We start from the raw sequence: 72,089 nt of genomic DNA on the forward strand, positions 1-72,089 counted from the left end.
TCCCCAAAAGCAAACCTTAGGAACTTCCTGTTTTGTGGGAGGATGGGTATATGAAAGTAGGCATCCTGGAGATCTATCGTGATCCCCCTCCGCGACCGGCATGCTAGAATAGCCATGTTGCTTAGCCTCAGCTAGTGATGTATACAAAGCCGTACGCGGGTTTTACTGTGCGTTAACACGGAGTTGCCGAATTTAACAGTCAGGTCCTGGGTGGGAGAGTCTTTTCCGGGGAAGAGAAGTAGTTCAGTCTTGTCGGGGTTGATCTTCAGGTGGTGAGCAGACATCCACCGAGAGATGTCAGTCAGACAGGCAGAGATCCCTGCCGCCACCTGAGTGTCCAAGTGAGGGAAGGAGAACATTTTTTGAGTGTCATCAGAGTAGCTGTGGTAGGAGAAACCATGCGAGCGAATGACGGAGCCGAGAGAGTTGGTGCAGATAGAGAAGAGCATGGGACCCAGGATGGAGCCCTGAGGAACAGTAGTAAGAGGACATGGTTCCGACACAGATCCTCTCCAAGTTACCTGGTAGGTGCGGCCATCAAGGTAGGATGAGAGAAGGGAGAGGGCAGAGCCTGAGACACCAAGTCCTTATTGAGGAGATAAGGATCGGGTGGTTTACTGTGTCAAATGCTGCAGTACGTATCGTTACATACTGCCTGTGCCTGGCCATGCAACAGAGAGGGAAGACCACACGGACAAGCCGACCGAAAAAAAACACAGCCCATCAATGACAACGAATGAGCAACGCAAAGCAAACAGGTCTGGGAACCTCCTGTACTGCAAACAACAGAGGATCAAGCTATTTATCCCAATTATGTTCATCGTTGTGAATGAATTTATGAATCATGGATTTTAAAGTATTTTTCAGCCATTCCAGCAGCCCATCAGTCTGGAGGTGATATGTCAGCGGCCGAGGTGAAGAAAAAAAAATTATGTTGCCGACAACACCACCTAGGTAAAGGCTTAGAGCCCCAGGAACTCAACTAAAATAAACGGCCAGGTGCTTTATATTTGGGGGAGAGCAGTGACATAATGACCCAAAAAGAGACAAGGGCGGAAATACTCATAAAATGTTATTTATTTTAATATAAATGGTTAAAATGTATCCTAAAACCTAAAATAGTCCGTCCAAGTTGGCCACCACAGCAGAGTCCCGCACGTAGGTATTCCCCGGCTGCGACGCTGGATTGACAGCCACCCTCTGCTGCTGCTGCTCGACATCTACTGAGAGTCTTAGATGGCGGCCAAACATAAGGTAAGCTGGGGCAAAACCTGTAGAACTGTGGACAGTATTGTTGTAGGCTTGCAACAACTCAGGAACGTGCTCTGCCCACCTATTCTGCCTTTCACCCTCCAAGGTGCGCAATAGGTTTAGCAGAGTCTGGTTCAGCCTTCCTACCCTACCGTTTCCGGCTGGATGGGGGTTGTTTGACTATTCACTACTCCATACATAGCGCAAAGCTGCTGCATCAAAGTGGATTCGAAGTTGGGGCCCATATCTGAATGGAAACGACCTGGGCAGCCGAATGTCTGAATGACATGAGTCCATATTGCCTGTAGTCCTTGCTGTCTGGTCTCGAGTTGGTACAGCCCATGCGTAACGGGTAAACATGTCAGTCATCACAAGGATATTTTGATATACACCTGTAGGCCTACCAAGAGAGAAAATCAAGGGCAACCACCTCAAGAGGGTATGACACAACGATTGGATTCAGGGGAGCCTCTATTTTGTCTTTCTTCAAGCTACACATGACACACCCGAATGAAACCCCTGCACCTCTTCTTCCATACAAGGCCAGTAGAAACAGCGTTGAATATCAGCCAAGGTCCTCTCAACCACTGGATGTCCAGCTGTCGCATGGTATTTCTGCCAGACTTCTTGGCAGAGGTGGGAACAAGTCACTGTTATGCAAGTCACAAGCAAGTCTCAAGTCATTGCCCTCGAGTCCCGAGTCAAGTCGAGTCAAGGACGAAGCAAGTCCCAAGTCGAGTCACAAGTCGAAGCCAACAAGTCTCAAGTCGAGTCACAAGTCGTACCATTTTATTTTCGAGTCATTTCGAGTCCTTTTATTATAGTGGGGACGGGGAACCCTGGGTGATGGTGCGCTGCCTCACAGACCTAGACTACGAAGGGAAGGGTAATGGTGGATGGACTGTGACTGTGTTATAGTACTGTAACGCTCACCCCAATGCTGCAGCGTAAATAAGGAGGCGATGACTGGCTTGCAACTCCGCTGCATTTATTTATATAAAACAACTCAACTTCGGTCACTGTTGGCCGTCACCACGCCGAACGAACACTTCCGCATACACGGCCCCCCAAAACTCGGGTTGTCTCGCGTAACTACAGCTGGTAACAGAGCATAACGTGAACACATGCAACATCTGCATAACTGATTAACTAGTAACTTTAACTCAGCTCATTACACTACTTTAAAACGGACGTTGACATAATGTTGGCGAGGATTTCCATCGGAGTCTGAATCCGGGTTCAAAAATCCCGATTTTTGTAACCATGAACGAGCTGTCTCGTTGATACGGTCAAATGGACTGCAGTGATTGGATGTTGTGCAGGCAGCGCGCGCTCTCTGCATACGGGTGGCGCACATTTATTTGACAGATGCAGATAAACAGAGCGGCGCGGTGGTGTGAAAATATTATCTCCGAGTTTTAATGGGAAGTAGCAAGTCTTCTCGAGTCAAAAGCCTCGAGTCCAAGTCAAGTCACGAGTCATCGGTGTTCAAGTCCAAGTCGAGTTGCAAGTCTTTGTACGTTTTGTCGAGTCGAGTCTCAAGTCATCAAATTCATGACTCGAGTCTGACTCGAGTCCAAGTCACATGACTCGAGTCCACACCTCTGCTTCTTGGCACATAGCTGTTGGGCACACGTTTTGGGATCGTAGCTCGTGAGGGTTAGGGTCTATTACCTCCGGGTAGAGAACCAATTTCTTCCATTGTTGGAGGATCCTTCTGGTCTTATCGGCCATAACCCTTTTCTCTGGTCCTTGCGGAGGACGTCCCTGACCCACATACCTCTTGACGATGGCAATATCTGGGTCATCCTGTTGCCAGTTTCCCCACTCTCCAGATAGCAGTGCCACTCCGTCCTCATGGTCGATTCTAGCAGTGGTGAGGTCCACCCTAGCCGATGCTCTGCCTGTGGACATGGACACTTAGGGGAACTTGGACAGGGCGTATCGGCCTATGGACAAACTGTATGGGTGAGGATTACAAAGGCGAACAGGAAGTCTTCCTTTCCTTACCGTTACCACGGATCTTGCAGTTCCAACGGAACTGCTCGGAGGGGTTCCACCAGTCCACAATAATCAGTCCCTTTTGGGCCCATACCTGCACAACCCCATATTACCACTTCGGTGAAGGCTGGAACACATACCTTCTGGCACGTAGCGGGACGGACATAATGCGTGGCCAATTCACCTGTTGAGACGCTGATCCGACGGCATGTAGCGAAGGCATTACTCCAAGCCTTCTGAGCCTGAGGGCTATCACAGGGCAATGCAGATCCCCCTGTATTCTGGAAAAGAGTCTTCCAGCAACCACAAATGACATTCATTCCCAGTTTTTTACAATGACAACACCCCTATTATCGGTATCTTAATGTGTCCCACAAGTTCATCACCGCGTAGCCTATACACGGGATATCCAAGCCATTAGCCGCCTTGAGAGTCAATACGGCAGAGGTTCCTCCCACCCCCATTTTACAATAAGGGAAATGTCGTTCCAGTACTTGCGGTTGCATTAAAGTTACTTGAGACCCAGTATCCAGTTACCCTGAGAGTTTTACTCCATCTATGCAAACCTTTACTAGTGGAAAATTTCCTACAAAAGTTGGGGTGGCCCCTAAATTGTCTATACCATCTGACCTACTACTCGGACCTCAGGAGCAGGGCTAACTAGTTTAAAGCCAGCTGGGTGTGAGGATTTGGGTGGTTCTGCGTCACTGTCTTGTCTCTCCACCTCCCCTTCCCGTTTCCCCTTGCAGGCACACCTGCATTCCATCACTAATCACACCACTATAAGGATCTGGCCCGCTCTACAGCCGGCGCCAGAGTATTCCGTCGTGCTCCGTGAGAGCGTGAATCTCCCTGTGCCCTTTCGCTCGGCTGTCTTCCTCGCCTCACCGCGGAACCTCCAGCCAGCCTGCACCCGGCCGCTCCAGCCTGCCAACTACGTTTCCGACTAATAAACCTCCCTTTGTAACTACCTGCTCCTCCGTGTCTGCTTTGGGGTCCGAACACCACCACACCCCTTAACACTGGGTTTCTGAAGTTCCTCTACAAAACCTAACCACATGTCCCGGCTGTTTGCAGCAACGGGAGATAGGCCTACCTTCAGTATCCCATCTATTGGAGCAATCGGATGTAGCTCATCATCGTCCGCCTACTGGTGGAGGATAAAGGGAATGGTTAGATTGCATAGGCTCTAGGAGAGGCCTTAGTTCCTTAACAATCTCCTGATCTCCAAGCAGAGTAGGAACTGTTCGCGCAGATTGCCTTCTGTGGGGGCGTCATCCGGGCTGCGTTGCTGTAGCCTGCAATATAGCCCTCGCAGACGTAACAGATACGTTTTCACAGATTCCCTAGGCTTTTGATGACAATTATAAAACTGGGCCTGTAATGCAGGAATAGAAGTTTGTTCCCCATAGAGTGCATCTAAACAAGTAAATATTTTAGCAACTCTATCGAGCTCAGCCTCACCAACCTGTTGTTTGGCTTCCCCCCCTAAAGCTCCCAAAAAATGTTATATTTTCCTTGCTTCAGAAAATTCCTGAATACCTAAAAGTCCCTGGATATGTTCCTTCCAATCCCCATATTGTAGATTGCCATTAGTACCTGTATATTTGGGTACCCAGGGGGCACCAGCATATATCATCATTGCTAGGTTAAACAAGAATCCTTTAGGCCACTGTTCACTGCTCCCGAAAAAACCCAAATCCTACCCACAACACCAAATTTACCTCAGCGGCCGAGGTGAAAAAAATAATTTATGTTGCCGACAACGCCACCTAGGTAAAGGCTAAGAGCCCTAGGAACTCAACTAAAACAAAAGGCCAGGTTCTTTATATTTAGGGGAGAGCAGTGACATGTTGACCCAAAAGGAGACAAGGGCGGAAATACTAATAAAAAGTTATTTATTTTAATATAAATGCTAAAAATGTATCCTAAAACCTAAAATAGTCCATCCAAGTTGGCCACCACAGCAGAGTCCCGCACGTAGGTATTCCAGTGGCTGTGACGCTGGATTGACAGCCTGCTGCTGCTGCTACTACTACTACTGCCACTCCTGCTGCTGCTGCTGCTGCTGCCACAGCTCCAGCTCCAGCTCCAGCTCCAGCTCGACACTGCCGCGTGTTCTCTTTCTGTTCTTCCTCCTCCCTGTCTCCGTCAACCTGTTTTTAAAAGGGAACAGTCCCGCTCTTGGCAGTTCCCCATTGGTCCCTTTGCCCATTAGCGGCTGATTGTTCATGTCACTGGGGCCGATTGTCAATTAAGGACACAATGCCAATCAAAACTGCAAACATAAATCTATCTCCACACACAAAACATGCAAGCAAACATAAAACATATCAATAAAATAAACCAATAAACATACAATTGTCCACCCCGCGACAGATACACAGGTTCAAACAGACTTAACCCCCCGCAAACCATAATGTTCCCTCAGTGTGCATGACATAAACAAGGTGCCCTAGACAGTAAGAATCTTGGGAGATGACCTGAAACTGGGGCACTCTTTGCAGAAATGTTGCGTAATGGGACTGCCTCAGTATATCGTGTTGCGTAATCCACCAGAAAGCGATATACCTTTGCGCTACGGTGAAATAGTCCATACCGAAATGTTCGAATGGCACCCCCATTAATGGTAGCGGTCGCAATGGCGCTCTTGAAATGGCTGGCTGGTTTACCAGCTGACATTGCACTCAAAAAGCAGACAATCGATGCACATCCGCCCAGATCGGATCTGAATATCACCATGCACCCACTTACTCAGCCATGATGCCTCCACCAATGCTGGACATAATAGAACAATTAATATTTCCTATTCTTCGGTGGTTGTAGTGAAGTAAAATAAAATAAAAAATTGCAAATGTTTTTGCTAGTGAAAAAAATCTACTGATGAATTAGATTAAAACCCCCCAAAATATTTAATTGATACAAATAAATAGTCATGAGGATATAGGTAATGTATGTAGTTATTTATCATGTATGTGTTTATATACATGTATGTGTAGATGTAGGAGTTTGAATATTTGTGTGTGAATCTGAGTATGGGCAGATCAGTATATGTGGCTATATATTATTCATAATCATAAATCCAACCAATTGAAGCAGTGAAAAGAATGATGGGGATCTCCGTGCAGTCCACTGAGCCACTTTATCTATTTTTAATCGTTTGTCTCTTACATTTCATGATGACACAGGGGAGGCATACCATCCAAGGCTTAAATGTTTCTGAATGGTGGAAGGGACAGGAGGAGCTTGCTCATCAGCATTAAGACCTGAAATTCGTCTGTTTAGAGCAGAGCTGTTTTAGGCAGGCTAAAAGGGAGCCGTTAATAATGATCCTTGTGATATTTTGATCAAAGTATGTTTAAGACATTTTATTCAGACCACAAAGAAACACATTAACTTGTCCTTTAAATGGTAAAATATTGAATAACTCAAAAACATGCAATCGATAAAAGCCATGGAATGGCACATCCATAGGTTTCTTAAGCGCAAAATCAAATATACGAACAGCACGACATTCAGCCGCTTTCCCATGTTGTCCACATCACTACAAAAATGTACAACTCGAAAAAAAGCGACGGCTATGCACACAGTCTGTGAGACAGTCAATGCTCGGCTGCGGAATGTGGTGTTCACAATGTATGGCTCGAGAAGGTCTTAAAAAAGGAAATCATTTGAAGGAAATAAATGATTCCTTGTCGGCAGCATCGATAGAGCTTGTGTAGGAAGTTATGATGGATCTTGGTGTTCTCAAAGAACTGCCCTAATAAATGTTAATCCAACTAATATCACTTCTTCATCAATGGGATCATGGAGGAAGAGAGCTGCTTTTTCCGGGATAGTGGCAAGCTTATCCTGCTAACCCAAGTTAGCCTGGTCTGGAGCAGTTCAGGTTTATGGATGTGTTGCTATGGTGATTTTGCCAAACTTGCTTCATGGAACCGAAAAGCCTGATGTATGTAGTCTTTTCCTGAAAATGATCCGGCTAGCTCAGCCAGCCACGTAAGAGGAACTGGTCCCAGCTCTTCTGCACATAACAAAGCTGGTGAAGTAAACGCGACAATGAGCCACACGATGGTGACACCTATGTCGGATTGAAAGGGATCTGAGTTTGGTAAGGCTGGTAGAATTTGTCTTTCATTATCATAACTGTATTATTCTTGACATCTCAGAAAACATTTTTCTGCATCACGTTTTCGACACGAGTAGAAATGTTTTTGAAATACATACAAGCTATTTCAGTCCATAAATCAATTGAAATGAATGTAACCATCTTGAGGTCAACAGGTGCATTTAAAGAGGTTTAAGAAACAAATGAGGCAAAAAAAAGTGAATTTACAGCACTGGCTCTAAGTGGCCTTCATTGATGTCCTATATGGTCCCAGCTGAACTAAGCCACCTCCAAATTGCATCAAGATACCTTGAGACATTGCATCACCTTAAAAAGTCTTCCTAAAAAATGACTATGGGGAATATTTTAAACCATACTTGTGGAAAAAGTAAATATATAAATAAAATGTATATTGTGGTGATGTTTAGGCCAGCGGTGTCGGAAATACATATCTAATCTTATTTCAATGGGAGCTTTTTGACAACTCTGGTAAGAAATGTTGAAACCTTTGTAGTCTGAGCCCCATGCTGGTAGTTGTTTGATTCAGAGTGACTTTATTTTAACATTAAACAAAGCAGTATATTTGCTTTCATCGACTAGAAAAATATATATTTGTGCTGAGGATACTAGACTTAAAACACAACTGTTGTTTTTTTTACGGGCCGATTGGCTCAAAGGCGACACCTGATGGCGGATATCAGTCAGCACATTCACAAATATCAGCAGAGAAAAACCAATGGACCTGAATATATATCATCTACATTACTTTCATTTTTAAGAAAAAACTAAGAAATAAAAGGCTTTTTGATTTAAAAAATCCAAAAGTGCCAAGCAAAACAAATCGATTCTGGATTGTATGACCTGAAGTGTATGACCTTTTCATAACTCTTAGCTGCCAAGATGAAAATAAACAACAAAAACCCCCTCTATCCCAAAACAAGTTGTGAGAGCTGGAACATGCTGCAAAGTACTTGTCCTGTCTTCATGCGTGTTTTAGCTGTGCTAGGGGATACCTCAAGATTGCCTGCAGGAGGCGGGTCTAGAAGCCCTTTAGCAAACTGCTGATTAAATAAAAACATGTGTGACATACAATTTAGCCAATCAGCGTCCTTAAACAGACTCAGCCTGGTTGGTTTTGCGCCAAGCTTGCGGGTTCTTGCAAAGGCTGGTATCGACAGCTGGTTGAGGTTCTACAGGTGCACACATTTTATTGCTATTGAAGCAGACGAGACGACAGATATAGACAGTACAATTATCGTTCTTAGATCATTATTTGATGACCAATTATATATATATTTTAGCACTGAATTGCTTGTGAGGGGAAGAAAAATGCTTACTTTTCCTTTTCTTAAATATTTGACTGCAAGTTAGTTTTATCAGTTTCTGATACCTTTATTGTTTTGCATCAAATCAAACCTAGATGTATGCTGGAATTGATTCAATTGCTCTACCTAGCACATTTTACACCAGCCAACACTGCCTGATGGCAGCCCTTTGGGAAAGTTTTGGTTTTAAAGACTAGACATTGATATTCTAGTGACTTAAGACGATTATTACATAATATCTTATTAAATTATTTGAATGTTTTCTTAGCTGATCTGTGGATCAGTAGTGACCATAACTAACAAATTCCACCTCATTGCTGAGGTTTACGTGGGTGAGTTATGTGGTGAAGTGGATAAAAATGGGACAGCAGATTCATATAATTTAATTTATTCACGGACAGATTACCGCACACAACCAATACTGTTGCACAACAAAGAATTAGCATTTGCAGACAGAAGGGAATGTTTAATATAATCTTAGTCATTTTTTCACAACAGAACAACGTAAATATCCTAAGCATTTTTCCAGAGTGCTGACTGACCCCCGCAGTAGGAGTACCATATTTGACCCTTTGATACGCAGACATCTTTTTTAATAAAGAACTAATTTATTATGCGTAGGATATGTTCTTTTTTTAACATCAAGAGATAGACAATTACAACCACAAATACATAGCTACACAACAGTACATCTACAGCAGGGGAGGGTTAGTCTGTTCTCACTCGAGGAAGCAGGTCGGTAAGAACAGTTAAGGAAGGGGCGGTTTGGGATGGCTGACAGCATCTCATCTCCAAGCCCCTGGAGCTGCATGGATGGAGGGAGAGATGAAAGGAAGGAACCCATGGGAACAGAAGATGGTGGGTAACCAGGATGAATTGGAGGAGAACCAGGGCATCCTTCTGTGTGCCTCAGTGACGGGCGGCAGACTCCCTGGGATAAAATTCAGCTAGGGTGCTCTGAGGAATCCTCTTGAGCATCTCCTTGGGGAAGATTCGCAGCAGCTGCCAGCCGATGTCCAGGGTTTCATACACGGTCCTGTTGTCGTACGGGCCTGAGGGAGACGAGTGCTGGTTACAATCCAATCAGAAGGGGCAGATTGATGCACACGTGGCGTCTACACCACAAGTAAACAATGCTCGGAAAAATGGAGGAGGAGACTACAATTCGGAACTTTTATGGCACCTACATGATTCCTGATCTTATTTCTAGGAGGTAAATACTAATGTACATTTATGGCTTTACTTGAAACAGTAACAATAGCATCATGTTGCACAGTACAGATTGTGCCATCTGCAATTAAAAGTCAATTACCATGGATGATAATGGTTGCTAAATTGTGACAGCAATTAACTGAAAAGTGAACACGTTTTTTTTTAGAAAAGGTTGCCTAGACTGCATGAAAACTGAATCACAAACACACCCACACACAATTTCAAAGTGCCACATTTTTCATCCCTACATTCATTTGCTCACTAAACTTCACATCCTGCAGGGATCTAAATAACATTTGACTTTAGATCACAAGAACTCTTTCGCAGAGCCACAATTCCCACTTTCCTTGCTCATCACTATGAAGTAGTGTCTTACATTGCCCCATGCTGACATTTTAATTTTTGGCATTTAAACGACAGTTCCACTGCCCACTATGTTATAAAAGAACAATCTGTTCGAGGTCTGTATGTAATACAGTTGTTTGCCAAATAATTCTCTAAAACAGTGGTTCTCAACTGGTCTGGCTCCGGGACCCACCATCACCCCTTAATGACAAGCGACAAATCGAGGAACATTCTCAACTTCTCAAATTTATTCAAAATCAAGTTCATAAGCTGAATTTTATATTCAGGATGGTTAATTACCATCAGTTGAGAATCACTGCTCTAAAATCATGACACCTCTTTCTGAGTTTGTATCTCTATGTGGAAATGCAGTTATTGTAAGTCGCTTTGGAAAAAAGCGTCAGCTAAATGACATGTAATGTAATGAATGTATCCAATTACAGCTTCCTATGCATTTAATTGTTACCATTTTACAATCCATCGATTAAATTATTTTGAAAAAGTGAAAATGCCCGTTCTGTTTCATGTCCCAGGGCCAACGTCTCCTTTCACATGCAGTGCCTTGTCTGACCAACAAACAATTCATACATTTAATTATATAAAAAGACTGGTGATTCATTTTCTGTCAATTAGCTAACACTCAGAATGCCAGGTATACAGTTATAAAGGATGGCGAAATACCACCTCTGTAACTAATACAGAGATAAGACTGAACATGGGTGAATGGCTGCATCTGCTTACCCTGAGCAATGAAGTTCTTCTCAAACTTCTGTAGGAACTCAAGGTAGAGCAGATCGTCAGAGGTGAGGGCCTCTTCTCCCACCACGGCCTTCATCGCCTGGACGTCCTTACCAATGGCATAGCAGGCATACTGCAGACACATTCACAATGTTGACAGGTCATGAGATGTTCACTCCTCTTCATGCAGGAAAACGTTCTGTCCAGGTTACAGGACACATTCTTCGGTACGAGGAGGTACGATTGTTTACCAGCTGGTTCGAAACGTCAGCGTGGTCTTTCCTGGTCATCCCCTCACCAATGGCCGACTTCATCAGACGGGACAGTGAGGGTAACACATTGATAGGTGGGTAAATCTGAAATACAATCATGAGAATTGTTAATGGAAAAAGTGCAAATATTTCACTAAAACTCCAAAGTCCAGTTTTATTTCGGGACTTTGTCATGCATATGTGGACAGGTGAGAGAGTATTGAGTTCCACCTCATTCTTCATTCTCTCTGTCTAGCTATCTAATGGGGATAGACCTTTCCACTGCAGTGGGAAGACATGTCTCACAGGGAAGGTACGTCAGCTGAGCTTCCTCCTAAAGCTGCCTGAGATAAAAGGGATTCTCAATGTGTACAGTAGGTTGGATTGTGGAAGTGTAGCACTATTAGTGTGCAGTTTGCTTACTAGAAATGTAAAGGGGAGGAATTATTTATATTGGCTTTTTAAACATTTCCGACACCATAAAAATCAAGACGGGGTTAGTGTATTTCAGCTTTTTCTCAAAGTTACATCTCAATCAAAGCTGAACACACATATTTTCAGATGTGCTGACTGAACCGAAAATCCACTCAAATCCAATAAAAGACACTCCTGAATGAGAATGACCAAGGTTTGCCTACAGTAATCCGGTGATAGGTGTCAATACATCCTTGGGAGCTCTAAAAACCAAATTGACACATTTGGTACTGACACAATGGTGCCAATTTAGAAGGAAAAGCAGGCCTCCACTTGTAGCCTACAGCCTACTGGTGAATGCCATGGCGACCTTTTTATTTCTGTTTACATCCCCCGTGGCATTGAGGAACTATATGCCAAATAATACGATTTTAAGCAAAGAATGTTATTCAAGAAAAGTATTTTCTTACAGGTGAACCTAACGGAATACACAGAATTGTGATATTTAGTTATCTGATCATATAAGCAAATGCAAATAAAAATGGCCGGAGTAACAGTTTTATGCCCCAAGTTGGATGAAATGTATTTAAAAAAGGGATGAAGATTGGTGGATACCTGTCTGTTGTGCAGCTGTCTGTCAACGTAGACCTGACCCTCTGTGATGTATCCAGTCAGATCAGGAATTGGATGGGTGATGTCTGTTGGAGGCACAAATATGTAATTAATCACAGAAATAATTGTGCTATATATTCTGTTGATATAAGGCCTCAGTTGAGATTACATTTAGAGTAAAAAACATTTATAGTTGAGACTCAATGCAAATCACTTGCTCATATATATATATATATATATATATATATATATATATATATATATATATATAGAGCCCAAAATTGTAAAGAGCTTCACTCTAAACCGAGAGCTCTCGGGAATACCAGCAGTGTTTAGTAAAAGCAATCACCTGCCTCTGATGCTGTAATGGGGGCACTCCTATTCAACTAGATAGAAGTAGGCTCTTCATAAGCGTTGCTATGGTAACTGCAACTGCATCAAAATGTCTCCTCAGTCCATTTGGAGATGCCTACTTCAGTAATCCAAACAATGACTTTCCAAGATGTTTAGGAAAGAGCTTTTTATCAGCAGGAGCAAAGATGCAGCATATTAGTGACCATCGTACCATCATTGGGCATCGTGAGAATGGGGATCTGGGTGATTGAGCCATTTCTACCCTCCACTCGGCCGGCACGTTCGTAGATGGTTGCCAGATCAGTATACATGTATCCAGGAAAGCCTCTACGACCGGGCACTTCCTCTCGGGCCGCAGAGACCTACGGGTGAGGAGAGGGAAGTCAGTGGGAGTGCGACATGAGAGCTGTGATAAGCATAATTGAAGAAAACTAATTTGTTAACATGCCTTTACAATTCATTAAGTTTGAAAACATTTAATCGCTACATCAATTAAATGGATTACTTTCACAAGAGGCAAACAGCTCGTCATTCAAAAATGACCGAAAGCAAATCCGTGTTCCCAAAGTAAAGAGAATTGAGAGCAAGTGGGAAAAAAACGCTTCCCCTTCATCCTCGGATTGATGGGCAGGCTAAACACTTACAAACTGTATATTAAAAGCAGAACTCAACCTTCGCACGCGTGAATGGGAGCAGGAGTTAAATGGTAATTTCTCCCCTTTGTAGGGGCTGAAATACCCATCAAGTCCCAGCAGACTATTGGTGCCAAGGTTATGGACAAATACAGAAGGAATAACCTATGGAGAGGGACCTTTAAAAAACCGGCATTGTGCTGCAAGCGTATTGAGACAGCAAACAGGGCTGCATAAAAGAATTAGCACAGAAACTTTAGAGCGATTTAAAAGAGGGCCAACTCCTCACCGGACAAGAATAAAGTAAAGGTGTGATCGAAGGACACAAGATCCTCCCTTTCAGCAGAAGGCACAATACATACGAGAGTGTTAACGCTAAAGAGGATTTACATTGGTGTGCTAGCCCGCGGCCTGGTGCTTTGTCTTCAGAGAGGATTCCGTACGTACTAGATCCTTCTGTCAATAAGACTTAGTGTACAATTGCCACCTGTCTAGCATACTAAGAAAACCAAAAGGTTATACAGACTTACGTAATCAGAAATATACCAACAAAAAACACTCTAATTTATTCTTATTACATCCCACATGCAGCATCCTGCAAGAGAATACTTACAAGCACTTCAAATGTTCACTAACCAGCTGAACAACGCTCCTAACACAAGATCATTTTCTCGAATTTGAGTAACATTTTCAAAATGCTGGACAGTCCTTTCAGAAGTGGTAAAAGTGAATGGCAGTCACCAGAGTATCAAGGAACAGCTCAGACAATATGACAGAGCGTTAAATAAACAATATTCTGGTTGGTGGGGGTACCTCTCTCAGGGCCTCGGCATAGGAGCTCATGTCAGTCAAGATGACCAGAACGTGCTTCTCACACTGGTAGGCCAGGTACTCTGCTGACGTCAGCGCCAGGCGGGGGGTGATTATACGCTCAATGCTAATTGTTCATTAAAAAAAAAGAAACAATTATTCTATTGTACATATTTAACTCAAAGATGCTCCTACATTTTACAAAAAGAGTAAACATGGAACACCATTGAGAGTCAATAACCAAATGATAACCATACACGCTGGTTTCGGTTGCTTTCTCTTGTGAATCTTACGTGGGGTCATTGGCCAGGTTGAGGAAAAGGCAGACGTTGTCCATGGAGCCATTCTCCTCAAAATCTGATTTGAAGAAGCGGGCAGTTTCCATGTTGACCTAAAGTGAATGATGTGGGGAAAACTGGGTCACTCCTCTGCAACCATTTAAAAATAAAATAAGCCCCATTTAGACTGCAAATATTAAACATAACAGACATAACAGACTTCACCTCAAAATACCCATTGCTGGAAAGACATTTGGACTGTGGGCAAAAAGAAGGTTTTTGTGTTTGAACTTGGTGGGGTTGTTTTACTAATAAACTGATGCATTGCAGTAACTGTGAACCCAATGACCTTCAGATTGTCCTTTAAAGAAATTAATATTCAATTGTTGACGTGTATACATCCCTATTAACATTGCTTCTCTCCGCCTAGAGTGGCCACAATGGAAAGTGAATTTTTCAAGAAGTGGAAGAGGGGATTAGTGTTTAGCAAGTGTGTGTGTGTGTGTGTGTGTGTGTGTCACAGGCCAACCTGTCACAATCAGATGAACAGCTGAGGAGGAGGAGGAGGAGAGAACTTGATAGTGCAAGTCTGAGCACATTAAAGGGCCTGTTGAATTAGTAACCGGTCTACATGAACAGGGATATGCTCAGAGGGGCAGAAGTAACAAGAGGGACTTAAAGGTTAAATCACCTAGTGAAAAAAAGAAAGACAGCAGGGCGGGAGAGAGGGGACGAGGTGTCACGTCGGGGTTACAAGGGGATTAGAGTCACAGATGCTGGGGGCTGCAGTGTGGCTGCTTACCCCCATAGCCGCAAAGACAATGGCAAAGTTCTCAGAACTGTAGTCCATCACATCCTTGGACTTCTGGACCAGGCCGGCCTGGCGACAGATCTGGGCAGCAATCTGGGAGAGAGAGAGACTTTTAGAAACACCACCAACCACAAATAAGTATTTACTGATGCCACTGAATCTGTGTGATACTTGATGAATCCATGGAAGGAAAGAGGAATTTCACGCCTATCAAACACTGTCACAGCCCTGGTGTTGATCCGGCCTGACCTCTCCCTGTCCCCCGAGTTCAGGCACCTGGCCTATAGAGACCGCCACATGAATGCCCTCCGTGACATGTGCGCCCTGAAACAATGAGCCAAGTTTTATAGCAGGCCGATGGCACGACAAGCGGCTCATCATTAGGCGGACATGGCTCTGCGTGGATATTTGCCCGCTTTTGCGGTGGGACCCTTTTGATCATTCGGGCTTCACGGATGCATTTATGCGCATGTAACAATCTGTGGTTAAAAAGAGCGACGCTATGACCGAATTTCACTTGTTGAGCTTTAGAGTCCGACTGATTTTACCACTAGGGTGTTGGTTCACCACAGCAGCTTAAGCTAAACGCTCTGCATGGTCAGGGTCCACACCGGGCCTCACACTGAACATGATGAGAGCTCAGAGACTGACCCAGACTTTGTTTCTCCCGGAATCATTTGGAAATGGTATATTTTAGGCTTTTTAACAGTAAAATCTTTATTTAAAAAAACATGGCCTGAGTTTTTTTGTGAATAGAGAGAACAACACAGGAATTTCAGATAAAGCTTCCCCAGTAATCAAAATCCATCAAGTTTATAATTTCAAGGTCTGTGTATTTGAGGCACCCACCCTATGAACAGGCTGCTTTTTCTGTTGAGGAACTCGCTTTCTTGTGATATTCAATTTGGTAACCATGACTACAGCACTACCCAATTAGTTTCAGTCACATGTTTGACTTTATCTCAACAGCCCAATACTACAGGAGATATTTCAGTATGAAACACACTTGTAATTAAGTGGGACAACTGAGTCATGCACTTCTATTGTGGAAAGGAAGCAGAAGTAAAACGGTTGTCATGGGACACAGAGGAAAATAGCTGACACACATGAATGACACATGTCATCAATGTTAAACATTTCCATTGGAAGGCTGCTACAGAAACCAGAACCTTAGATGTTGTAGTACGATGGGGGCCAGAGGCTTCAGTTATCAAGCTCCTCTTTTGTGGAACCAGCTTCCACTTTCAGTCTGGGGGGCAGACTCGGTCAGCTCATTTAAGATAAAGCTTAAAACGTTCCTCTTTGATATTGCTTATAGTTAGGGCTGGCTCAGGTTAGCCTGGACCAGCCCTTAGTTAAGCTGCTCTAGGCTTAGACTGCCGGGGGACTTCTTAGGACACACCGAGCCCCTCTCACTCTCTCCTTCCACAATCATCCATGTTTTATTAATGTACATCACTAATTTAGCTTCTTTCTGGGAGTTCTTTGTGCTTTCTCGCCTAGCAGGTCTCCGTGGATCATAGTTCCGTGCGGACCCCGGTTCTGACTTCTGACTCCTGGCTCTGCTGACACCTGCTGCTGCCATCATCATTACTTTAAATATGATTCATATTACTGTCATCATAAACCAACATCTTTCTGCTCTCCCTCCCCACAGAAGCCTCTGTGGATGGTGGTTCTATCTGATGGTGGTTGTCCCTGCAGTGGTCCTGCCGTACACTTGTTCTGCTACTTGCAATTACTCGTATCATTTCTGTTAGAGAAATTGAATGTATTGTACATCTTTTACATTGTTGATTCTGTACACATGACATCCATTGCAGTCTGTCCATCCCGGGAGAGGGATCCCTCCTCTGACGTTCTCCCTAAGGTTTCTTCCCTTTTTTCCCCATTGAAGGGTTTTTTCATATTTTGGGGAGTTTTTCCTGTGCCGATGTGAGGGTTTCAGGACAGAGGATGTTGCATGTGTACAGACTGCAAAGCCCTCTGAGGAAAATTTGTAATTTTGGGCTATACAAAATAAAATGAATTGAATTGAATGTTGGCACATCAAGAGCAAAACATTTGGTAAAGATTTAATTTACATTAATGGAAGTGTTTGCATTGAGATGAGATTTACTTTCATTCAGAAAGGATTAACAGGATGTTGGGAATCAGCAATGAGAGGAATCCTGCTTGTAGCGTGTAAAATGAACTGGTTTGGAGGTCTCACCTCATTGTGGGGCAGCCCAGCAGCAGAGAAAATGGGGATCTTCTGTCCTCTGGCAATGCTGTTCATGCCATCGATGGCAGAGATGCCAGTCTGGATCATCTCCTCGGGGTAGATACGACACTGAGGGTTGATGGGCTGACCTGAAACCCATTGAAAAAACTATCAGACAAATCACTGGAATCCTGTTAGTTATTAAGGAATTGGAGTCAATGGCCCAACTCACTAACGTAATGTGTCACTATTATTACGATATAATTATCCTAGAAAACAACAGGTCACTGAGGTCATACCCATGATGTCCAGGTAGTCCTCAGCCAGAACAGTGGGCCCACGGTCAATAGGTTTACCCGAGCCATTGAACACACGCCCTGAAAGAGGAAGATTTTATTCTGTGAAACATTTGGTTTGTTTCAAAGATAATCAGTGGAAAACACAGGTAAAATGAAATTCATTAGATGATGCTTGCAACCACATATGCTCTATTCTGTTTTGCAAGAGTGGCTCTCGTTGAATCTACAAGTAACAAGTGATTATAAACTCATGGACGTGATCAATGATACTAGAAAAAACAAAAGCTTTTGAAATACAGTTAACCTTGTGCTTTGCTAAGATGAAACATTCAAGAACATTTAGACAAAAACAGGCTGTTTTTCTTTAACCACTAACTACACGGTAGATTTTCAAAGTAAGTAAAATGAGCATATTCAAGTGAAATGCAGCACGACAACTTAAATAGCGTTCAACATGCTTTTAAATTGTGATCTTTGTATAACAAATATAGAAGGATACCTGCGAACAAACCTTAACTGTGGACTAATCCACATAGTTATATGTGTAGTTATATGTAAATATGTTATATGTAATAGTTATATGTAAACTCCATATTTAAGTAAACCACAAGTTATTGTGGTTTACTTAAATATGGAGTTTGAAATTCCGGTTGTCATACCAAGCATGTCCTCTGACACTGGGGTACGCAAGATATCACCAGTGAACTCGCACGCCGTCTTCTTGGCATCGATGCCGGATGTCCCCTCAAACACCTGAACAAACAGACATAACATGCCATTAAGATTACAAGTTGCACTGTCATGGCTGTGATGGCACAATTTTAGCATGTCATTTGAGCCAGATTAAAGATATTTCTCAGCAGGTAGAAACACTAAACTCCTGCTGAAGCTAGCAGTAAAATAACCAAAGCCACTGGTGTATATTTCATGGCAAGCCAATTCCAATAATTTAATTATACTCCTGGGACAGACACATTTCACAGCATCCAAGGCTCAGCACTAACTCTGCTGCTAGACTGGTTACCAGTTGTGGTCCTCCCCCGTGGTTCTGTAGGATGTGCCACACGGAACCAACCCCCCCACGAGGAGCGTTCAGGCTGCTTCTGGTAAGTGGCCAAAACGTGAAATTACAATTTCAGGGTCCGTCACATGATGCCGTGGGGGCCCACAGACGTCAAGTGGGAAGCTGATGTCTGTGAACATTTGAGTGCCCCTTATTCAAAACATTAGGTCTTAAAGAGTTAAATAGTGGAGCCAGAGTTATATTTGGTCATATGAATGAGACAGATGAAGTCACACTTCATTTACTTTACTGTCTCCAAAGGAGGTGCCTGTGTGCCGCCACGTCAAGCGCCGTCTGCTTCAAGTTCTGACTGACAGAAATACTCAAACATATCTAATGCAAGAAAAAGGTATTTTGGGGTGCACCTTCTGCCGTCTGCTGTCCTCTTAACGTTCATATTAAAAAAGCGGTTGGAAGCTGGACGCCTCTGCGTTCGATCGCCTGCATACGAATGCGCCCCCCGCTCAGCGGATGTTTTGTCCGGATGGCTTTGCTAAGTACTTCATCGCGACTTAGTTGAGGACAAATTGAAGCGGTTGAGGAGGTGTAGCAGCCTCACCTGGACAACTGCCTTGCTTCCGATCACCTCCAGGACCTGTCCACTCCTCTTGGTGCCATCAGGCAGGGTCAGGTGGACAATCTCAGCGTATCTGGGGAACTGGTTCAAAGAAATTCAGCAGAGGTTCACTATAGCGGCCTGAAAACTAACTTAATACAAGGGTAGACCTATGTCATAATAAACTAGTGGTCATTATCTTTGACTACTGAAATTCACTTTACATTTCATAATTCTCAAAATGGATTTTCACAGTAAGAAAACAGCAATAATAGTAGGAGAACTCATTGATGAATTTAACAGACCCACCTTCACATTATCCAGGATCACCAGGGGCCCATTTACACCAGACACAGTGGAGTAGGCTGAAACACAGAAGCGTTCCATAGTTCATTAATGTGTTTGTTTCAACAGGCTGATAGACAGATCATAGGCAATAAGGACAACATGGCTGCTACGTTGGGCTACTGAAAGCCACAAATACATCAGAACAAATGGACATCACTAAATCCAACACTTTTTACACAAGCTGACCTTTCACAGCTTTCATGGACTTCCGGGCCCAAATGTCATGGGGAAGGCAAATGTCAGGGAGAAATGCATGGGACTCACTTGTATAGTGCATACAATTACGCAAGCATGTGGTTACTTCTGCGCCTCAAAATAATAGAACACTGGTTGAAGGGCCATCATTGATGAAGGTTACTGGAAATTGACTGCGTCCTTCCTAAATCACAATAAATGCAGGATAGTGTTGTGAAAGAACACCAGAACTTCAGGGACATATATAACAAATATAGGGTAAAAAAAAAAAAAAAAACAGTTCCCTCAACTTTCTTTTACCATCAACGTAATGAAGCAGCATTCTCTTTCTCCATTACTTCTGAGAGCTCCCTCATTTCTTTAGGTCATTTCTTGACAAATACCATTGTGTGATTGTCATTCCCATTTAATATACGCCCCTTTGGCTGCAGTGTGTGGGGATATGGCTCAATCAGGCTGCCACATCTGGACACTCTCCATTCGCCCCCTCAGCATGGGTCAGCTGACTCAGGGTCAGGTGTGAACACCTCTTTCAGTCCAGCTACAAGTTGTCCATTGGATGAAGATGGAGGCTTTGACTTGACCTCTCAGAACTCTGCATGTCTTGAACAGTCTCTGTGGAGCTCTGCTGGATGCTCGAGCTTGTAATAACTAAAAAATCTTCTCCGTACTCGTAGTTCACTTGCAGACAGTTAGATGACCCTCCAGAATTTGGTGATATCTTTCTGCATTTACGTTGCCCTCTGCCTCTCCAGGCCTACTGCACAGAGCGTGTATGTATGTGTGTGTGTGTGTGTGTGTGCGTGGTGATGTGAGGTGTTGTAGTACAGTGTCTCCCATTTGAGCCACTGAAGCATTACCTCCTTCAGAGTGGTCCTAGGTGTGTTGGTGGTCTCCCTCAACAGTCTTCTTGCCGGTCACTCGGTGTGTAAGGAAGGTTCTAGGCTGATTTATACTGCCATATTCCTACCGTGTCTTAATGATGGCTTGGAGTGTTCTTTTGTTTCATTATTAGCAGGACTATTAAAAAATCAGAGTGGACCTCCCAGTAACAGGTGTTTTTATTCTACAATCTCTTGACACACATTGAATGCCTTTTATAGGCACTGTATGTATTCATCATCAGTGTTGCCAGTAATCGGATTACTTACTTATGTAACTTTGTTACCTTTAAAATCGAGTAATCTGTAAAGTCACTAAATTAGATTACAAGTCACTTTATTAGTGATACATTCAGCAGCAGCCGAGAACACCCGCTGCCTCAACATAAAAAAAGACAACTGGTTATGCAAACACTCACTTTATCTAGTCCTGTTTGTGTGGCTGCGTGGTGGGTCTGTGCTAAAAACGTGACTTTATTGTGTCATAGACTGCGTCTACGGCTTCACTCCCAGAGACGCAAGAAATCAAATATATATTTGACTTAATGACAAAATAGAAACGCACAGTGACTTGAACAAGTAACTTTAAACTGATTACTGGTTTGGACATACTAACGCGTTCATGAGTGCCTCCAAGTGATCTTTGGAGTAGCACTTTTACTGTTAGACTGAAATAGATAATTGGAGTGACGACGGACCTTCAGAAGGGACCGAAACAAACACAGGAGCAAGGGGTCTGAACCTAAAAGGATCATTTCTCTGAATAAAGTAGTAACACTTTCTGCTGTAGTCAGAGTAGGTGACCAACTATACGAGTTTTAAAGGATACATGCTTAAAAACAGTCAGTTAAATGGCAAAATAATGCTGTTGAACTTTTGCCAAAAAATTATTAAAAAAAGAAAAATTGGAACGGCCCACCTTAAGTGAGTCTGGGCCACAGTGAACTGAAGACTGAGAGGAGTTGCCCTTTTTGCACATAGGCTGGTGATAAATGATGCATTCAACCCATCTGTGGATCAGGTTATCCGTGCAGCTGGGCCAATATCAAAGACGGGAGGAAATTAGAGCAGGCTGGTAGAAACATAAAGCACAAAAGCTTAGCGGGGTGCATCCACTAATAAGGCAGGGGCCAAAAGAATAACCTGTCAATGTGCTACAGTATTGCAGCTATTTCCCGCACACATCTGCATGCCACATTAGCCAGACAGGCAGTATGCGTGTGTGGAGTGGGAGGTGTTGGTGGGAGAGTGGGGCAGAGACTATTGAGGGAGCAAGAGAAAAGATGGCTCAAGTGTTCTTATAGAAACCAAGGGCATCACAAATATATATATAAAAGAATAATACAAATAAAAAATGTCCTCTCCAAAATAAAGTAATTTAAATATTATTGTGTAATATGGATATAATGCCTCAAAAAGCTGATATGTATTTATCCTTTTTTAGTCCTAAAATCTCATTGTACGGTGCCTTGCATTCATTTTGTATTTCATACATACAAAAGTCCAAGGGGAGAATAATTACGGAAGGCATTGTGTAGTGCGTAGTCAAATATACCAGTACAAATGAGCTCATCACAGATATTTCACACCGAATATCAGGTTACGGGCTCAGAAATCCAGTATTGGTATAGTTTACATTCCTCAGAGCAGCAGAACTACAAAATACCAAGATCATTTTTCTAAAACATCATCAATATTGCAACACAAAAAGAAACACAACAGGGTTACATGTGTATAGCCCAGAATGATTGTGAAACAATGGCCCATCTCTCTGAACCATGGAGCAGGACAGATGGAAGCCTCCAATTCCTTAACATTCTTACAATGAGTAAAGCATACTTGTCCCAATTAATAATGAAAGTCTTCCGCAGTGAAAAACATTGTCAATGATTGACATCTTCCTAAGTAAAGCTGTAGACAGCTTCCAAACGCAAACATAAGATGAAAAGTCCTTTTATGGAAAATCCATCTCTTTTACAACATTGGGTTGTTTGTTTGTCTATGGCCATCGCCTTTTCACCTCACAAATTGCTGATTTTTGTGTTGGCAGCAATACTACACATCTCAAAAGAGCTGCATTGGGCTAGTAACTGAAGACAGATGATACAATGGATGCAGGGATAATCAGGCATAATTATACAAGAATCTCAATCGAATCAAATCCATCAATCTACTGCATAATTAATTTAAAAAGGAGGTAAACGTCATTTTAAAACATCTACAAAAAATACGACAACAAAGCAACACAAATACTACCAGTGTATATTATTTTTATTATTTGTAAACCCCAAAGGACATTAACGTGCTATGGTCATATCATTTGACAACCTTAACAGAAGAACTATACAGAAAATGTAAAAAATATCATTTAGGGTTTTCTATTTGGTGAAAGAATCGATTTTGGGGATGAATTGATGGTTATTTTTTGTTTTTTTTTGGGGGGGGGGGGGGGGGTGGCTGAGTGCAGACCAGTTAGTTGTTCCCAAACCAAAGTATTTTAGAAGACCCTAGATCAAATAATGATATTGGGCCAAATTTCCTCTAATTGTTGAACTCTATACCAACGTTTGCCATCTGCAGGATGAAGTGACAAATTGCTACTTTTTTTCTGGCTGGTTTTTAAGGTTGATTCTTTTTAGCAAATGTCTATGCCATTTGGTGGCATGAAGTCTGAAATGTGTACACTAATCGAATGGGTATTTTCTGAGGGATTAAAGGGGTAACAATAGACGTATATAAAAGGGCATCATTATATGAAAGAAAAAAAAATCACGGTAGCCTATGGGGTATAACTGTGATGCTTAAAAAAAATAGTGGTTTGCTTTCTCATTTCACAAGATAACGATTGCTCAATGGGCTATATGCCCATTAGGTGTGAAGTAGCAACATTTCCCATTAGGTTTGGAAAACTTTCTCCACCCCTCTTTTGCTACTTCAGCTCAAGTGCAGCAGTCCCCTGGCTTGGCATGCAACAGCAGTGTGGGTCACCCTGCAGCCTGTTCAGCTGCCAGAGCCCTTTGTGTACAAAGATGTTAATTGGTCCTAATCCGCCACTAGAAGCTGTTTTGGTAGCCTGACCTCGCACCCTAAAGGACACCTTGGTGTGAAATACTAAAGAGCCCATTCAAGTGCCAGAGAAAAGAGGCACAGAGCATTCCAACACAATTCAATTTCCCAGCTAAAGGAGGGCGTGAGCTTGAGGGGAGGTTGGGGGGGCTGGGATGGAGCTGGGGTGCATCATCATTCGGACAATAAATGAGCGCTACAAAGCAGTTGCTGCTGTGATGTGCACCTTCACAATCACGTCGTAGGCTCTACTTCAAGGGATTCCCACCAGCCCTTTGGACATGGGAGTGCTAATTGCCTCAAACCTACAACCAGCTCCGATCATGCACACGCCCACCGCTTCGTCATGGTCACTTTTACATTTCAAATTTGATGATTAGATGGAGGCACAAAGCTGCACTTGCCCAAAATGACACGTGAGAGTCAAGCACAGAGCCATAAACATCTGCTGATCATTTTAACACTTCCTGGAGCTGGTCAAACACAAAGCAAGATCACCATTAACCACTGAAGGTGTTGGGATTTTCTTACAACCATAATACAACATTCAATGTACATTGATAGATTTGTTGGCTATTGCAATCATCCAATTTAATCACCGTATACGTTGTGGTTGTAGACAAAAGTAAGCCAAATGCAAGACAAAATATCACCATTTATTTTTGCTTGTTTGATGTCGAATTTTAGTTTTTGTAAGGCTTTACGCCTGTCTCAAAGGTGCTCAAGAAATAAAGTTTGATCATCACTTTTCGGTGAAGGATGGTCCCATAATAGAGGTGATAAGAAAGGAAGCATTGAGGCACAGGTCCTTAGTGAGAATTCTAACTCTATTACAACACCTCCTTCCTTCTATTTGACAACAGCCTGTGCTTTAGACACAGACCTTTAACCCTGTTGGTACGCAGGTACGCCACAAAGAGGACTGCCTACATCACTGCACTGATTGGGAGAAAATGTAATCAGTCCCAAACCAGGAAATTTGCAAACAGTGTTGGGCTCTTGTCTGCAAGGCCGTTTTGCTGGTGGGTAGTATAGTAGAAGAACAAAAGGGGTCTGTCTATGCAGAAAGACAGCTGGTTAACACAACAGCTGCATCACAAAAGGTGCTGGGGTGCTATGGTTACAATAGCTACAAGGATGGGCTTTGACAGAGCAACAGTTTACAGCCAGTCGCTGTGGTTGAGGCGCAGTCTGGCACAATAGGTCACCTGCCAACTTCCAAAAGCTTTATACTTTTTGCTAATTACAATGTAATAGACAATGTTTTGTTACACAAAAGTAAGGCTTTAAAACAACAACCAATAATAGATTTATAAAAAATATCCTAAATTACAACTCCATGTCCTCTGGTATTATCAAAGTCTAGCTCCAGTTTTACAAAGAGGCCTAAACCAAAATCTTTAGGATCATTCAGGAGCCTGAATAATACTGGTGGGAATCTTAAGAGGTACAACCTAAATACTTTTAGATACTTATCTCAACATTTTCTCTGCATTACGTCTATTAGGGCCTGCCTGGGACAGGCTACCTGCATTTCAGCACCTTGGAAATAAAACTATTATTTTTCCATCTCTATCCCACTATGTCGAGACATGCCATCATCCCCTGGCATGGCTTAAGGAACATTGTACAGCATTGTGTCAATTGTGAGCACATAAAACAACTTAGAAAGCATCACTGGACTCACTGCACTCAATCATCACTGCTGCAACGGAATGACCTGAATGATACATGGGGATTTTTTTCCCCCAGACAATAGGCACTTCTCTAAATGACCCACCCGTTGTTGAGATGAAAAATGTCAGGAAATGAATGACGAACGGTCAGAAAAAGAAGTGTGTTGTTCATGTGGATTGGTTTCTGCTCATTCAATAGACAGACACGGTGTCAAATCCTTAGCCTACATTTCAATGTTCCTTCATGAAAAGAAACGCCCACGGAGTGTCTTCTGCTGACAAGCTAGCTGCTAAAGCCTAATTAGAATGTGGATTATAAAAACGTTACAAAAATAACATGGATTTTACAGAAATTACTTTCATTCTGACAGATGAGACATTTGTTTATCATGACTACATTATTACCATTAATTAAATCTTCACAAAGAAGTATAGCGCCTTGCTCTGTCTTTTCATAGCACTAAATGACAGAATGCACTACTAAAACAAAGAGCAGCCATTTCGTGGGCTAATAGCTTTTGTCGCATTTGACATGAGAGAGACAAAGGCCTCTAAAAAGAAAAGACTTGGTCTGATGAGAAATCTCTTTATTTGTTTATTTTCCTGCTCCATCCCACAGCAGCTCGTCAACGGCTGCCTCTCACAAAGCTCTGTCAAGTCAATAAGCCAGTGAAGGACTAGCCCTACACGGTGATCTTTTGGGATGTCTGAAAGGTCCAAACTTGACTCTGGGTTTGTGCACTACACATGGAGGTCATGTCTGCTGTAACCAGGGACATGGCTAATTATGAGGCCATCTGTAGCGGTCAGGTCTTCATTCTATTTCATAGCTGCCAGCACTTTGGTTTTCCCTGTATTTCAAGGCAGTCACCAATTCAACGACTGATTCACTATAAATATTTAATTCTCCCCAATTGCCATTTAGTCTATGAAACCCATTTATATGGCGAAAGTGGGACACCAGATGTATATCAACCCAGAAACAGTTAAGTCTTAAGTTTTATAAAATACTATTTTTGGTCCTAACGCCCGGTGTTAGGCTAAAGGCAGCTGACTCAGCAGAGGGGGAATTGGGTCCACCTCCATGTTATGCGTCATGAGGAGTATCATTCTCCAAGTCTCATGACTTCAAGTGAGGCCTGTGTAGTAACAATTCCTAATATCTTCAACGGGCTGACATACAAAACAATATGAGCTATTATTGCACAATTCCATCACTACTCTAAATATCTCACCTGACCTCGGTATGTTAAAACCACGTTATTTGAACACTTTTATTTACAATATGTATTTGTACATCGATACACTCTGGCACAAAATAGGATTCCCATAGCATACAAAATGAGGTAAATTAAGTAATAACTTAAGTGGGAACAGGACACACAAAATAAGTTCCAAAGTTACAACACTACTGAACAAAAAGAGTATCGAAACCTAGACTGGATTTAAACTGCATCTGGACTGACGTAGCTTCTCAACCCTCCTGCTGAGGACTCCATGCTGGCTCGACAAAATGGCACTCATAATCTGCTTTTGTGGAAATTACGTGCAGGGTTCATACACATTTTGACCAGCGGATATCCATGACTTTAAACTTAATTTCCATGACCAAAAGGTTTGTGAAAACTCTGTATACGTAAAAAAAGTGAGAAAATATTTAAACTAACAATGAGAATTCCAAAAAGGTATACAAAGTGTTTCCCCTACATTCAATTAGGGCCCCAAGAAGGTATGTGTTCTATGTTTACAATTATCCACTATGGAAGAGTATCATTAGGCGTTTTCCTGATACCATTGCTAGCAGTGGCCCTCTGATGGGGTTCCTGTAGTAGCTTCGCTAGCAGTGGCCCTCTGATGGGGTTCCTGTAGTAGCTTCGCTAGCAGTCGCCCTCTGTAGGGCTTCCTGTAGTAGCTTCGCTAGCAGTGGCCCTCTGATGGGGTTCCTGTAGTAGCTTCGCTAGCAGTGGCCCTCTGATGGGGTTCCTGTAGTAGCTTCGCTAGCAGTGGCCCTCTGATGGGGTTCCTGTAGTAGCTTCGCTAGCAGTCGCCCTCTGTAGGGCTTCCTGTAGTAGCTTCGCTAGCAGTGGCCCTCTGATGGGGTTCCTGTAGTAGCTTCGCTAGCAGTGGCCCTCTGATGGGGTTCCTGTAGTAGCTTCGCTAGCAGTGGCCCTCTGATGGGGTTCCTGTAGTAGCTTCGCTAGCAGTGGCCCTCTGATGGGGTTCCTGTAGTAGCTTCGCTAGCAGTCGCCCTCTGTAGGGCTTCCTGTAGTAGCTTCGCTAGCAGTGGCCCTCTGATGGGGTTCCTGTAGTAGCTTCGCTAGCAGTCGCCCTCTGTAGGGGTTCCTGTAGTAGCTTCGCTAGCAGTGGCCCTCTGTAGGGGTTCCTGTAGTAGCTTCGCTAGCAGTCGCCCTATTATAGTTAAAATAGTTAATAAAATAACTATTTTATTTTTCTACTATAGTATGTTAGCGTCCTGCTCATATTTTAAGCTTCTCTCTTCAAGACCATATGAATTATTTGAAACGTATCCCTAAATGAACCACGTGAAAATATAAATATAACAAATTGTCCAAAATGTGTGATTTTATTTTTTTCCATGACTTTTCCAGGACGGAAAACTAGTATTTTAAAATTCCATGACTTTTCCAGGTTTTTCATGACCGTAAGAAGCCTGTACATGGTTTTGCGCTTAAATCGATAAATCTAACCCTGCAGACCTAAAACAGTGAATGCCACTCTTATATAAAAAGCAGCATAAGGGAGAAAGGACCAAAAGCTCTAGCCATATTGTTAATGCAGCACCTATAGTATTTGAGGAGCACGTCGTCAAGTTTTCAAACAGTAACTTGAGGTAATCTTTGGTTATGAATTGCCACCTGAACATCAAAATGGACTGCTTCCATTTGGTAATGGGTTTGATGAGCGGAAAAGGCAAGCAAATCAGCAAATAAGGAGGATTTTAGAAGAAGGATGATTAGATGTTTTAGGGACAAGTGTTTTATCCAATGTTGCATGCGTTATGCTTACCTTTCCGGCAGACTGAGCTCCATTAAGTAATTTCCTTCTAGTTTTCTAAGAGGCTTTCAGCCCATGGTTGCCTCTTTGGCACATACACCAAGGAGGGGGGGGAACATCACCTTGTTGGATTCAAGGCACTGGCTGTATTTAACAGTATAATCAAAGTCCAAAGAGCAGACTGACAAATAACACCAACTGATGGAAATAATGCAATCAGCATGGCCAAAAAATAGATTTTCACCTTCTATTCACAGAATATGTTGAATCCCCCCCCCCATATATACACAGACACAGAACTACAGTAAGTGCGCAATTAAAAGGTCTCACCAGCGTCGGAAATACACAAGGGCTAAGGGCCCACAAGATTGCCCACAAGAAATACAATTCTGCCCCCGAAATAACGAGGAAAGGGGCGAAAAATGCCCCCATAATTTCCTTTAACAATAATTATAAATTAGTTAACTACAAAAACATTGTAGCCGTAATAACCCGGTCCAGTTGCCATTGAATGTTTTGATTCTCGCCTTGACTGATAATGCGCGAGCGTGAGGAATCAAGTCCTTACAAAAAAAATTAAAAAGCAGCACTTCTTGATCAGACCTGTGAGTGACGGAGAGCAAATCCAGCCTCCATCACTATCTCTGATTCAAAAGAAAAAAGTCGACGCACCCATCGACATCGAAAAATGGAAGATTAGCTTTGGGTGGAGGAAGACCAGGGCACTCGAGGCACTTGAACTTGCTGACAACGAACTGCCAACGTTGTTGTCAAACAGCACCGCGAATTATTCAGCTGACTTTATCAAGGGGAGCGAAAACATCAAGAAATACGTGTCCCTTCACCACCAGACGACCGACGCAACATACCGTCACCTACAGTGAGTGTTTAAGTGTTCATTATCTTGAAATGATTTAACTATCTGGGTCAGGAGCCCACACGTTAGTTAGCTAACATTAGCCAGCTCTGATCAACCATTAAATCCTCGATTTGGGTAAAATACAATTAGTTGAGACTGTAGTTAAATGTTCAAGGTTTAAATGTTCTTGTTTTCACAGAAGCATGGATTAATCAGCTCCACAACAGAGAGCCAACTGTGGAAGCTGTGAATCGGATGCAAAGACAGCGTTCTGCAGAATGGTCAAACTGTTTGACATTGCTTCACATATTGCTTAACACGAAAATCAAATAAAAATGAAAGAGTCTGATTTACATTTTCTGTTAATTTCGGTTCAAAGAAAATCTAACAATTCTGCAGACTACTGCCTAATAGTCTCATTGCTGTCATTTGATGACAAATTCATATACAAAAAGTCCAAATAAGTATATTCATTATTTTTAACAAAGGATAATTGTTATTTAACAAGTTTTAAAAAATGGCATCAAATTGGGGTTTAAGGAATTGGGACATTTCAGGCACTCAAAAGGTTATTGGAATAATTGATCAGTTTCCTTTAAGTAGCATCCCTAAAAAACAAATAATTGCAATAAAACAATGCATTGGCTGGACTTCAAACCCTTTAACCCCCATGATCAAATAAAAAAACTCAATAAATATTTGATCAAAAAAGATTTTTAAGCGTTACAGTTACAAACTTAACACGGACACCTTATGGATTGAAATGGCCACTTAAAAAACAGAGCACTTACGCTATACATGGCAAGTACCCCAACTTTTATGGCAAAAAACTACTATTTATCATCAGTATATACACCTTTCAAGCAAGAGCGCTGGTCTTATCCACACCACTACCCGACTCATGTCACATGATCTCTCATGTGACATGAATCACATGAGAGATCATCCCAGCGGTTTGTTCAGCGACACCCCAAGGCTAGCAACATGTCGAAGAAATCACTTTGCTACAGCGCCACACAATACTACCACAGCAATATGGGGCGCTCTAAAGACTCAGATCAACAGCACATAGAATAGAACCACGACACGGTGTCGTGGTCACTCGTGTGACTGTCGATCCGTCGACACTCTGCAATGTTGGCCAACGCTAATCCATTGCACCGGTGACACTCAGTTAGCTAACTTGGCTAACGGTAACGTTAGCCTGTAACAAGTCATCTAAATAGTGGCAATGGGACATTTATCCCTAAGCGAACATACAACGTGTAGCTAGAGTATGCTTCATATAACTTAGGATTCAAGTTAAAGTTAAGTGTAACACGAACTAAAATGATTAACGATGATTCTTCTGGACTAGCTACTATAGCTACCATGCTAGCTTAGTTCTTCGGCAGATGTAGCATTTAAGCTGGTTTTATTAACACAGTTTATTGTACGGATCTGTTACCATAGGCCGCATCCCATTTCAAGCGTGAAAGCCGCCATCACTAGCTTGTTTATCGTGATTAATATTTTTTTCCATCATAGCCCGTATGATTCATTCACGGTACCTAGGTATACCACTCGTATTTAAAGTCAAAGATCTGGTTTTTCTTTAATGCATATCCCGAAACTTACTAACGTTACGGAGCATTCCTATTCTGGATACAATCGAATCAAATGTGTTTAACTGAAGCGTAAGAAGAATCGTTTCTAGTTCTATGAGTATCTAACAGATCAGAATCCTGTTTCCTTGTCATTGAATGCAGCTCAACAACCTTGTTAGCTACATCTGCAGCTACTTCCAGTCCGATAGCGTCACGTACTTAGTCTCGGTTGAGAGATGTAATTCCTGGTCACAGCCTGGGTGTGCGTCCTCGCAGCTCCTGCTAAGCCGTTGATGTCCATCGCCCTGTTTGCCACCAATGTTGCCATCGTCAGATGAAGAATAGGAAACCACTGAAGCTAATGTTGGTCGATGTGCTTTACTAGCTGGTTCCAAATAACGCAGATGACAGAAGAGAGCTGGTCATGTGACACGAAGGAACCGGATGTTTGTGGAGAGCGGATGAAGACGATTGAGCAACAATATGGATGAGTAACGTTAGAGCCACAGGGCTGTTTTTTCTTTCTTTCTGTTTTTAGAGAAATTAGAGAAGTCATATAGGTTTATCTGTATTCTGTATTTTCTTGCTTTTTTAATTTGTGAGCTTTTGTATCACAGGCACAAGCAGTATCACAGCTTGTATGTTTTTGTTATTATCTATGCTGAATGAAAAACTCCTTCAAGTCCAAAGCATATGGAACTCAAGCTCTTGATAACGGTAACTTGATTTAATATACAGCAATGAAGGTTTCCAAAAATGTTTTAGTTATAATAGCTGTGGTGACAAATTCCAAACCTGAATTAATTCAATATGCAGTTTCACTGACAGTGACAAAGATAGATGAAGCTGAACCTTTTGGAGATATTTAATGTGGAGGCATTTTATTTTTAAGGACAAACATTTGAACAGTAGTCTCCTACGTTTTTGTTGATCTTATGTAAGTTAAACAACGAGGCAAACATTTTCATAACATTTTCATTTATCATAACAGCTAAAGACAACAAAGCGTTGGGCATACTTTCCACCTGCCACGTCCTCATACAGTGTTCTATGAAAGTCAATTTGTTGATCCAAGCAAAAACAAAACTAATTTGTTGTTCAATATAATAGATGTTTATTTCTGATTATTTAAAAGAGGAATTCTGCCCTTCTGTCCTTCTTATTGGCAAACCTCTCAATGTCCTTCTTATTATAGTCAGGAATGTCCCTGACAAGATAACCCACGAGCTTGGGGCAACACCAATGTTGCCCCAGGTTGAGTCTATTTAAGAACACTGATTGGCTAAATTGTATGTCACACAGTTCTTTATTTAATCAGCAATTGGCTAAATTTCTTCTTAGGTTCTTTCTGAGGGAAATCCTGAGTTTTCCCCTAGCGCAGTGAGAACGCCCATGAACACAGGTTTTGCGTGACAGGCAGGGGAACGTGCAGGAAAAGCATATGTTTTGTGGAGATATCATATTATACAAATACTGGGTGAATTCCATGTAAAAAAAACATACATCTCGACATTTTTTATGAATTAATATTTCTTTTTTTAGGCTTGAAGAGGGGCGCTCCAAGTGGCGCGACGCCTCATTGCCCTCTATTGGAAACCGCCACTGGTAGTAGCTGGACTTAAGTGTGGAACACCTGGTACGCTTTCGTAGTCCACTGGCTCACAAAAGCGGTAATGGACGTTGACGTCCACAGAGCAGCATGAAAACAGCAAGTAAAAATGAAAGCAATTACTAGGTCATGACAAAATATACTTAGAAAATGGAAACAGGAAATGAGTGCTGGGCTGCATATTCTAAACAAAAGCACCAGCTAAAGTACTTTTGGAGATTTTTTGTTGAGAATTTAAAATTTGTTGGATATGCTTAGTCAATTGCAGCTGGCAGTAGATGTGTGTGTGCTTTCTCAGTGTGTCTCCCTCAGTATGTTTCTCTATCTTTCTCACATACAAACATAGACACTCCTTCACCAACACAATGTATTGGTCAATGAACGGTTGACTGACAGGTAAAATTACATGATTGCACACATTAACCCCTTAGGATGTCTTAGTTTGCTGGGGGGTTTTAAGTGCCGATGCGTTCTCATTTGACGCAGCATGTTCTGCACAATAGCTTGTAAGCGGCTGTTGAAGATGATTTCGAACCATGCCCCTTGCTCAACCAACACACTGGCATCCCATACAAAAAGACACAGCTCTTTTTATCATGGTGGAAAAGCACTACAGACTGAAGTGGTAAGCACCGCCATGGTTAGGCTGACGGCAACCCCTAGAGAGCTCATTCAAACATTTCAGGCCGTATGCAAAAAATAGCAAATTAATGCAAGTGAAGGGCTTCCGCCTACAGGAGCAGTGCCCTCCTTTTCTGATGAGTTCAAAATGATATGGTTTCCCCCAAACACCTCAGATTAACCCAACTAGGCAAATATGAATTATAATATTAGTGCATTTATTATTTATGTCTGCTGCTGCTGTTGTTAAAGGATTCTTCACTTGGCTATGTAAACAATAAAATTATAAATAAAGGCCGGTACGGTACACTTATAAACAACATTCATACTGAGGGATTCCACAGCCTTCAATATATATGTCTAGATTTGTGTAGCAAAGCTGAGGGGGTGATTTGGCATGTTGGAAGGGTGTGTACATTAGACCTTCATGCATCAGACTGGCGGTCACTTACTGTGCATGGAAGCATGATCTGCAATGTCAACACATCACATCAAAGCAAACACATAAGACAGGGCCTTACACCCGGGCTGAGCTACAGGAAATGACTAGCACAGATACCCCGACAGGTAGAAGTGAGGCCCTAGGGGACTCTGAGATGTGCTGACCAAGGTACCAACCGAAGATTCTGATAGGGTCTTGGTGGTGTTATTGAGGACAGCCGTTTTCACAGCCGGTTGCTTTCAAAAAATACTTTGAGCTTCAGTAACCACGCAAATATGTATCTTAGCATAGTCCATGAAGAGAAATCAGTCGTCTGACTGTATTTCTTTCTTCGTCCACATACACAAGGTTTGCCTTTACGTTCTTTATCTCAGGATCATCTGACAAAATCCCTTTGTATCATTCAGGGCTTCTAGGCGACTCCTCTGTTGGTCCTTGGAGAAAGGCTGGACCAGAGATCCATGCATCATTTTTCATGTATCCACGCTTTGTCCTCTTGATCCACAATCTGCTATATTTGTGGCAGTGTTCACATATCTCCATTGCTCAATTGTTGAGTTCTTCAGAATAGCAAAGATCAGATAAGCCACAAACGTACTGGTGGTTTCATTTTGAAGATATCCAACCACAGCGGTGCTATCAGTCCAAAATACAAAGTTGACTAACTCCAACTGTAGCTCTTTTCTCAGCAGCTTGTCTACTTTCACAGCGACTGTTGCTGCTGTCAGTTCCATTCATGGTATGGTAGGTTGCTTTAGAGTCGCCACTCTGGCCTTCATAAATTATAAATGTGCAATGAACCTGCTTTCCCTCATTTCGCAACAGTAAGTAGCTAGCTGTGCCATAAGCGTCTTCACTTGCATCCGCAAAGTGGTGTAACTGTGCATAAGTAGGACTTCCAAGGTTCTGGTATCTTGATGCAGAAGACAAGGAGACCTTTACCTCTCTGGTAAAAGGACAGTCTTTGATGATAATTTTAAACTAGAATGTATCCGACTTCACACACCAGTGTGCACCGAGGGCTCTCTCAATAGGAAGTTTGTCTTGTTCGAGATCCAAGTTCTTTACGTTGTTTGCCAGCTCACAACCTGGTATTGAGTTAAGGACTTTACGGCTGTTGCTGAGCCATTTTGTGAGGCGGAAACCTCCCTTCGGGGATGGCTCTCACTGACGTGTAGTGTCTTCAACCTCGTGGTCAATGTGCATTGCACTTGTTGTGAATGCTTTCTTGCTTCTCCAATCTGGTATCTTGGCCTCTGCATGCACCCTTGGAGCTGGTTTAATTGATTGACTGTCCCTTACATCCCCGAATATTGGATGCATAGCAATTTTTGCTTGTCTACGGATGAAACCATTAAGGTCTTTAAAGTTGACTTTTCTGTTCTGCTGTTTCTGAATGTCGCAAGCAATTTGCCTCCATCTCTCTCTCGGCTTGTAAGGCAGCTTGGTGACCACGGGTTTCATATTGGCAGAACAATTAATTTCTTCCAGGTGGCTAATGTCCGTCATGGCTTTGCAGCATCCAGTAAGGGAAGTGAGGAGGCGTTTAAGGAATCCCCATCCTCTGGTTTGATGGGAGCCCAATTTAAGGCCTTGTCTATGTAGGCCACAGCAAGTTTATGCTCATTTAGATGGCAGCTACTGTTTACTATGAAGCACAATTTTTACACTCACTCAATCTGTATTACCTAACTTATCATATTCCCATTTGCCTTTTGTAAATTATGTTTATAGTTCCTTCTTATGATCTACCTACATTTAAATGCACTAATCAACCTGTATAATGTGTACATATTACTTCAATCTGCATATCCCGTATTTATATACTACAGTTCGCAAACTTATACCTGTAAACTGTGCAGGCTGCTGGTGGTGGTGTAATGGTGTGGGGGATGTTTTCTTGGCACACTTCAGGCCCCTTAGTGCCAATTGGGCATCGTTTAAATGCCACGGCCTACCTGAGCATTGTTTCTGACCATGTCCATCCCTTTATGGCCACCATGTACCATCCTCTGATGGCTACTTCCAGCAGGATAATGCACCATGTCACAAAGCTTGAATCATTTCAAATTAGTTTCTTGAACATTACAATGAGTTCACTGTACTAAAATGGTCCCCACAGTCACCAGATCTCCACCCAATAGAGCGTCTTTGGGATGTGGTGGAACAGGAGCTTCGTGCCCTGGATGTGCATCCCACAAATCCCCATTAATTGCAAGATGCTATCCTATCAATATGGGCCAACATTTCTAAAGAATGCTTTCAGCACCTTGTTGAATCAATGTTACGTAGAATTAAGGCACTTCTGAAGGCAAAAGGGGGTCAAACACAGTATTAGTATGGTGTTTCTAATAATCCTTTAAGTGAGTGTATTTGTACCTACTACTATTGCACTTCTGGTTGGATGCTAAACTGCATTTCGTTGCTCTGTACTTGTACATGTGTAATGACAATAAAGTTGAATCTAATCTAATCTCATTTCTAAACTTTTCTTTGAGAAGCTGCTTGGCCGTGTATCCTTTCGCGGGCTCCATGTGGAGACAGCTTCTAACGGTCTCTCGTGGCTGACCACTAGTATACCACTGCAAATAGTAGAGGCGATCCTTGTTGTTATCAGTGCGTCTCCTTTAAGTCTCCTTTAAAGGTGGGAATGTCCATTGGTGGCTGAGTCGATCCTTTATGCTGCTTCCTCATTAGTTCTGAGATGTTAGCTTGCTGCTGCATAACGCTACATAATGTCTCCACAACATTGCTAGTGATGTCAGCATTCATAACTGCCTAGCTGTGGGTTATGGAAATGAACTGGCCCTGTCTTCACATGACTGTGACCCTCATGCCTTTCCTTTGGTGCTAACGTTTCTTTTACATCCTTTATTCCTTGTGTTGACTCTATTGTTGACCTGTGACCTGGTTGTGACGACCCAGAGGACTTTCTGATTGGCTAAAAAGGTGCAGGAAGTGTCCGACATGGACATGATAAAACATGGATCGACTCACGTATGGCCGGGTTGTGGTCTGACATTTGGCAAACGATTGCATCTACAAGGGGCCAAGTTTGGAGAGTTCCTTCCAATTTCCAAAATCGGTATAAACAGAGTCACTCGTCTTTGTTCCTTCTCACCTAGCATTAGCAGTTTTATAAATCTACCTGCTGGCTGCATGTTTTTGTAGTTGTTCGCAGCTAGTTTGAAAAATATCTGCTGGCATTTAAGAGTTCTCAACTACCTGGGGCATAGTTCTTTCGTCCATTAATCCGTTTTGAAGAGATTGTGTGGGTGATTTGAAGCAGCCATATGAGCAGCATTGCTAAAGTAGGTGACGGTTGGCATATTCCAGTTTTGAGAAACAAACCAGCGAATTTCTGCAGCAGTCAAACATATTTTAGACACCTAAAATAAATGATATCAGTTTATGTATATATGCGGAAGCTGACCATCTATCTTAGGTTATTTAATGACTATGTACTGTATAATTACTAGCACTGGGCAACAACTAAAATGTGTAATTCCAGTTATTTCCGCAAAAAATATCCGTCAGGTAATTATTTCTTTAAGTGCTATTAAGGTTGGTTATTTTTGTTAGGTTTGGCAAAGAAATGCAGTTGGTAATCCCATTAACTAGGGTGAAAACATACAGTAAAACATTCGTACTTTGCTGAAGTCTCTGATGAGCCTCTATTAGTTTGATACATTACTAAAATGAGTGGCACCACTCACTTTCTCTCCACCATAAAGTAAACGTATGACCTGTGGTGGCGCCCTCATGTAATTGATTGAAAATTGGGGAGAACTTTGATTTGCCACAGCTAATTTCTCTATAAATATCCAGTTAATAATCTAGCTCGAGCTGCTTGGATTCACTAATTGATATCATTCAAAAGTTTACCAAGCAAAAACCTGATACAGTGATCATCACAAGGACATTTATTTATTATCTGTACGTAAACCTGCACAAACAACACTACCTAACAAATCATGGAACAGCTAATATAAAGTTAATATAATAATAATTTGAAAGGCCTGAGCCAGGCCTAACACAAAAATAGCTTACATTTACTAAAAAGTAATAGAAAACAAATGTAATTAATTAATAATATGGAGTAATAAAATATTAAATCAAATGTATATGAAATTGAAATAAATTGCAAATGAAAACGTAGCCTTATAATCTTTGAATTCACTCAATATTTTGGCATCAAATCTTCACATGACAACACATGACGGTGAGAGGATTCTTAAATTGTATCACACGTTTGGCTTTAAGTCAGAATTAGAGTCAGTGAGATGACGGACTTCTTCTGCATCTGTAGCCCATTTTCCTTACTTTTAAAATTCCACCTGCTTTCCCTCTAGCGTTGGACCTTTTGTTTTCCTGAAAGGGCCGTGGCTTACCTCCGTTGCTTGTCTCCGTAAAGACTACTTTCCGCTATCCACCATGGAAATAAGTAACGTTATTTCTGCTCTTTATTTGTTGTGTGAATTACACAAGCGCCGGAAACGCAATTGCCATCATTTTCGGGGTCATGACCGCACACAACTTGAATTTCACCGACTCCTCCAGGAAGTGCGTCTGGATGGATGCGGCTTCCAGCTCTACTTCAGGCTGACCAGCAGCCGGTTTGATGACCTGTTGTGTTGGCTCGGTGCCAGCGTCTCTCGGTTAGACAACAACTAACTTACAAGCGTTCAGTCTCAGCTGCCTGTGTGTCTCTGGTGAGCGGCTGTTTCATAAAGTGTCTTCACGCTGTGACAGCAGGACAGCGGTGATGACGAGCGGAGCATCTTAACGCTGATTGGCTTTGCCAAGACCAGGTCGGGCAAATTTCTCTCCCAAAGATAAAATATTAACGTGCCCTGTGTGGCCCACGGCTACAAATTGAAAGTGTTTTACGGCCTTCTAGTTGGCGCTCGTTGTAAACATGATTTAAGACATTTGTTTGTAAGAAAAGCTTTATACATACATTTTACTCACCCACTTTTCACTGATTGCTTTTCTTACTTTTAAAAGGTTTTTAAGCATTGCTGTTAAGTTCTTAAACGGAAAATCTGACTTGACACTTAAAATTGCAATGGGTTAATGAAACAAGACCTCAAACTAAAATAATGAGCTCAAAGAGGCTTAAACGCACCATAGAACTAGGGAGGATTGCAGTCACTTTTTGTTCCTCATTTTACATTAAATAGTTAATTCATTGTGAATATGAAGAGAATGCTATAGAAGCGTTCCTTGAGAACATCATTAAATTAGTAATCATTCAACAGAATAGAGCTGAACTGATAAATTACATTACTCCATTTGGTCTACCGTGCATAGTTTTACTGTAAATAACTTATTTCACTTTATTCATTAAGATTTTCAGCTCCTTCCTGGCAGTCATTGATGATATTTTAAAAAGAAAGTGAATATATTTTGGCATTCCAAACTGTAACCTCAGTCCCAGTTCCAATATAACACTGTAGCAAAGGTCCTGCAGATGTAATTATACATTGTAGTATTTCACACATTTGGAAATTACAGTTTTTTCGTGGCTGTGTGCTAAGTGTTTCACAGAATACACAAGTGGAACTCTTACTTTGGAGAGATTTCCACTCCAATCACTCTTTGATTACTTAATGGGATTAATTATTCTTTGAAGCAGAGTGACTAATCTGAGCAGGTTTTTAACAACCTGCAGCTCTGCAGCAATGTGGAGTTGCTGGATCAGTTTACTAGAAGCGGGTTGCTTCTTCAGAAAAATGGATCTGCGGCCTAATAGTCCGCAGATCCACTGTCTGGCACAAAAAGGACAAGGCCCAAACCAGAAAGATGGGATGTAAAACCTGAGCTTAGAGACCCGACCATGTGTGTAAAAATGTGTTGGTGGTCTGCAGCTTTAGCAGCCCTGCCTGTGCATGCATACACGCACAGTCCCGCCAAACCCCCCACTTACAAAAACCTCGCCGACCTTCCTTCTAATTGGACTTGGGGTGAAGGGAGAGAATGGGAAGGGGGTGCACAGGGGGTCGGAGGCGTAAATGTGACCTTTCTTTTTCCTCCATGGAGATTCTCAAGACACAGTGGGGAGGATTGGTTTCTTTGGGTTTGCTCACAAAAGAAGCTCCGTTTTCCCTGTTGCTGGACAGTTTCTGTGTTTCTGCTGTGATTACTCTGCCCGAAAAATGCACATGAGGAGCATGGAAGTTCAATGTTGACCGTGTAAACTGTGATTTAGTTTAGTCTTCATCAGAAAATACAAGATGGTTGAACGCTGAGGAGAAGCTATTAAGTTGACCATGAGTTTTGATTTAACAATGATTTGTCTTGCATTTAAATAAATGCAACCATCAAATAATTACACATTTAGATTAAATAGTTTGTTTCCATAACAGTGAATTTTTCACAAAAATTTCTGTAAAAACTGCTGTTTCATAAATGCAGTAAGTTAAAATTACATTTATTTTCATTGACCCAAGACCAATAAACACTTATCCTAGACTAATGTTTTTAGGGTAATATTTACTCTAGATAAAAAAGGATTAAATGACCTCTTTTCACCCTAAAAACATCATCATGTCATGAATGGAGTCATATATGTTTTCATAATGAAAGTGGCAGTCACCATAATGTGGAACCCATAGCTGACACAAATAATCAATGAATTAATTGGTTGCTAAAAAACAAATAATTGGAAACTAACTTAATAATTAATTTAATATTTAGGATTTTTTTAAATAAAACATTTTTAAGCGAAAACTCATCCAACTCAAGGATTTGCATCCTGGTTTTAGACCTTTGTCCATCGTACATACATGTATATACATTTGAAGATATTGCCATGACAATTGGGACAAATTGGTTTGGGTCTTTTCACAGTTTTCTGAAATGTTATTGACTGCACGGTAATGGAACCCTAACCCTAGCTGCAGTCCTAATGAAATCATTGAAAAATTGAACACCTGGGGCTCTTAGAATTGTTCATTGAAACCTCCCGTTACAACTTTTAATACTTGTAGCCAAAAGTTCTATTATCACAAATATTCAAGAAACAAAACTGTGAGGGACATACACCGCAGGCAGTGGACTGTGAGGTATGAATGTCATGAATTTATCATAACTCACAGCAACATGTAAGAAAGAAAAAAACACACATGTCTTTGTCTGTAGCCATACATAATATATATGCACATTTGTACCACACATTTCACAAATTTCAAGATATTTCACAACGACAGCACCAGAGCTTTTGATTGATATCTCAACCCACTAATACATTCATTCATTATTTTAGAGATAAACAAATAATCTATTAGATACAGAAGTGAATAATTTACAATAAAATAACAATTTTAATTTTATACTACAATTATTTCATCCCGCCTCCATGTGCATTCGTCTTTTATCAAGTCTGTGGATATTCACGCAGGAAGGAAAGGTCATTGTATTGTCTTAATGGTGGGAAAACCTTGTAGTATTCAACAAAGCAAGCACCTTACTAATGCTGAAAAGCTTTTCTTCAGAGCTCCCCCTTTCTCTTTCCATTGCTTAGCTCCTGCGCCGAATAGAAATTCTACACCAAATACTCTGAGAACTCACAGTGGTATTAAAATCACAGACAAAAAAGGACTCAGGTACTGCATCTTGAAGACGAAAATGCAACAAAGTGAAAACGTTTGTTGTCAAATGTTTAAGTAGAGAAAACAACACTGAACATTAACAACAATTGCACTGTATGACAACACCTTCTCTGGATTATGTTTTGTTTTGGTCCAAACTGAACACAAACAGATACACAACAAAACTTTTTGCAGCCTAATTTTCACGAGGCATCGTAAGTAGCATTCCTTTGTCAAACGCTTTGGGCTCGATGATAACAACGGCCTTGCGATGACCTTCCAACACATGCCCTTTATTTTTTTTCCTCCCCCATTTCTGTATTGAGACATTGGCCTTTCCTGTTCATTTATATTGTTGCATTTTAAATGTTTGTTTTTTCATTTGCTGAATTGATCTTACAAAATGCTGCTAAGATATTTGACAGCTAGCTTCCTTTCTCTACATCTACCTGCAATAGTAAGCCAAATTCGCAAAGGTACCATCACTTTACATTGTCTGTCGCTTATCCCTCACTCCTTGCTATACATTATGTACCACTTCTCTTACAGCGGCAGACCTTTTGTGGCGAGATGCAGGCATATTCTCTGGGCCCCTGTGTGGTGTATATGGTAATATGGGATTCAAGAAGGAAATGTGTTTGAACAGAACCTTGAAAGATCCCTCATAAATCTCATCATGTGTCTGTAACAAAATATGAACATTTATGCAAAATCTTTGTTAGCTGAGTATGTGTAGGTCTTAGTTTTCTGTGAGAACTGGAATACATGAACTGCTACAGAACATGACACAGACGAACGAAAGAGAATGAGCAGAGATAATAGAAGGCAGTACAAAGACCAGAATGTGTCCAGACGAAACAGGAATCCATTTATGTGAAAACAAAGCATCATTCCACAATTTTCTTGTCCATGGGTTCTTTACCATTGGTCCGCGTGTAAGGCTCAAAAGCAGAGGAGCTCAGGTATCGAGCGGAAAGTTCCTGCAGGTTGCCGGCCAGAGAGCCAGCCATGGACAGGGGGTTGGAGGAAATGCGTGTGGCGACACCGCTGAGTAAGGAGGGCATGGGGAAGCTGAAGAGCCCATGAGCCCCCTGTGAACTCTGCAGACCTGCCACTGTCCCTGAGCTGGTGGCGGCAGGTAGTGGAGGGCTGCCCCCCGCCGTGCTGGTGCTGCCGCCGCTGCTGCTGCTGCTGCCACTGCTGCTGCCACTGCTGCTGTTGCTGGACATGGTCATGGACGGGGGGCGCAGACTGGAGCCCAGTGTGCCGCTGCCACAGTGGGGCAGGAGCCCCGGCAGGCCTGGAGGAGTCAGCAGCCGTCCCTGCTCCAGTAGTCTGAGGACACTGCAGGTGGCGGCTGTTTCTGAAACCACTGAACGCAGCTCAGAGTCCTTCCCCTGGTCCTTCTTCTGCTTAGTGCGCCGGTTTTGGAACCAGACCTTCACCTGCAGAGGAATACAGAGAAATAACATTTAGAGACACATCCTGAATGTAATGTGTTACATATAGGCTATATAATTGGGCTATACTATAATTAAGTAATAGTGTTGATCATGTATTATTATATATATACACCATGTGAATCTAAATATATGTTCTATTACTTTGAGGAACATATTTCTAATGTTGGAGTTAAAATGGCAGTAATTCATATTTTTTGATAGGTAACTGTTGCGTAAAACACGATGCGTAACCTTTGTTGCCTGTTATGCAACATCTCTCGCCCCATTCATAGTCACCCATCCAATACAAATGACAGAAATAAGGCCAGTGATCATACTATATGTGGTAATCTCAATAGTCAGTTCATGTTTCATTTTGTCTTTAGAATCAACGTAGAAAATAATGAAATTGCTTTAATGTTTATAGATAGATGTTTTGTGTTGTTGGTATGGTGTTATATCATTATGCTCAAAGTATTAGCTGAAAATGACAGAAAATCAATCATCGATCATTTTGACAATTAAGCAGAAAAAATAATCCTCGCTTGTCGTCAAATGTGAACATTTGAGTATTTTATTGGTTTTGGGTTATTGTAAATGGAATTTTTATTAGACCAAGCAATCAATTGGAAATCTTGTTGCATCCTTAATGTTGTTTGTTTACAGTGGTTGTCCCAAGTTACACAGGCATTTTGATTCTCAGACATTCAAAATTCTAAATGGCAATAGTGAATGGCGCGTACCTCCTTCAATCAACGCCGTGGAATTTGCTAACCGTGAACACCTAGGAATACATACATATTCTGAAATTCAATAAAAATCTCAAAAAAGGCCGAAATAGTTACGTTTTGGAAAATCATAACATAAGTTCACCTTCTCAATTCACCAACGTTTCACACTGCTTCTAGATTTTATTGGAAGTAGTTTAAATTCAGAAGTTAACAAAGTATGAAGAGAAATACAATTTTCCTGTACCAAAGGTTTAGAAATGAAGGGAGTCCTGCTGATGATTTAATAATCAGGTTCAGTCACACATCTGATCCATTTAGAGATTCTAGCACATCCATTGTTCATTTTCAATGAATCTGCATTAAACAATTACCAAGTTTTCCATGATTTTTACCAGTAGGTCTACTGTTCACAACTGACGGCTTTTGAGTTAAATGAGCAGCAATTCACCATCTCAATCTGAGTGCTCCTCCCATCACATCTATGCTTTAACTCTTTCCCAGGCGTTAACAACCATTGCACATGGAGAAGCCCTGAGGCTACATCCCATAGTTTGTGTTTTCCACGTAAAGACTGCTCAAAAGGAAAATCTTGTTCATTTCGGAGGTTACATTCTATGCAAAAACAAACAGGCGGCTGCTGCGAGCTGTATCAAAGATGAGCTGTACACACAACCTGTCATTCCTTAATGTAACTTGCCCCAAATACCAGGTAGGAAAATGTTCATTTCACCATGTTGTCATTAAAAGGCATTTTAGCATTCACTGCCTTTGTCCTGCTAAGTACGGAGTAAGGATGATTGTCTTTATGCCCTTTATGTGAGTGAAATCACATCAGACACTTTATTGACTTGTATTAATTATTTTTTTGTAAGAAAAGCAGCAATTGTGCAGTGTTGTTCAATTAAAAACAAACATGAAAATATTTGAACAGTTAAAATGTAATAAACCAAAGCAAATAAAAAAGTAAAATGGCTTTCACGAAGAGCACGGTTAGTTTGTTGGACGTCAACAAACATATTGAAATAGTTATTATGGCATTATGGCATTTTGTGAGAAAAGCTTGACCTCTCGTAGCCCTCCACCCAAGGTCAGGCTCCTTGTGCCGCATGAAAGCCCAAACACATTACCACCAAACACCAAGATAGCCCGTTAGCCACCTAGCACATTTATACATATAGAAACCAGATAAACGACACTGGATGTTAAAACACAACTAAGCGTAGAACAGTCCGGATGATACATGGTGATTGGTTGACTGGTGTCAAGCGCAGGGTGCAAATGCTGATTCTCCGCAGTGCATGACCTGCTGCTGACCCACAGTTCCCTGCTTTTTCTAATGGCAGCTTTCATTTCAGCAGCTTCAGGTAATATTGGCAAAACACTCCATAAGCTCAGTTGACATTACATTAAATTTATTAAGAAGGCCAATGTACTCACTTAAAATGAATGCAGAGCCTACCAGAAATGTTTCTGCAGGAAATTCTTAAAGATACAATCCGAGATCCAAATGTAAAACAAAGGTGGCCCGATCGCCTACATTCAAAACCCTGCGAGAGCTGCATCTGACTATACCTTGCGTTTAATGGAAGAAAGATTGCATCTTTATAATAATCTACTTGCTTTGTTAGACTCAATTATATATTTGCTGAGGTTTACAAGTAAATCAAATATTTTTTTGTTGTTGCAATTTCACCTTCCTCTGTAACAATGCAAATGGCCCTAAAAGATCGTAACATGATTTTCTTAATCCTTAATTAATAGAAAAGCTGAAGACGAGAAATCACATTAAATTTACAGTATACGCTATTTCAGCTAGAGCAAAAGCACCCTGTACGTCTTTACGGATTAGAATGCATTTTTTAACTTAGTATGATGCAGGAACATTGTGCAGATACCTGAGTTTCAGACAGATTGAGTTGACGGGCCAGTTCTGTCCTTTCCCTCCCAACCACATACTGGCACCTCTGGAACTCCATCTCTAACCGGTAGAGCTGCTCTGCAGTGAAAGAGGTGCGGGTTCGCTTGGGTCGGTCCAAATCCAAACCCTTTGGCAGGATAATCTCTCGGATAGAGCCTTTAGCATCTGCAACGATTGAATTAACTTTGAGATAAGGACATTGAAGCGAAAAACATTTACAGCAGATATTAGATGACTCCAGACATTTTTTGTATTGTTTATTACACAAAACATTAATATTATTGTTATTCCTATTATCAATAAAATTGTTATCATAACACAGTACAGTGGAGGACATAAGTATGATACCGGGTCAAATTCAAATTGTATGTTTATCAGTTTTAACAAATGATAAGATGTATTACATTTGGCATTGGGCTTTAAATAAGTAATAAGGGAAGTAAATGTAGCATAATGTTATTAAAAGAGGAGATATCTTGAAAAGTTACATTTGTAGAATTACAACATGTTTACAAATGCGTGCGTGTAAAAGATTTCAAAAGATGTACTGCAATATGAATAACAGAATTATTTTGATTAGCCCACGATACCACAATGGGTTCAACAATTATTTTAAATGTGCAGATATTAATTGTTTTGAATTATAAACATTTAAATCGACAAAAACGGACTACAATTTCATATAATGCTAAAGAAGTTTTCTTACAATGATGCAGTAAATTAATTTGTATTGTAAAAAACAGATGTCCAACAGAATAATTCAATGGAGACCGTTTCTCTTTATTTCTGGTGTGGGGCTGCTTTTTTCAAACTCTTTTCTGTGTTTTTTTATTTTATTTATAATCTAAAAATGTATCAGCCTGAAAGTTAAATTTAAACGAACCCAGGGGATTAAAAGTCAATTTTTCATTTTGATAACTAACATTAAACATATTTTGAATGATACAGAATTTGGTATTGTTTAACTATTGAAAAGATAAAGCATATGCCCGTCATAGTGTTTACAAAAAGTCCAAATCATTAACGGTCATGACAAATATCACAACCAGAATTCTAAATACATATCTTTGACAACGCTGGGCTCCGTTTCAGGACAAATTATTAAGTCATCTAAGAATTTTATTTCCTCTGATATCTATAATTGTACTTTGTATATATTTTCAAGACATGTTGTTTTAACTCTTGTGTTAAGTGAAATCTTCTGAATTGTGAACTGTCTCTGTATTTATCTTCAACTACTGTCTTTTTTTAAAAGCTTAATTTCAGCTCTATTCTTATATCTCTTCTATCATTTCCTTGAATTTAAAATGGATTTAATCTAACTGCAGCTTAAAAAAAGTTTCCTCAAGAACATATACAAGAACTGCATGATCTTGGAAGTAGGACAAAAAGAAGAGGAAAGAGCACAATTCTTACCTCGGACTAATATCCTCCGACAGTAGTCTAGGTCTGCCGTGCTCCCTCTGTTCTTCTCACAGTTGTCCACAGTCCCAGTGGGGGAAAAAGAGTCTGGTTGCTCCTTGAGGTAGCTTTTTGACAAGCTTCCTTGGGATTCCTTGTCATCTTTCCCCTTCTTTAGTCCATTCCTCAGTCCCAGCCCTTCTGTCTCTTGGTTGTACCTAACCTCCATGTTTATCGTCCCAGACCTGTGGCTCGTCTGCCTCTTTTTTCCTTTGTCAGGTTGAAAAAAAAAGAGATTGCAGAGAACAGACTGCAGTCAATCGTCTGGACAGTGTGGGGTTTGGTTTCAAAACAGCACCTTTCAGCAGGGCTAAGTCAGCTATCTAATGTAACATAAAATTCTTCCGTCCGCCGACCAAGGAGCCCTATTATCACTGACTAAACTCCCTTGCCCAATGATCATGGACTTCCGAGAAACTCGACAGTAATTCAATGCCCCCCTTTCCTCGTTACATAGACATCAGGCTGATAGACTATCTCCAAATAATCAGAGCCATGGATGCGCAGTCGCTGTTTCAATTGATTACGATAATTTTGCTGCCTCCGCAATTGCGTAACCTCATGAATACACTAAACAGTTTGGGGAAATAGATCAGGTCTTGATAGAGGGGGTTGCTCGTCCCGTCCCCCTTAGTTTGCCTGCTCTCAGCCCAGAGAATCGAGAGAAATGATTGGTCTTCCTTTGCAACCAAGCCGCCGCAAATCCCACATGAACAAACACAATCACAGAGATACGACTCTTCCAGACCTGAAAAAAGTTTGCGAGTGCTTCATTCTTCTGTCAGCAGACCGCATCCAGACAATTTTCCCCAAACTTTTAGCAGCATACCTGATTGCCGCAGCACGTCATCGAACTTTCATCCTGTTTTTCCTTTTTACTCTCACCCGCAGAATTCTGCAATATGTGGATCTCACCACTATGCTATTATAGGCAAGAAGCACAGAGCCAGAGAGCCAGAGAGAGAGAGAGAGAGAGAGAGGTGGGTTTAATAAAGGATAACGAAACAAATCCCTGCCGGTCCAAACCTATCTAGGCAATGAGGACCCAGGCAGATTGAGTACTCCAAAACCACCCGGCTCCACTTTCCCGGGGATCGTGCTCGCGTTTCCAGTGTTAATTCAGAGAGCTACGCAGAGAAACCCACCAAAGTCCTGCCCGCTAACGCCCCATCCTTTAGTATTCAAATGATTGCACCCCAGAAGCCACCTTCAGCTCTCATATTCTTAACCTGCACATTTAAAAAAACTACAAAAAAGAAGGGGAACAAAGCTTGTCATTAGTGTTTAGGCTGCCTACACTCTTTCTCACACACGCATACCTCTGGAATGGCCCCTTCCTCTCTCCACCACTCGCCTTCCAGCCCACTACACACCCACCCAACCACCAACTCTAAGCTTTTTTCATTGTCAGTGCAACAATATCTCTGAACACAGCAGTGGCCAGTAATCCAATAAAACCATTGATTAGGCCACAATGATTCAATTCAAACCCGTGGCCTAGTGCAAGGAGCATTCTCTGGCCCTTCTTGTCACCTTAGCTGGCCAGAAGCCCTCTTAAATATGCCCCCCTCCCTGAGTGCCATTCATGCCTTTATGGGAAACAGGGAGGAAAAGGAGTGAAAGATGGCAATTATCTAATTGGACTATTAACAAACAATTCTGCGAGTGTGGCTGCCCGGCAGCAGTCTCAGGGTGGGTTTAAGGGCCGCATGTTGGACTAACTTTATTCACTGAGTGTTTGGGGGGCTACTGCTTGTAGAAGGGCAGGATCCATTGTATAAGAAAAGTAAAAAGGAGGCAAAGAAGGGAGCGACTAAAGGGGACCTGGGCATGTCAAGCTGTGCTGCAGAGCCTCAGCTTGGGAAATCAATTGAGGACGCAGTGTCTTGGCCTCTCAACTGCACACAATGAGTGAGGAAGGGAAAAGACTGATGTTCTGATGCTCAGTTTCCACATCCCCAAAAATATAACACACTTAATACTGAAATGTGTGAAGAATACTGCATGTGTGCTGTAGTGCAGCATGTAATCACAAGTACAACACACATATGTTTCATTGATAAAATACAGTATGAACTTTCAGTTGATAGATAAGGTAAATCCTTGTGTACATTAAAATTGTAAATAATACACCCTGAGACATCAAAAAGGACAACAAAAATAACCACCCTATTTTCAATTCCAGGCTTCACTAATGTCATTTTGTACATTTAGGGTAGAAAGATTTTGCACAGAAACAGGTTGATTTAACAGTGCTATAAATTAGCAGCAAGAAAGGGGGAAAACTACTGTAAGAAGCGATTATGCGAGCCGGCCTGAGGTCAGTGTGTTGATAAATGTTTGCCAGTGAATTCACTAAACAGACTGATATGAAGGCCACAGTCTTTGCCTGCTGTCAAGCTGCTTCATGTGGTACGTTTGACCTTGTTCATTGTGTTCACTAGCTGTCCTTCAACAACTTCAGAAAACAAAGGGGCCTGTACTACGGAAACAGTTTAGCATACAGGTATCTTTAGGTTATCTGGTTCAACTAAACCTAACAGTTATGATAGCACTATAATTCTACCAGGCTTGTTATCAATTCGGTAAAACAACACAGGTTTTCTCAATCTGGTTATGAGCACGTACATATAAAGGGGTGGTGTTTGCAATCTGACCAATCACACACATGGACATGGGCTTGTAGGCCTCTCACTGACTCGTACTGATCCCTCACCAGCAGTACATATTCTATACCTGCTGTCAGTATCCATCTTAGCGGCATCTCTTCGGAGGTTAAGTGGGAATCGTTATGTGTCTCATGTTGTAAAAGCAAGTATCCAAAGCCCTCTGGTAGATTCTTCTATTCAGAGAAGTCCCCTCTCCTCTTCACCTGCTCGACTCTCTTCACAATCCTGCTGGTCTTATCTAAAGCTTTTTCGATGACATGGTTAGTTCTTCTGACTATATGAGGAAATATATTTTTTTCACAGATCCGCCCCCTCGTGGGCTTCTTCCAAAGCCAAGGGAGGATATTTTGGAGACGAAAGCGCATCGCAGTGCAAGCAGCGGCACGCCTTATCCTGTTTTAAACTTCAGGTTTTTGGAGCCTGTGCCCAGAAGCCAACAGATCCCCAACAGCCGCACCCTCTCTAGAAGCGCTAGTGCACTAATAAAGCAGCCATCATTGCAATCCTACCTGGAGTCAGCAAGGTTCTACATGAGGAAAGGGCTACCAGTGTCCGCCACCAAAACCGGTAAGATCAGTGCATGAATTTGTCACTGCATAGACGTGCGCTGCTTTAAACCTCAAGATAGCTGGTTGCCAAAATCTAGGTTTTACGCCAGATGCTTCGATCCTTCCTTTCCTATTCTGGCTTCTAACCAGGCAGCTACTCAAAGGAATAACAAAGTTTCCCTCCCTACAAGACAAAGACTACCCATTACCCAGGAGTCTCAAGTATATCGAAAGTGTACCAAATCCATCACATTGCTAATGTCAGGTCACTGCAGCCTCGAGGATGGTGGCATCTTTATTCACAAACAGAGCTCTGCCAGGACTCAGATAGCTCCAATTGTTGAATAATGTTTATTTCATGCCTCATCTCTCAGCAGTCTGCACTAAAGGGCATTCAAGTACAGAGCCGTAGGTAATGCTTCTTTTGGGGGAAGAGATTGCTTTACCCCTCCCACTTTTGGGGATTCATACATGGCTGCAGCTCAGGGCAAATACAGCGGGATCTCAGATCCGCCCGTTTTGTTCAATCATCAAATATAGTCTGTGTAACTCATGAATTCATCATCCGGCTAGAAATGTTTTCAGATTTTTATTCAACTGGTACATCTAGATCGTGAAAGATCTGACCATAATTCAACTTGTGTATTCCCTTAAGTTCTATTTTTCCAAGTGCTAATACTGTTCCACAAGGTGTTGTCATAAAAATAGATGGGACACATTCATTTAACTATATTCACACATAATTAAAGTCAAATCCTTGATAACCCTAAATTCTGCTATAAAGGCCTCAGATTGATGCACAGTCAGCTTATAGCATGCTCGGAGCGTAAACCCAACACTTACTTCATCTATAATACTGTCTGTAGCTAATGAGATATAATATGGAGATATGTCTTGATTTCATTGATTTCACACACTGGTCAAATCCCCAGCATTATCACAACTATTACTGACATAATTCTAATACAACAAAGCTTCAGTGGCACTCCGTCCAATGCCGAACAATGTTCTGTGACCACTTTCACTATTTCAACTGCGGAAATTAGAGTTGTTCTCTGAACACATGTAATGTTTGGGTAGAAATAAATGTGTCCCCGCAAGCTCCCCTAAACTGACCATGTGAGCCAAATAGAATCAGGTGAAATATCTTGTTATTTCAAGGAATGAAATGGTTACTTTTGTACTGGACCTGATGAGAATGCCTTCTCTTCTGCTCCAACTGTGGTACACATACTGTAAATGTTCAGGCAACACAGCCAAGGAAAGCTGGAGAAAGGTCTGTGTGCCTGACACGCTATTCCTTCCATAAGTTGGTTCTTTGTGGTCCTCTTGAGGACCCAGAGCTACTTGGCACTTTGTTGAAAAGCCTTTTAGGTTCTCTTATTCAAGGTAGGTTGCTGAGTTGAGCGCAGGCGTTGGAGAGCCTTGATATCTGAACGACAACATGGTAACTCAAGATGAATGGTTACATTCAAAGCCTTGCTTTACGTTTACAAATGTTCTGATTATGTTACACAGTAAGAGAGCAAGCTGTTCTTGAACCCTCTCGATAAAGACCTTGTTTCCATCAGTGGCGGAGGGCTTCACTGGCAGCTGAGCTAAAAAGCACTGATGCTTTTCACTCCAACTGTGGACTTTATCTCCTGCTTTACTGTCTTCACTTTAAAATCCTTGGTGCCTTATGAGTATGGTGTGCTTGCCGTTACTGATGGTGTTGTGAAAACAAACTTTCCTACCAATTAACCTTCATCACAGCTGTTGATGTTCACACATTATTAACTCTGAGCAGTTCTGACAGCTGAGCTAATAATTGGGAATAATTGCTGCGTGTGTTTTGGTTTCTGGTGTGAGAACCGTATGTCGTGAGGCTGGTGACAACTTTATCGTTAATGGGATCTGAGGGCTCCAAGTTAATCTCCTCAGCTCACATGCTGGAGATGAGGAACAGGTTGTATCAGAATGTAAAGAATATTGATGGGTTTAAAAAAGGTTTTCAAATATTTAGGTTGAAAAGTTAAAAATGTGTGCATGTGACATGGTCCAAGCTGTTTTTTTTTTTTTTACTACTTACGTGTTGTCAATAAATCCCATGGAAAGACCAAAACCAACAATAGGTGCATTCTGCTAACAAGTATTGGACCACTATTTTCCCCAAAATTATCCCAGGAGGTGAGCCACTAGGTGAGTCAATGTTTTTTTGTTCACTTTGTTTTGTCTTTGTAACACTGACGTTAACAACTGACGTTTATGTTATGTTATAAAACATCTAGCTTTAATGTTATTACAAAAAGAGAAAAGTTCAATTCATCAAAGCGTGCACCAAAGTTATTGTGTTATTGCATTATTATGTGAAATAGAAATGGCTGTGCTGTATATTAAATGTAGAAAATATAGCTCAGAGGTATTTGTGTTTATGGTAGTCAGTGATTTGTCTTATGTGTGACATACCCAACAGCCTTAAAGCTGCCACTAAGCCTTAGCAGTAATTGTTTTTTTCTGTACTTTCTCCATGATTCGTTTTAGATAACACTCTTTGTCCTGCAGACAGCGCCTCGCTTTAGTAATTGTCGCAGGTGTAATTTGAGCAGTTCCTTTGTGTCTGTGCAACAGTTACATCCCCAATGGCAGTCATAGTGTGCATTGGGAGTAAAACGTGACGGAAACAATGGAAAGCATCATAAAAGCTTTGAAAATAAATTGTGTTTTTCTTGTCCTCTCTAACCACTCAGACCACCATTTGCAGGAACGCAGATGGATTTTTTTTTTCTTTATTGGGGCAAATCTTTTGGGAGTGTTTGGAAACACGGCCTGCTTCGCTGCTCACTGTTTAACCTCAACTTCACTGTATTGGGTGATAAAAAATCACAACAGATCATTCCAGCTGAGTGCTGGAGCCTTTTGGTTGTATACAGCTGTTAAAAAGAAACCTCTAAGAAAGCAGCATGTTGGGATCGAGGCCCTATGGAAACTGTGGCCCTCTCTTTCTATTGTCGCAAATATATACTTCCATTGTTCAAACAGAGCTAAGTAGTTTTTCAAGTTACTCCAAAAGGAAGACCTATTTTCAGAGGCTGCTTAATTCCCATTCGGTTTAGTATTGTGTCAATAGTGTGTGTTCGTGGCAAAAAAGAAACCCTTACTATAGATCAAAACTCTGGTGTTGTTATGAGCTAAAAATATTTTTTTAATACTCTTTCATTAGAATTAAGTCTTAACGACCAGTCATGAATGCACCCTTGGAAAAGAGTTTACAAGAAGACTAGAGTTGAGATTTTTGTATCCACCTAGGTTTTTTGAAAGCCTTAACCTACAAATTTAGTAGCCACTGATACACAGGTGCTATGTGGTTGCAGAAGTCAAGTCAGTTTGATTTTGAAGGCAACGAGTCAAAAATGATTCTCAGAGGGGCAAAATGATTTGTCCTACAGAAGGAACGAGGAACATAAATAAATTCATATATCATATTATGCAGTAGGTATTGTATCCCTTAAGCAAACAAAGCTACAGATAATCTAGCAGCACTACAGTGATCAAACAATATCAATAGACACATGCAAACATGCAGGGACACAATTTGATATTATAAATATGTCATACTCAAATGATGCCTTACATCACAGTGTGAGCTAGCACAACAGACCTGAAATGATCCACGTGGGCATGATTACATTTCCACCATCATACAATTGAAAGCATGTGAAAGCATGGACAATTGATAATGGGTACAGTAGAACAAAGTCTTGAAACCAGAGCAGTCACAAGCAGTAATGAATACCAAGATGAGCGAATATCATGTGAGAAGAAGTTATTACGCTTACTTACATCTAGCATTGTTTATCATTTTCATGTCAGGTTGCTTGGATCCAAGCCAAGTAACTTACTATCTTGAGTCGAAAGGAGTCATGACAGTCTTGAAAAATACGTGTAAGCGTTCACAGTCAAAGGCAGTTACTACATTGACTGTGTAACTAAAATCTGCAGGACTTTTATAATCATTTATACTTGTGCATCATTTACCAAAGTATTCACACATTCTCATACATCTGCAAAGAGAAGAGATTAAGCGTGGTATAAACAAGTCTAATACAAAGAAACGTTTAGTTTGTAAGGGAAGGGATTTCCTTTTTACAGAGAAGATTTTATAAAGCCTTTGCCATGTTTAATTAATTTTGTGTTGGAGGCCAACTCCTCCACAAATAAAAAAAAACAAGATGATAAGTCAAATAATGAAATGAAAAAGGAATCTGCAATGTTTGTGATAGTTTAGATTGATTATCAGAATAATTTGGAGAACTATCCTCCTCCATCTGAAAGATAAGCTGATTCACTAAAAACGGAATATTTTCTGGATTTAGAAATGTTGGTCAAAGTGGGTGATCGGTACTGATATTCTAATAAGTCTAAGATATTGTTTGATCCCCAAATCCCATTTTTTAATGAATTCATTATAATAGCAAATTGCAGCCCTTGCAATAGGTTATTAATTCAAATCCACCTTCTGAAGGCACAGCGTTGTAAAATCTCAACTTTGACAACATGGCAGCACAAATGAACAGAAGCAGTATTCTCAGTTGTCTCAGTATGTAAGGATCTTATAAGATCACATCAACGTCATGGAATCACTCAGATTTACTAATTCAGAGTGCATTTTCTCAGTATGGAAGTTCTTTTCACAGTTGCATTCCACAGTGTCCTACTTAGGCTTAGTCTTTTGTACATGAGGTGTTGGGTACGGCGGGCCCCAGAGCACGCTGGTCATGATGCACAAACACACAGTAGTGTTTGTAAGATTTTAGGGGACATTATATTGACTAATAATTATTTCCAGAGACCTGTACCACCTCAACAGACTAACCCTGACAACCACTCGTTTTGTACACACAAAAAAATATATTTAAAAAAAATATCAGAATTAGTCCCTCAGGTCATTGACACCTCCAAATTCCCAGATGCAAAACTGCCAAAGTTTGCTGTGATCCTGACAGACCTATATGTGTCAAATACTTTGTTGATCCATCGTTCCCATACCTACAATGGCTGAGCAAACTGGTTCGATCTATTTGTTATCATAATGTAATTTGCCAGTCCCCATAATCCAAAGGCCAGTTTCCCACCATGAATGATGATGCTGGGAAACATCGGCAGTCAGCGATTTGCGTATGAGACCAGAACCTTTGCCCAGCTACAACAAAAGAGCTACAACAAGACACATGTTGGTGACGTTTCACTAATGTCAGTTGAGATGTGTGACTATCCTCTGAGGCCCTCATGTGGCCTCTGAAGGTAATACTTATCAAGTCTGTCAAAGACTCTATCCTATATGGCACTTGCCATTTGTTACAGTTGCGGAGAAACTGAAAGTAGTTATAGAAAGGCCTGTTTGATCCTATGGCGTCAGAGCACTTGGAATCTTATCTTACTTAAAAAAGTGATACATTTTTTGTGTTGTTTCCACAATTTAAGCCTCTGAGTTGCAACGTTGTTTTAAACGGTTTTGAAGTGGATTTAACTTGATTTTATTCATGTATATATACCACTGGACTTTAATTTGAATAGTAACTCAAATGGTTTTGTCTAAAATGTTTTGGGGCAAATATTACATGTTGAAATATTGAAATGTCCAATGCCTACATTGGACTCACTAGAAACAACTAGTGTTGTGTTACACTGGTCAGGATACGTGTGGATACGTGAGGAATGTGAAGCTAGGAGGAGAGTTTAAGTATCCATATATGAGGCCTCTTTACTACTCCTGTCCACATTAATGCACATCACTAACGCATGTTTGTGCTTTCTTGCCTCACAGTATTCCATGGATTGTGGTTCGATCTGGACCCTGTTCCTGCCTCGTACCATGGCCCTGCTGCCAACTGCTGCTGCTATCACTATCATTATTTGTATTAATCTCAGAACCAAAACCGTCATCGTATACCAAGATTATCAACTTTGCTTCCTTCCTGAAGTCTTTGTCCTTCCCCTCCCCACATGCTTCTGTGGATGGTGGTTACATTTGATGGTGGTTATTATATCTTATGGTGATCACATGTAATGGTGGATACATGTGATTGTGGTTACAAGTGATGGTGCTTATATCTAATGGTGGTTACATGTGATGGTGCTTATATCTGATGGTGTTTACATGTGATGGTGTTTACATGTGATGGTGGTTACATGTGATGGTGTTTACATGTGATGGTGGTTACATGTGATGGAGGCGACAAGGGACAACAGGCACACGGGGCTTAAATACACAAGGGAGGTGCAGGTGATTGGACACAGGTGGAATCAATCAGGCAATCACAGGACAAGGCAGGAAGTGAAGTTACCCAGAGACACAAGGAACATGAAACTTCAAACTAAAACAGGAAGAGAGACCAAACCGTGACATACATGTGATGGTGGTTACATGTGATGGAGGTTATATCAGATGGTGGTTACCACGGTTTGGGTTTTCTTCCTGTTTTATTTTGTATTTTCTCGTGTTCCTTGGGTTAACTTCCTGCATTGTAGATGATTGTTTCCCCTAGTGCCCAACGCCCCACGCCAAGCAGCCGTAGCCACTAGCCCCCGGCACCCCTCGCCATGAAGCCGGAGCCGCACAGCCCGGCACCCCGCGCCAAGCAGCTGTAGCCACTAGCGCCCCACGCCAAGCAGCCGGAGGCGCAGATGACTCACGCCAAGCAGCCAGAGCCTGCCACGGAGACCCCCACGCCTGGCCCCCGACCGCCGGAGAACCCCACGCCTGGCCCCCGACCCCCGGAGAACCCCACGCCTGGCCCCCGACCGCCGGAGAACCCCACGCCTGGCCCCCGACCCCCGGAGAACCCCACGCCTGGCCCCCGACCCCCGGAGAACCCCACGCCTGGCCCCCGGCCCCCGTTTTTTGTATAACATCAAATAAATAAAAAATTTCGAATTCAGGGCCCCAATGAATCTCCGTTTGAATGGCCTTAATAGCATGCAGTAACATGTTGACAAAATTCCCCATGCCCTTTGACCTTAGCTTTGTCAAGAGGTTTTAGCTTACTTTTTTCTTCCTCAGTTGCTATGATCCTGTAGAATGTGAGTAACTGTGGTGTGGGTTTTAGAGTCTTTTCTAATCACTCTGAAGAGCTGAACAGAAGACGTTGAATAAGTGGTGCCAAACGGAAGGTTACACATCACCACTACGAGTTTAATCTTCCTTCTGTCATGGCCCTGCTGACACCTACTGCTTCTAAAATCATTATTATCAAGTCATTACTGACTTACATCTGTCATTGGTAGTGGTCGTTAGATTAATAATGCTGACATCAATAGTTATCATTGTTAATCTATATATCTACTGCAGCTGCTGTTGGTAGTCATTTTAAATCATTATGTGGCTTACTGTGTCACGTCTGGACCCTGGAAGGAGATACGGACTCAGGATCAGAGCTTCCAATCTTTCTTTATTTTAAAGGACAGGTAGTAATTATGTTCTGGGACAAATCTAAGTGGGAATTCCGAAGACAGGCAGTAGGTCGGCAACGCGGGAGGCAACAGATGGTTCTGGTCCAGGGGAATAGGCAGGTTCGTGGTCAGAGGCAGGCGGAAGGTCGAGTCACAGGTTCTAAGGGGTTTAGGGGTAGATAATCAAAAGCGGTTCAGCAGAGAAGTGTACATTCAATACCTCACAACCAGCCCGCTGCGTCGGGCTGCTTTTATAGGTATCTCTCTCTCGCAGGTGTTTAGAATTCCGGTGATTGACTCCGGAGGACGCGTTCTTCGGCTCCCCCTAGTGGCCTCCTGCCGTCACGCTGGGGTTGAGACCTCACAGAGCCCCCTCCTCCACGGCCGGCTCCTGACGGTCGAGCCACTGTAGACGGCGGGCGACCCCGCGGGCGAGGTGCAGGGCGATCCGGGCGCATCCGATGAAACTCCTCTATTAGTTCTTGGGAGAGGACATCCCGGGCCGGGATCCATGATCGTTTTTCAGGGCCGTATCCTTCCCAGTCCACCAGGTAATGGAGGCCGTCCCGCAGACGTTTGGAATCCAGCACCGCCGTGATAGCGTATGCCGGACCCCCATCTATCTCCAGTGGGGCAGGTGGCGTTGGTGTCGGTAGAGATGGATGGAGAGGGCTAGCATGGACAGGCTTCAGAAGAGACACGTGAAATGCTGACGAGATTCGATAATGTTTAGGTAGAAGCAGTCGGTAGGTTACCGGGTTTATGCGATGGGTGATTTTGAATGGTCCGATGTATCGTGGCCACAGCTTCCGGCAGGGCAGACGCAGCTTCAAGTTTCTCGTGGATAGCCACACCCTCTGACCCGTTTGGTAGCTGGGAGCGGGCCGGCGTCGTCGGTCTGCGAACTTCTTTTGCGTGCTGGCGGCTTGGCAGAGGTGACGATGGGCGGTCTCCCAGACTTCGCCACTGCGTTGGAACCAGTCCTCTACGGCCGGTACGGGACCAGGCCTAGTGTCCCAGGGAAACAATGGGGGCTGGTATCCCAGCACACACTGAAACGGGGTTAATCGTAATGACGAGTGGAATGTTGAGTTCTGTGCGTATTCTGCCCAGGCCACGTACCGGGACCAATCATGTGGGTGTTGTAAGCAATAACCACGAAGGTACTTCCCCAGTTCCTGGTTGAGTCTTTCGGTTTGGCCGTTGGTCTCTGGATGGTATCCGGACGTCAGCTTCACCTTTATTCCCAGCCGGTTGCAGAACGCCCTCCAGACCTGAGACGTGAACTGAGGACCTCTGTCGGAGATGATTTCTTCTGGAAGGCCGAACGGTCGAAACACCTGGAGGAACAGACACTCTGCCATCTCTATGGCTGAAGGAAGGTTACACAGGGGTATAAAGCGACACATTTTAGAGAACCTGTCGACTAATACTAAAATAGTAGTAAACCCCTCTGACGCCGGTAGGTCGGTGAGGAAGTCCACTGCCACATGGGACCACGGTCTCTGGGGAGTGGGCAGCGGTACTAACTCCCCGGCGGGGAGTTGACGGGGGGTTTTAGTTTGTGCACAGACCGGACAGGATAGCACGTAGTCCCGCACGTCGGAGGCCAACGAATTCCACCAGTATTTCTGGGACAAGAGCTGAGTGGTTCGGGTAATGCCTGGATGTCCTGATCCCAACGAGGTGTGACTCCACTGGACGAGTTGAGGTCGCACTGATGCGGGGACATAGACCCGGTTGGCAGGGGTGTCAGGTGGTGCTGGGTCTGTGCGGAGCGCGTCCTGGATGACGGACTCGAGCTCCCAGTGGATGGGGCCGACGAAATATGAGTCCGGTAGGATGGGTTCGGGATCGCCCATAGACGCCGGAGATCCGTATAGTCGTGAGAGTGCGTCCGCCTTTGCGTTCTTCTCTCCGGGCTGGTACGACACGGTAAATTGGAAGCGCGTGAAGAACAAGGCCCACCGGGCCTGACGCGGGTTTAGCCGTCTTGCCCCTTTCAGATACTCCAGGTTCCGGTGATCAGTCAGGACCATGAAGGGGTGCCGAGCTCCCTCTAGCCAATGCCTCCATTCTTCCAGGGCGAGTTTGATGGCTAGCAGTTCCCGGTTGCCCACGTCGTAGTTTCTTTCCGCCGGGGACAGTTTCTTTGAAAAGAACGCACATGGGTGCACCTTGGGGGGACTCCCCGTGCGTTGGGATAGAACACCCCCCACCCCTTCTTCGGAGGCGTCCACCTCGACAATAAACTGGCGGTCGGGGTCCGGTTGGGTCAGCACGGGAGCTGAGGTGAACGCCAGCTTAAGGGTGTCGAACGCCTTCTGGGCTGCGTCAGACCATGGGAGTTTGCCCTTCTTCTGGCTCGTAAGGGCGGTAAGTGGAGCAGCCATTGCCCCGAAGTTCCGGATGAATCTCCGATAGTAATTGGAGAACCCCAGGAACCGCTGGAGCTCCTTTACGGTGTTGGGTGTAGGCCAGTTGTGCACCGCGTCTACCTTGCCTTGGTCCATGGCGACCCCTCCTGGCGAAAGCACGTATCCAAGGAAGGTGAGCGTTGAGACGTGGAACAGGCTTTTCTCCGCATTCACGTAGAGTTGGTTGGCCTGCAGACGCTGTAGCACTAAACGCACCTGCTGGACGTGCTCCTCCATACTGTGTGAGTAAATGAGCAGATCGTCAATGTACACAATAAGAAACCGATTTATCATGTCATGGAAGAGTTCGTTCATAAAGGCTTGGAATACTGCGGGGGCGTTTGTGAGCCCGTAGGGCATCACCAGGTACTCGTAATGCCCTCTTGCCGTCAGGAAAGCAGTTTTCCATTCATCGCCCTCCCGGATGCGCACCAAGTTGTAAGCGCTACGGAGATCAAGCTTAGTGTATATGCTTGCCCCTCCTACCTGTTCCAAGGCCGCGGGGATGAGGGGCAGAGGGAACCGGTTCTTCACTGTGATCGCATTCAATGCCCGGTAATCGATACAAGGACGGAGCCCTCCATCTTTCTTTCCCACGAAGAAGAAGCTTGAAGCGGCCGGGGACGTGGAGGGGCGGATGATGCCCTGCTGCAGGGATTCCTCGACGTACTGGTTCATGGCCTCCTCCTCTGGTAGGGACAGCGCGTATATCCGGCCCCTCGGCAGCGGTCCCTCTGGCAGCAGCTCGATAGCACAATCGCATGGTCGATGGGGAGCCAGCTCTGCGGCTTTTTGTTTGCTGAATACCTCCTGGAGTGTCTCGTAGCAGGGGGGTACTGCCTGGGTCTTTGTAGCCGTGGCTGCCTCCACCGAGGTGGCTCGGCAGGTGACGTTCAGACATCTGGACATACATTCAGGAGACCAGGTCAGTAACTCACCTTGTCTCCACGAAATCACAGGGTCATGGAGCACAAGCCACGGGTGTCCTAGGATCAGAGGTTCCCGGGGAGAGGACACTATGAAGAACCTTATGTCCTCCTCGTGCAGCGCTCCGACCCGCAGAGTGATGTTAGCCGTCTGGTGCATAATCATTCCGGTGCCCAGGGGCTGCCCATCCAAGGCGTTGATTCGGAGTGGAGGACGCACTGGGATGAGGGGCACAGCTAAACGGTGAGCCAAGTGTTGGTCCATAAAATTCCCTGCCGCCCCCGAGTCCACCAACCCACGTACCTCCTGCTTCATTTTCCCCAAAGATAAAACAGTAGGTAGGGTAGTTGTTGACGTGACATGTCGTGACATGTCTCGCTCCACCCGCTGCCCGCGGCGAGGGTCCGGAACCTCAGGGCGTAATCTGACACCGTTTGCGAGCCCTGCCGGATTTCGCACAGCAAATCTCCCGTGGTTTTCCCGGTAATGGGGTGGTCAAACACCTCTTTAAACTGTGCTTGAAAATGTTGCTCAGACAGAAGTTCTGGGGCTCCCGCTGACCAGAGGGCCGTTGCCCAATCGAGGGCTCTTCCTGTTAACAGGGAGATGACAAAGTCGACTCTGTCCTTCTCCGTTTGGTAGTTTGCAGAGTGGTGGGCGATATACATCCCGCACTGCATGAGGAATCCCAGGCATTTGCCAGGAGAGCCATCATACTTTCCCGGCATAGCCATCGGGGCGGGTCCGGTGGATGCCGAAGGAATGGCGGGTTGAACCGCCGGTGTGGCGGACTGGCGTAGGAGCTGGCATAGCTCCTCAATTCGTTCCTCCTGCTGGGCGAGCCGAAGTTGGAGCTCCGATGGTTCCATTTGAATACGGGTGAGGTATTCTGTCACGTCTGGACCCTGGAAGGAGATACGGACTCAGGATCAGAGCTTCCAATCTTTCTTTATTTTAAAGGACAGGTAGTAATTATGTTCTGGGACAAATCTAAGTGGGAATTCCGAAGACAGGCAGTAGGTCGGCAACGCGGGAGGCAACAGATGGTTCTGGTCCAGGGGAATAGGCAGGTTCGTGGTCAGAGGCAGGCGGAAGGTCGAGTCACAGGTTCTAAGGGGTTTAGGGGTAGATAATCAAAAGCGGTTCAGCAGAGAAGTGTACATTCAATACCTCACAACCAGCCCGCTGCGTCGGGCTGCTTTTATAGGTATCTCTCTCTCGCAGGTGTTTAGAATTCCGGTGATTGACTCCGGAGGACGCGTTCTTCGGCTCCCCCTAGTGGCCTCCTGCCGTCACGCTGGGGTTGAGACCTCACATACTGCTACCAATATATGAATCATTTCTGTCCTACGCATTGAACGTATTATAAATCTCAACATTGTTCATTCTGTACACATGATGTCTCTCCCATTCTGGTTGAGAGATCCTCCTACGCCGCCCTCTCTAAGGTGTCTTCCTTCTCTCTCCCAGCTGATGTTTTTTTGGGGGAGGAGATTTATCCTGTGCTGAAATGAGGGTTTTGAGAGCGAGGATGTCCTGTGTCTATATATTAAGCCTACTGAGGCAAATCTGTGAATTTAGGCTATACAAATCTATGGAATGGAATTGAAACTATTAACATGTGAAACATGTTCTAAGGAAAGATTTAGAATGATCCCTGCTGGCCAAACAAGGAATTCCACTTTGACTACTAAAAAATAGCAATCCTTCTTTGCTGGTTCATAGTCTGTGAAATCTCAACAGTTATGACTTCATCAAGCCTACTAAGTGTTACTAGGGTGGTAGGTTGTTTTGTAGCGCAGACCATGAGTGTTGTCTCTATAGAAAATTCTTTAGTTTTCACTTTGCCAGTTAAAACTAGTCACCTGATCCAAGATGGCTTTTAAAACAACTGCTTTATCTTAGAGAAGCACAATACTCTTAACCCATGAAGGAAAATCCCTCTTACATCTCTGCTGCCCACATTATCAACTGGTCTCTTTTAAGCCAACCAGCTAGACCAGCTACTCACCTGGTTAGAGGAATAACGCACCCACTTCCAGATAGAAGAGCCAGACACCTATTTACTAAAAAGTCAATGCAATCGTATATATATACCCCTCTAAGTGGCTACTTGTCTCACCATCATGTTCACTATTTATTTATTTTGTCATGAGAAATAGCTGTATTTCAAGGTATTTTGTCTGATGTGCTCAGATGAGGCTAGAGCTACTCTGTGGCATGTTGTTTGCAGAAACCGCATATCTCTGGATATGGTGTCAAACGGGTCCTGAGCAGAAGGTTTGGCTGTTTACATGATACCTAGCTTGTCCACAACCCATCCTTAACGGTGGCAGTTTGACTGAGATCCTTACTTTTCCTGCACGTCCTCCTCTCCGCTCGTCCGCATGTCTGAGCTGGGCTCGGGTCGGGTCCCAAAGCGGCGGGTCTAAGAAGAGTAGACTAGAGAGAATCACTGATAAAGTTAATGAGTGACGCACCGTTTAACAACACAACAAGAGCAACCACTGGCAGTGTCCTGACCCGACCCAAACTCGACATGAACTTTGTAGCGAAACTTGAGGTAAAAAAGCTGGACCCAGACTACGGACTGCGGTGAGGACACCCAACCAGGACGTTGATGAAAACAGGCACATTTTATCCAAAATAATTCATTGTGTGTCTTTTAAGTTGGTCTTTCCTCAACACACTGATCAGGTGTTTCCCCAACAAACTACACAGCAAATTTCAGAGAGTTAAACTCTGTGAGATTCAATTCGAACTCTAAGCTGGTGTTTATATTGTCCCAATCTTGTCAGTGTTAAATCAACACTCAACAAAGTGTTAACAATTTAACTTGGAATAAGTGTCAAAATAAATCTGCTCAGTGTTGAATACAACGTCATTTAACTGAGCATTTTTAAGTTGTGGAGTTTACATTTTAGCCCAGGGAGCAGTTCAGGGTTAGGTGTATTGCTCAGGGACACTTTGACATAGAACATGGGTAAGTCAGGGTTTGAACCAACAACTCGGTGGTTCCTGGTGCACCCTCTCCTATCCATGCACCGTATTACATGGAGTTAAGCCTGATACCAAGAAGTGTGACACTGTACAGTTACATTTCAATCCTATCAAAGAGTTCATTTAACTCTACTAAGTGTTGCAAATGAATCTGATCTGAATCCAACTCTCTCGTACAATTGACTCTGTAACAGTTGAATTTTTGCAGTGTGATTTCAAATCTGCACTTCAACATATATTTACCCTTTAATATCATATATTTAATATAAGATATTTATATTTAATAGTTACGATATGGTATTTATCATATTATACATATATATATATATATATATATATATATTGAATTTGTTTGAATAAGATGTCCTTATTATGTTAAACTGGAATACATGTTAAATATTTAACTGCAAAGTAATATTGTGTGTTTAATGCCCTTATTTGCATTGAATCCTACTGGGATCTTTACTGAAACTGATTGGCTAACCCTACCAAAATAAAAATCCACCAGCCACCAGTTAACATTTTTGTTACAAATTTCCTTCAATTTTTGTATGGGTCCTATTAAATACAAATGACAAAATACTCAAATTAAAAGTGATAAAGATACTTCTCTACCCATCTCTGGCATCACATTATTTTTGTTTTTTTAATGTCACTTCGAAGAATTATCTCATCACAACGTAAATCAAATGCAATACCGTTTTCTGCCACAATGGGATGCCATCGGGCTGGTGGTGCAACATAGATGGACAGATATTTAGTTAGAGGCATAGCTATACTTTAATAAAGCAGAATCACTATAGACACATATAAAGAAAACATCAGAGTAGAAAGTCAACAAAAAGAAATAATACATTAACTTAACTCAATTACCTAAATTATACTGGTAAGAATTAAACAAATGAACAGACAGTGTATCAGTGTTACAGTGTTGTAAGTCATTCTTAATAGACTTATACTGCAGTGGGCAGGTAACATCTGTACTTGGGAAGAGTGCATTGTCTCTGCAGCAGGAGTGGAGAGGGTACTCCTGGTTCATTCATGCAGCGTTTTCCACTCCACAACCTTTTCCACACTTCCCAGTGTGAATCCATTGATGCAGTGGACCTTCTTAACCAGTTCATTAAGTCTGTTGGTTTACTAATCTGTCAACCCGGTCTGACATGACTACATTTGATTGACATCAATATAGGGGGCGCTATATGCAACCAACTGTGCATTTTTGTTTATGTAATGGTTCATATATCGGATAACTAATGGAAAAGAGAAGTATTTTTCACAATAAACTCTCAGTGGCTTTAGCCGTGATGTCAACAACCAGCTACATCCCTAATTAATCATAATTTTACCAATACGGACCAGTCCAGGAGCTGGACAGATCACATTGGTCTTGATGTGGGACGCCTGTGAGGCCAGTGTGCAGGGGCCGTTTGTAAGGAACAATGCGGGAAACATATATTGCAGAAATATATAAGACAAAACATTATTGACAGGCTTACGGTTAGGATTAGTAAGTTATACAGTAGGTCATGAGCTATTACAATAATTAATCTTTTCACCCATGAAAGTGTATTATACTATAGCACTGAATTACTTTTTCGTACTCTGTACGTATTGTACTCTGTCTTCTGTTTTTATAAAAACCGCGTTGTCCATCTTTGCCCCAGCTGTCCTCACTAACTGGATCTTTGTAGACAGGAGGGAGAGTGGTCGTGACCACAAGCGATGGAGGCAGCTTTCCACTTCCTGCTCTATGTGAGCAGAAGGACATGATAACGTTTGTAACCAGAACTACGCTACTCTGTATTCAACATTTACTGTCCTTGTCCCTGACATGTCTACATGTCATCAGTGAGGGAATGTGAGTGATTAGTTAGACAAAAATAAATCATGTACTTGATCTGTTGTCTCACTAAAGTAGTGGTAACCAGCAGACTGGGGTGAACTGTTTTTCACTTGTAAACACTTGTTTATCATTCAGGCAGGAGTCCAGGAGAACAATTCAGTGCAAGGTGCTGAAAACAGCAGGATGACATTGACTTTTCAGCACGTAGGCCAAGGTGTTTCAGCAAGTTAGGCAGCAGCCGTAATGCTGCAATTTCATTGGCTGTCAGTGAGTGCAAACTATACGCGACTGGCCGCTACACCGTGCATCACCATAACTTGGTGATTGTTTGGTTAAGTATTTAATAACACTGCACTGTATCACTGTCTACCGACCAGGCTGTTACTGAAAATAGCTTTGTATAGATTTGTCACTGACTCGGGTTGATGTTTTGTCATTTGCATCATGTGCAAGCAGTCAGGTTAATCTTTAGTCATCAGGCACATCTATCGAAGTAAATCTGTGTCATCGGGTGTTGAAATAAAAAGGTGATTGAATTTCTACCACTGAATATTTATGCATTGAAATTATGTACCTGAATGTTTTTCAACATTAAAATACTGAAAAAAAATTCAACCTAAAATAAATCACTGTTAAAATATTCAGCCGCAAAAAAAATCATGGTTACAATATTCAGCCCAAAAATTCAGCTGCAAAAACACCAACATCCGGGACACTAAGGTAGAGCAATCGATTCTAGATTCAAGATCAGGAGCGTGCGTCAAGCTAAAGGAGCGAGCACCCAATACAACTTGGGCTTCGGATTGTAGCCATGTCCAATAATAACGGGGCTTTAACTCTTCTTTATGCCATCAGTGTGGCAACGTATGAAGAAATACATAAAAGAACATATAATGTTCACCCTGAACCAAAACGTTTGCTTGCCACTGACGATATACAACTTTATTACAAGTAAACAAATCAGCAGATCACCCCATAAGCTCGGTTGGCCATTGGTGTAGTGCAGCTGCTCTGTAACACAATGTTATTTTGCGCGACGCGGTTCGAATCCCGGTTATGGCGGACTTTCAATAAATGCTCTTTTATGTATTTTTTCATACGTGGCAGTGACGTAGTGCTCACTTATACAATCGTAATCGCTGCGAAGGATATGTGGTGCATTTGTGAACATTTTCAACAATATGTTTGCAAATGTGTGACGACTCAAGTGACGGAGGCAGACAACACCTGCCTGTCGGGGGAAAACAAACACGCACCCGTAGCCAAACCAGTAGGTTCAAAAAGCAAATACAGGATCCCTTTGAGTTAAATTCTAAAGCCTCGCATTAAGACGTGCATCCCTTTATGTAAGACTCTGCTCTACTTGTAGGTCGCTGTGTTGTGCTAGATCCTCAATAAAGTTTACCCATGGTCATGAAGACTCATTTAACGTTACGTGGACTTTGAATGTCGCTTAATACCCAACTGAGATCGGCTTGTGCTGCTCAGAAAAAGGATCCTTGCACTGACGCTACTGCGGTTATTCCTGCATGTCCTGTCGGGTTTATGCGTCTGCACGCTCTGTTAAAGCCGCTGCCCCCCCCACTACGACACAGCGGCTCATCTGCCTCTTCAAGCGCGTTCCTGGATTCAAAACTCCGCCAATCACTCCTAACAGCTTGTCGAAGGATCTCAGCATCATTAAATGAATTCAAAACTAGAAGAAGAGGCGTATTCTGAGCGGCTGTACGCTCTCGTTTAACTTCCGCTTAGTTCATGTCCAATACAGTCTGTTAATGTTGTTGGGACTTTCAATCCCCCCGAGTTGGTTGATGAGAAGAATCCGGCACGTCAAGTTAAAAAGTTAACATTTATTTAGAAGAGAAATAGATACATTCAGCAATTCCCTGCAGGTGCACCTGGAGACTCTACACACGTATTGTCAAGCGATCCATCCAAGAGTCTGCCTGTTGTCCGACTCTGGCCCTTTTTATAATCTCCTCACATCCTTGACGACTAGTTTGAGCTGGTCCAAGATGCCAAGGTGTGTCCCCCCCCCCACCCTGTGAAACGGAGTACTGTGTCAGATAGGGATTTATCTTCAAGCTTTCTGTACTCCTTCATCCCCCAGTTCCCTTGTGTGGCTTATATGGTCATAGCGTTATTTACTGCATTGTCACAGCATCTGCTCTATAGAAAAAACATGTAAAAAGCACACGAACAAGAACATACATCTCACAATGTACAAATATCATCTGTCTGTTACGGAATCTTACAGACACAAACCACACTGATGGCATAAAGAAGAGTTAAAGCTCCGTTATTATTGGACATGGCTACAATCCGAAGCCGAAGGTGCATTGGGTGCTCGCTCCTTTTGCTTGACGCACGCTCCTGATCTTGAATCTAGAATCGATTGCTCTACCTTAGTGTCCCGGATGTTGGTGTGCCACGGTTGAAATTTTTTGGGCTGAATATTGTAACAATAATTTTTTGGGGGGCTGAATATTTTAACAGTGATTTTTTTAGGTTGAATTTCTTGCAGTATTTTAATGTTGAAAAACATTCAGATACATAATTTCAATGCATAAATATTCAGTGCTAATAATTTAATCACCTTTTTATTTCAACACCCGATGACACAGATTTACTTCCGTACACATCTCTCTGGACATTCCTGCATGTTATCCATGGTGCTATTAAGCTTTCCAATACATTAAACAAGTGGGATTACTTACTCAATCAATCTTATTGCATCTTATATGCAGTGACGAAGGCGGAATAAATTGATTTTGCGATCTGCCAATAATTACAGAGAAGTGCAGTAGCGCTGAGATCGACAAGTGGCAGGTAGCAGGTTCCTTTTTCTAAACAGCATTAACTGATCTCAGAACAGCATAAACCAAGCATTTACTATTCACACTTTTCAGAATATTGTATCACATTATAATTCCTTTTGCGGTTTTAGTTGGCTATCGGCTAGCTATAGAATGACCATTAGGCTAATGCCTGCTTCCAATAAAATCCACTTAATGGCTCTGTGTATAAATATGCATTATCCCAAAGGAGTGTTGCTTGTAGGTGGTCATAAATGGTGGGGCCATTAGTCCTGTGGACAAATACAAAACCAGTTCAAAATATACCCCATTTTCACATTTACCACACAGATCAGCCTTTAGGTAGGGATAGAAGATTTTAGCGCAGCTATAAGGACTACTCTTATCAAATATCTCCTGTTCTACATTACTACACATTTTTTTTACAACTTTTTAATCTACACACATTTCTCTATTTACCAAAAGATAATGTATATTCAGACATAACTTGTCAGAAGACTTGAAACAATCAACTTGTCTTAAGACATCATTGGGGAAGTAACATCTCAAGTTACATAAGTACCAGTCCAAAATTTGGACACACTCTCATTGAATTTAATTGTGTAAATGTGTCCAAACTTTTGACTGGTAGTATATGTATCCTATTCACCTATAGTGTCATGAGATTAGACCTCGTAGTGTGTCCACCTTAATGGGATAAGAGTCACTAGCCAGGTAACCACACTGATTGGTGTTTGTCTCTTCACACCCAGAACACAGAAATATACAGATAGACACATAGCAACAGAGACCCATCATAAGACAAATAAGGGCGATACATAAAGTGATCAAAAATAGACAGAACACAGAATCTTCATGTATGCTGTAGTTCATCACTGCTAAGAATCAGCATCAACATTCAGAGAAGCAGACAGTTCAGGACTTTTGTGCAGAGGAACAAATCTTTTGTAGCAACTTGTTTCCATTTAAGTCTTTTCTCTGACCACGTGGTAGTAATATTGGTTTAGTGCGTGATGAGTGTCATTTGATATTTTGAGTGTGAGGCGTGTAATGGCTTAGAGGTTCATACTGTACTATAGAGCAGTGTTGGACTTCCAGCACATGGCTTTTAGTATGGTCCTATACTATGTGTCATGGCCTTTTAAACATTTGCCTCAAATATAAACAGAGTCAACAGTGACGCTAGTGATGATAGTTTGCCTTTAAAAGTTCGGGGACAGGCCTACCATCTCTGTGCCTCATCCCTGCTATGGTATGGTGTTGCTGTTAATATTGTGAGTAGAGGCCACAGCAGCTTGGCTTTCTGATGAGTGTTTATTTTAAAGGATTCCAGCCAAAATGTTTATTCCGCTGATGCGTAGCAGACACGAGAGCTCCTGAAGTGAAGCCAACATTCCTTGGACAAACCCCTGTACCGAAGTTCATCTCTCTTACACCAGTTATGGTCATTATCACAGTGAACTGAGAAGGGGCCCAGCAAGTACAATAATAATATCATACAATTCAATTCAATTTTCATATTACTTAGTTGAGAGTTAAAGTTGAGTGACAGGTGGGTGTCGTACCAGGTTGCTATGGGGGACGGCGGTCTTCACTCTTCGCGGTGCCAAAAAAGCCATTGTTATGTTAAGGCGTGTAGGTTTACTGTATAACAGGTTTAATGCCTAACATGATTTCTATCTGATAAAATATCTGGAAAATAATTTCTCACAATGATCATTAAAACCCATGATATATTTCATATTGCTCTTCAGCTTTTTGCAAATGTAAAGAGTCAGATTAATGTAAAGAAAGGTTTACTGCTTTAAGTATGTTTGTTTCCTTTCAGTTATGAAAACGTGTCTATAATTGTCAAACCCAGCCAAACTGCCTCGTATCAATCAGAGAGTTGGTTCATTTACGGCAATTGTTGTGGCTGTGGTTAGATTCCACCCTCTAATGCGTTGAAGGCTGTTCAACCATCACAGGAATTGATCAGGCTTATTGCACCAAAAGCCATTCATTGGGGTGTTGGGTGGGTGGAATAAACTGAAGGAATGAATTCAGCCAAATTTAGTTTAAATTAAAATAGTTTATAAACTAAAATTGTAGTTGATTAACTAAAATCAGCGTTTTTATTACTAAATTCCATACAATTCCTCATTTTACATTTTTTTGCTTAACTGCTATATTTGTAAGGGATCACGTCTATAGCTGCTGCTTTATTTTGGTTAAGTATTAACAAAACCTCATAAAAGGCATATCCCAATTAGTGTGGTCTAATGATAAATGCTTGTCAGCGTCAGTCAGTGAATATAATAATGTAAGGTCTTTGAAAAGCATGATGATGTGGTCTCCACTGCGCATAGTGCCGGAGCATAAAGACAAGCTGTCGGACGCCCAGCCACTCTCCACACAGAGTGGAAGGACTACGGTGCAGGCGCAGCTGAGGAAGAACACAAAGATGATGTCAGTTGCAAGGAAGAAGGAAATCAGCGTAAAAGAGCAGTCCAGAAAATGTGCAGGGCGTTTCTGGAGGCTCTTTCCTCACCTTCTGCTCTGTCTATCTCTGGTTGCCTACGCAGTTTTGGGGGCACTCGTATTCGAGCACATCGAGGGAAAAAGCACGTTCTCTTTTCAGGCCGACTACCATGACTTCCTTGGTCAAATCATCAGGAGCGTCCAGAACCTCACCAGTAAGTGACCACACATCTGATATCACTGTGCAACTAAACTTGAAAACTAGAGTATAACTTCAATTGGCTTTCTGATGTGTGCAGATTAAATATGTTGCGTTTTTTTTTCAATTTTCTTTCCATTCTATGATGAATTTTGCCTACACCTCATAATTTGCTCGCAAGTGAACAGTTAATTGAATTCTTCTCACAAAGCCCAAAATTACAAATTTGCCTCAGACAGTCTGTACACATGCAACGTCCTGAGCCCCCCCACAAAAAATAAACTTAAAAGGGGAGAAACATAAGAGTACAGAATGAACAATATAGAAGGATTTACAATAATTTTAATGTTTTCTTTTTCTTTTTCAGAAAATGCATCCTCTACGCATGAAGAAATTCTGAAGGAAGTGGAGACTAAGATGTTAAAGTTCAATGCCATATGGTTTCAAAGACCTGAGAGATGGAATTTCTTTGGCGCCATGTTCTTTTGCTGCACTGTATTCACAACAGTTGGTAAGTCACCAGGATTGTCTTTACTGCAAGTTGATGGCTTCTTTCCGAAGGTGTGTATAGGTTGTATATATACAACATACAACAAGAGAGACCGGTCTGCATGTGTTTTCGTCAGATGGGTTGAGGGTGGTTTTCTTCGGGAGTGGGTAAACTCTTTCCTCTTAATCCTTGCCTCCTTCAGAGAGTAGGGAAAACAGCCAGATAACAGAGAAGTGTTAATGAGACTGGTGAGGAAAGATAGATGCTAAAATATGGGATGGAATGAGGTAAACGGGGCTACACAATTATCAGAGAATTTGTTGAATCTGACATTGCAGACTCGTGCAAACTCAGAGTATGGAAAAACAATAAGAGTAAGCTAAAATAAGATTACGAAAATGTTCTTTCCTTTGTTTTTGGTCATCCTCTCAGGCTCAATAAACAAGTGACATAGAGGGCGACAATGCGACCGGTAAATGACTAGAGAGACCAACATTAATGACAACAAAGCATCAGAAAGACGGAAGAATCTTGTGAAATTGTCTACCAATGTTCACGTGCCCGTCAAAAGTCCTTGGTTA

General features: G+C 42.3%; 3 protein-coding genes across 5 annotated transcripts in view; 1 reads left to right on the forward strand and 2 right to left on the reverse strand.

The window, feature by feature from the left end:
• Positions 1 to 9,057: 9,057 nt before the first annotated feature.
• atp6v1ba (ATPase, H+ transporting, lysosomal, V1 subunit B, member a) lies at positions 9,058 to 31,340 on the reverse strand. Its single transcript, XM_037465777.2, has 14 exons — positions 31,109 to 31,340; positions 19,573 to 19,628; positions 19,267 to 19,365; positions 18,304 to 18,397; positions 17,645 to 17,722; positions 17,355 to 17,494; positions 15,134 to 15,235; positions 14,347 to 14,444; positions 14,057 to 14,180; positions 12,823 to 12,973; positions 12,261 to 12,343; positions 11,232 to 11,336; positions 10,984 to 11,113; positions 9,058 to 9,737 (listed from the first exon to the last, which is right to left on the reverse strand). The coding sequence occupies exons 1-14, from the start codon at positions 31,215 to 31,217 to the stop codon at positions 9,595 to 9,597; spliced, it is 1,512 nt and encodes a 503-aa protein (XP_037321674.1). The 5' UTR covers positions 31,218 to 31,340; the 3' UTR covers positions 9,058 to 9,594.
• A 9,813-nt stretch (positions 31,341 to 41,153) lies between these two features.
• Positions 41,154 to 63,153, reverse strand: vax1 (ventral anterior homeobox 1). Of its 2 annotated transcripts, XM_037466480.2 has the most exons (4): positions 63,052 to 63,153; positions 46,661 to 46,915; positions 45,222 to 45,409; positions 41,154 to 42,598 (listed from the first exon to the last, which is right to left on the reverse strand). In XM_037466480.2, the coding sequence occupies exons 2-4, from the start codon at positions 46,872 to 46,874 to the stop codon at positions 42,041 to 42,043; spliced, it is 960 nt and encodes a 319-aa protein (XP_037322377.1). In that variant the 5' UTR covers positions 46,875 to 46,915; positions 63,052 to 63,153; the 3' UTR covers positions 41,154 to 42,040. The 2 variants fall into 2 exon arrangements, with proteins under 2 accessions (XP_037322377.1, XP_037322376.1); XM_037466479.2 differs by lacking the exon at positions 63,052 to 63,153 and having other exon boundaries at positions 46,661 to 48,085.
• Positions 49,846 to 72,089, forward strand: part of kcnk18 (potassium channel, subfamily K, member 18) — a 27,298-nt gene continuing 5,054 nt past the window's right edge. The window contains exons 1-3 of one of the 2 annotated variants that reach the window (XM_062566619.1): positions 49,846 to 49,941; positions 70,924 to 71,034; positions 71,386 to 71,529. In XM_062566619.1, the coding sequence (XP_062422603.1) occupies positions 49,905 to 49,941; positions 70,924 to 71,034; positions 71,386 to 71,529 (292 nt within the window). In that variant the 5' untranslated portion in view covers positions 49,846 to 49,904. Of the gene's footprint in view, positions 49,942 to 70,770; positions 71,035 to 71,385; positions 71,530 to 72,089 lie in introns of those variants that run through there. The other variant, XM_037465908.2, reaches the window with a different exon arrangement.

Source organism: Pungitius pungitius, chromosome 13 (genome assembly GCF_949316345.1).
Source record: "Pungitius pungitius chromosome 13, fPunPun2.1, whole genome shotgun sequence".
NCBI lineage: Eukaryota > Metazoa > Chordata > Actinopteri > Perciformes > Gasterosteidae > Pungitius > Pungitius pungitius.

What these genes read in the sequence shown, in the direction of transcription:
- atp6v1ba (XM_037465777.2), bottom strand. Translation starts at nt 31,217, where the DNA reads ATGGCAACATTGGTGGCAAACAGGGCGATGGACATCAACGGCTTAGCA. An exon ending in GGACTACCTGGACATCATGG is followed by an intron (nt 17,495 to 17,644) that starts GTATGACCTCAG and finishes AATGGGTTTCAG; the next exon opens with GTCAGCCCATCAACCCTCAG. An exon ending in GACAGCTGCACAACAGACAG is followed by an intron (nt 11,337 to 12,260) that starts GTATCCACCAAT and finishes ATTGTATTTCAG; the next exon opens with ATTTACCCACCTATCAATGT.
- vax1 (XM_037466480.2), bottom strand. Translation starts at nt 46,874, where the DNA reads ATGGAGGTTAGGTACAACCAAGAGACAGAAGGGCTGGGACTGAGGAAT. An exon ending in TCGGAGGATATTAGTCCGAG is followed by an intron (nt 45,410 to 46,660) that starts GTAAGAATTGTG and finishes CAATCGTTGCAG; the next exon opens with ATGCTAAAGGCTCTATCCGA. An exon ending in TCAATCTGTCTGAAACTCAG is followed by an intron (nt 42,599 to 45,221) that starts GTATCTGCACAA and finishes ATTCCTCTGCAG; the next exon opens with GTGAAGGTCTGGTTCCAAAA.